The 70,114-nt window shown below is 51.0% G+C and overlaps 2 protein-coding genes across 5 annotated transcripts; one reads left to right on the top strand and one right to left on the bottom strand.

The window, feature by feature from the left end:
• Positions 1-32,016: 32,016 nt before the first annotated feature.
• On the top strand, positions 32,017-42,312 carry GRP (gastrin releasing peptide). Of its 4 annotated transcripts, none has more exons than XM_027069081.2 (3): positions 32,017-32,266; positions 37,345-37,584; positions 38,482-40,131. In XM_027069081.2, the coding sequence occupies exons 1-3, from the start codon at positions 32,128-32,130 to the stop codon at positions 38,544-38,546; spliced, it is 444 nt and encodes a 147-aa protein (XP_026924882.1). In that variant the 5' UTR covers positions 32,017-32,127; the 3' UTR covers positions 38,547-40,131. The 4 variants fall into 4 exon arrangements, with proteins under 4 accessions (XP_026924882.1, XP_026924883.1, XP_053061748.1 ...); XM_027069082.2 differs by lacking the exon at positions 38,482-40,131 and adding an exon at positions 41,946-42,312 and having other exon boundaries at positions 32,018-32,266; XM_053205773.1 differs by lacking the exon at positions 38,482-40,131 and adding an exon at positions 41,967-42,312 and having other exon boundaries at positions 32,018-32,266.
• A 20,653-nt stretch (positions 42,313-62,965) lies between these two features.
• Positions 62,966-67,441, bottom strand: RAX (retina and anterior neural fold homeobox). The gene is made up of 3 exons (XM_027069085.2): positions 67,009-67,441; positions 66,446-66,699; positions 62,966-63,457 (listed from the first exon to the last, which is right to left on the bottom strand). The coding sequence occupies exons 1-3, from the start codon at positions 67,295-67,297 to the stop codon at positions 62,966-62,968; spliced, it is 1,035 nt and encodes a 344-aa protein (XP_026924886.1). The 5' UTR covers positions 67,298-67,441.
• Positions 67,442-70,114: the final 2,673 nt, after the last annotated feature.

Here is a 70,114-nt window from a genome sequence, read left to right on the forward strand (position 1 = left end):
CCCCCACCATCCCCAGGAACAGGTGCCCATAACTCACCTGATGCTCAGCACAGGTGCTCGACATGTGCGTAGTGCGTGCTCAATAAACGGTTCCTATTGTTACGTAAGTCCTTTTCAGCGTCAACCTGTGCCTCGTCACACACCTGCTCTTCTCTGAGTGAGCTCCTGATCTGGGAAAGACCAGCAGGAGTGATCCCCGGGGGAGCAGCTCGCCCTGGAATCCTTTATCTCTGCGGAAATAGGCTGTGGCAACAATGGCCCTCTCGTCCTGTCGAAATCAACAAAGTGAAAGAAAAAACGTTTACAGGATACTTTCTGAAACCATTACTCTCTTGTGCCCATTAATAAATTCTTTTCTCAAAGATTTTTGTTCCCTTAACTAAGAATGAAATATAAAAATGGGTCAAAGCTTTATTATTTTATCATCTTCCCGGGGTTCTGTTGCTGGTTCGTATAAGCTTGAAAAAAGTCTTGACATGGCTAAGCCTATCGTTAATTCTTTGCACGTACCTGACATCCTGAAGTAAACTTTACAAAGACAGCCGAGAACCCTACCGCGGCTCAACCGGTGCCATTCTGTTGTGGTTCATTAGCAGGCACCAGCCCTTGGGGCCCCTTCGATGCCGTTGGTGCCTTTATGAAGCACAAGTGATGTGAGTTCGTGTTGGACTGAAGTTCCTTGACCCGCGGGTCTCAGCTCCGAGAGGACTTCCAGAGTTAAATGGTGTTTGCTCTAATGTGTGCAAAGCACTAGAGGTTTCCATCAAAAACTGGGAAGTTTCGGGGCGCCTGGGTGGCTCAGTCGGTGAAGCGTCCGACTTCGGCTCAGGTCACGATCTCGCGGTCCGTGAGTTCGAGCCCCGCGTCGGGCTCAAATGGTGTCGATGTTTTTTTTTTAACAACCACTCGAAGAACAATAGGACATGGACGCAAGAGTGAGCAGTGGATTAGCTGTGTTCCCTGGCTTTCCAGTAAGAGGCTTGGTGCGGGGTGAGGCGGGGTGCGGTGAGAGGAGGGATTTGCAATCACACGGAGGGTTAAGCCCTGCCTCCACTTTCTAGATATGTAGTCTGTAACGAACCCAGACTCCACTTCCTCCTCTTGAGAATGACTGTCAAGGCAGGGCAAGCTCTTATTAGACGCTCGTCTTAGTCCAACAGAACTTTACCCTCTTTTCCAAGAACGCTGGGGTTTGAATACTGAGAATTGATTGATTGCCTCCCAATCCTTCTGGAACATTCTTTCCTATCATCTTTGGCCATGAACTCTCGCTATAGTTTCTCTGAATTTTTCATTTGCGTCCCTATGTTGTTGCAAACAGACCCCACGGCAGGGGTATTTTCCCTTGGAGCGTCAGCTTTAGCCATGGGAACTTGCAGCAGAAGAGGAGAGCAGAAACCCCTTTGATCTCACCCCCGTGCCCGTTCTGTGCCAGTTCCACACAGTGTGGGCGTGAACGCCTCCTCTGCGTGCCCTCTGTGGCACAGCCTCTGTTGGGTCTCCTCTAGGCTTCCCTCAGTCCTCACCCAAGGCCATCTACCGGCAGCCTCTTGGCAGGTTTCGTGCTTTCCCCACAGGGTGTAGCTTTCGCTACACAGCAGGAATTTCTTTTAACGGACTTCATTTTTTAGAGCAGTGTTAGGTTTACAGCAATTTGAGTGGAAAGTACAGAGTTCCCATATAGTCCCTGTCCCTCAAACGCATAGCCTCCCGCCGTGGACATCTACAGCACAGTAGGGCATTTGTTAACGATGGATGAGCCTACAGTAACACGTCATTGTCACTTGAAGCCTATAGTTTACATCAGGGTTTACTCGCGGCGTTGTGTGTTTCAAGAGCTTGGACAAATGTATAATGACATGCATCCGTCATGATATTACCATACGGATTAAGTTCACTGCCAAAAATCCCCTGTGCTCTGCCTCTTCATCGTTCCCCCCCAACCCCTAGAAACCACTGATTTTTTTTTTTTGAAAGAGAGCGTGTGCCAACAAGTGGGGGAGGGGCAGAAGGAGAGGGAGAGAGAGAATCTTAAGCAGGCTCCACACCCAACACCGAGCCCAATTCGGAGCTCAGTCCCATGACCATGAGATCATGACCTGAGCTCAAATCAAGAGTCTGATGTTTAACAAATCGAGCCACCCAGGCACACCCCCCCCCCCCCACACACTGATCTTTTTTATTGCTTCCATGATTTTGCCTTTTCCAGAATGTCATGTGGTTGGAATCACACAACATGTAGCCTTTTTCAGATTGGTTTCTTTCACTTAATCATTTCCTTTTAAGTTTCCTCCGTATCTTTATCTGTCTTGATGACTCATTTATTTTTATCACAGAGTAATATCTCATTGTATGGATGTACCACCATATAGTGATGTATGGTGTATTTATATACCTACCAAAGAATATCTTGCTTGCCTCCAAGTTTTGGCAATAAGCAAAGTTGTTGTAAACATGCATATACAGGTTTTGTGTGGACATAAGTTTTCAGGTCTGGGTAAATACCAAGGAGTGTGATTGCTGGGTCTTATACTAAGAGTGTGTATAGTTTGGGAAGAATTTTGCATTCTCACCAGCGATACATGAAAGTCCCCATTGTTTCCCATCCCTGCCACCATTCGGTGTTGTCAGTGTTCCAGAGCTGGGCCATTCTGATGATCGTTAAGTGGATTCTCAATGTTGTTTTACTTTGCATTTCCCCAATGACATATGACATGGAACACCTTTCATATGCTTATTTCCCATCTGTGTATCTTCTCTGGTGAGGAGTTCGTTAAGGTCTTTGGTCCATTTCTTCTTTATTTTTTTTTAATGTTTATTTATTTTTGAGAGAGAGAGAGAACACGAGCAGGGAAGGGGCAGAGAGAAAGGGAGACACAGAATCCGAGGCAGGCTCCAGGCTCTGAGCTGTCAGCAGAGCCCATTGAGGGGCTCGAACTCACGAACCATGAGATCATGACCTGAACTGAAGTCAGACGCTTAACCGAGACACCCAGGTGCCCCAGCACCATTTGTTTTGAAGAGACTGTCTTTGCTCTATTGTATTGCGTTTGCTCATTTGTCAAAGACCAGTTGACGATATTTACATGGGTCTGTTTCTCGGCTCTGCACTCTGTTCCGGTGATCCATTTGTCCAATCTTTTACTAATACAACACTGTCTTAATTACTCTAGCTTCATAGTAGGTCTTGAACTCAGACAGTGTCAGCCCTCCAACTTTGTTCTTCTTCAATACTGAGTGGTTTTTCTGGGTCATTTTTGCCTCTCCATAGAAAGTTGGGAATCAGTTTGTCAATACCCACACTGCAGGATTTTTACTAGGTATTTATATTTGGAAAAAAACATAGAATCTTCCATTGCTGTATTCCTTTGTCAGTTCCATTCCTCATCCCCCTCGATGAAGAATTCCTACCGTCTTTTAAATCTCAAGTTAATTTTTGTCCCAATTTGTGCATTGGTATAGAAATATCTGAGCCTCTTCTTCCCCCCCCCGAGATACGCTGGGAGCTTCCTTTGTTATTTTTCTGTTTTGCTGTGACATGCCTAATATCCTCCGTAGCATCTGGTTTATCTGCCGTGGCTGCATACATATTCCCCCTCCCTCCTGGTTATCAATTTCAAGAGCTCTTGATTAGATCAGTGGATTTAAAGGCAGATGGATTGACTCTGACTTCTCACTAAGGAAAAAACGCATCATAACGGAATCAGGCTGCCATTTAGAGCTCCTACCTGGTAGCACTGGGGGCATTCGACTGGAGCTCCATAGTGGATGAGAGACCCAAAGGGAGCCTGGTGATTCACTCTCGAAGTTAACAAATCATCCTTAAGCTGGGTAATTTAATTCCTATGAGTGCAAAGCTATGCTTCATGGTCCCGCGTCATGCATTGTACATAAGCCAGATGCCTTTTCAAGTAAACATGGGAACCCAAAATGGAAAATAGCATTAAAAGATCATTTTTCACATTTTTATACTTGCAGTGTTATATTTCCTACTTCCCAATTTTTAATGGCAAAGTGAATGAACCACAGTGAAACATTTTAAAGCCAAGCAAAGACCCATAAAAGAGCTTCCTTACATGAGTGTAGAAAGTTGGGGTTCTCCAAGTGCTTACTTGTCACTTGCCCTCTGGCAAGTCAGGAGTGAGGTCAGCTGCTACCTTAAAGGTCCTTGTAAATAGTCTTGCCTGTTCAGAAACTAAGTGGAATAAATATTCCCATGGAAAATGTTCTCCTCTGCAGTTTTGAATTTTATGTTCAAAGAATCTCTTGACTCCATGCTTCATAGATGATGGGTGTGACCGTATTCTTCCCATGAGGAAGGTCTCTCCTAGACATTTCTAGACTACCTCCCAGACTGAGATCCTGGAGGTAGAACTTTTAGACAAGAGAGCCTTCTATATCCAGAGAGTTAATACAAAGGGGGTCACTGCAGATGCCTTGATAGGTGAGGTAGAAAAATTGGGGGTGTTGAGGAGTGTGAATTCCCTAGGGCTGTGGAATCACATTTGCTTTGATTAAGCAGCAGGGATTGTTAACCAGTGCCCTGCACCAAGATCCCACCCACAACTTCTCCTTCGGTGGGTGTAGACCCAACTGGCAAAGGCCATCCCACTTCCCCCACCTCCCGCCTCACAACATGTGCTCTTGTAAGTGGTTTTTGATGGATTGGCCAGTGTAAAGTTATGGTCAAAATTGGTAAGAAGATAATAATAATAATAATAATAAATTTTTTAAAATAACAAATTTGTCTCATTCAAGCAACTGATAGGAGCTTGCAAAGTAAGAATCCCAATGGGCACTCTGACAAGTAAGATATAAAGTGAAGATCAAGGGCTTTAAGGGGAAATTTGAAAAACAAATAGTCCCAGATAAAAAGAGAAGTTAAGAACCAGTTTGGGAATGGAGCTCCAGACACCACCTGTAATTCTTCCCAGCTCCAGTCTGGGAAGGAGGTCTGGGAGGGAGAGCCACACTGTCCCCATCCCCTCCCCAGGGCCGTGATGGGTTTTCCCATCAGAATGCCTCTCACTTGCAACCAGGACTAGGCTACTAGGACCCAAGTCTTCGAGCCCCCATTGCGCTGTGGAACCCCCTCCTCTCCCTCCCCATCTCTTGCCATTTCCAGCTTTTGCCACGTGGGGAGTTAGAGGCAGCAAGAGGCCAGTGGTGGGGAGGAGGCCGCTGGGGTAGGTCTAGAAACTCGAGTTTCTGTATTTCATTTTCTAAGTTTCCCATCATCAGCGGTTTTCAGGCCCGGCCACCCATTCGAATCTCCTGGGCACACCGAGTTTCTGCCCATCCCCCCCTGACATGTGACACCCTCCCCGAACCTTCCCACCCATTTTTGCAGGCGGGACCAGACATTGCATTTTGTGAAGCGCCCAGATGACTGTAACCGGGCGGGCAGGGCTGTTCCTCATGGACGTGAGAGCAGCTTTCTCACCCCTGTGTGGGAAGCGTGTCCATTAAGCAGGTCAGGAATTCCTCTTCCAGAAGGGATTTCCAGGCCAAGGGAGCCCTGCATCCTCTCCATTCACCAGAATTTCTGGAACCTGATCCACCCACCTGGCCTTTACCATGGTGCAAATGCCTTTCCCAAAGAACTGCTTCTTCACTCGCCTCCTTGGGCACTATGACCAACTCCCTCTAGGCCCACAGTAGTTGCATCTGAGAAGGGGGTGTGTGTATATAAGGGACTTGGGGAGGAGAGGGGGTGGGCACTTTGCTCCCCGCCTGCATGGGTGGCCCTAAGTCGGAGCTTTCAAACCTTGACTGTGCATAGGAATCACCTGGGGGTCTTGTCAGACTGTGGATTCAGTGGAAAAGTGTCTATTCGTGTCTTCTGCCCATCTCTTCACTGGATTATTTGTTTTTCAAGTGTGGAGTGTGGGGAGTTCTTTATAGATTCTGGTTACGCGCCCTTTGTCCGATATGTCACTTGCAAATATCTTTTCCCAATCCGTCGGTTGCCCTTTAGTTTTGTTGATTGTTTCCTTTGCAGTGCAGAAGCGTGGGTTATAGATATAATGGAATAGTACTTGGCAATGAGAAAGAATGAAATCCGGCCATTTGTAACAACGTGGATGGAACTGGAGAGTGTTTGGCTAAGTGAAATAAGTCAGGCAGAGAAAGACAGATACCATGTTTTCACTCATATGTGGATCTTGAGAAACTCAACAGAAGACCAGGGGGGAGGAAAAGGGGGGGGGGGTTACAGAGAGGGAAGGAGGCAAACCATAAGAGACTCTTAAAAATTGAGAATAAACTGAGGGTTGATGGGGGGGGGGGTGGGAGGGAGGAGAAAGTGGGTGATGGGCATTGAGGAGGGCACCTGTTGGGATAAGCACTGGGTGTTGTGTGGAAGCCAATCTGACAATAAATTATATTGAAGGAAAAAAAAAAAAGAACGTGGATTCTGAGTCAGAGGACTGGGGTGGGGCCTGAGATCGTGCATTCCTAACACACACACACTGGCTGCTGGTGCCGGTCATTGGGCCTCTTGGCAGAGCAAGGCCATAGGAAGCTACTTCCCTCCCACCCCTTCCTTGGAAGTTTCTGGAGTTTAAATTTGGGCCAACTTTGTTATGTGGCTTCAGAGGTGAGGGAAGGGGCCCGAGGGGGACCTGGGATCCTTGCTTGGGCAGGGTAGGATGTGACTGTACTGATTTGACTCAGGCAAGGTCTTGAGGCTACACGGAGACCAGAGCCCAGGTGAGGGGGGGTGTCCTCTCCTAGCCAGGTAGCCGGGCTGGGAAGCTTATCCACAGAAAACCAACCATGACCTCGAGGCAGCATGAAAGGACAGTCCCTCTCCTGTCCGTGCCCTCTGCGATTGTCCATGTAAGGCTACCGTCTGAGCTCACGTTGACCTGCTTGTGCTGTGATCGCCTGCCATCATCACCTGTCTTTCCCCCAAGTGCCAGTTCCTATGTGTTTCCTTAGCGCTCCAGGAGAGAGCGGAGGAAACAAGTATATAAAAATCTTGAGCTGAGAGTGGCTGCTCAATAAATACATTTGTTGGGGGAATGTGAATACAAGAATTCGCCTGAATATTCCGCTCAACATCTCGGAAGCACCGGCTTCGGGACACGGCGGTGTCATTTAACAGGAAGTATTAAGCAGGGTCCCCTGTCCCACACGTCTCCAGGATAGCTGCCACTAAGGGGGTGTCTTTGATGTCATTTCTTCCCCAAACACTTGGCTTACGTAGCTGTGAGTTCTGAGTCTCTTCTGTAAGCCCGTCTGGGTAGAAGAATTAGCAGGAAGGCAGCGAGATCCCCGGGGCGATTCCACTTCTGAGGAAGGCTGAGGCTATTTGCATCTCTAATCACAAGGAAATAACTACTGACAGCCCCAACTAAAGCAGAAATAATTAAGAACGAGAGTGAAATTCCTGTACCAGGAGGAAAATGGCACGTTAATAAAAAGTATTAGAGGCCAGAGCATAGCAGTAAATTGCAGATTATGAAACCATATTTGAAGCCTGCTTGAAACTCCGTTAACTTTGTCCCTTGGAATTTGCAACAGTGTGATAGGCTTCAGTTGGCTGTTTCAGAATTCTTGGATTATTGGTAGGTCAACATATTATATATATGGTCAACATATATATATATATATATATATATGGTAGGGGAGCCTGCATTACAGTCAAATAGGCTGTAAAATGTTAGTTTTTCTCTGTTCTCCACTCAAAACTAGCAGCGTAACTGGAGACTCTGTGGGTTGGTCAAAGTAACACACTCATATGTGGTATATGTTGCTTCTGAAATCCAAAAGGCTAATCAAACACCGTGCCTCCTTTTTCCTAGTAGATGCAAGGTGTAGCAATTAATCTCTTACTAGAGAGGGAAAAGCTTGACATGTCCCAGGCCATCGAACCCCCAGAATCATCAATTAAGTGGGGGACACCTGAATCACGTGAGATTTATCCTCACCCTCTGATGTGCGTGGGCCTTTAGTAAGGGCATCTAAAGCCACTTCCTACTTCTTCCTCATCAGATTCAATCAGCATGTCAGTGTGGGTATCCCAGGGACACTGTATGGACTGTCAAAATGACCAAGATCTGTCTGGACCATATTATGGCGGGGGGCAACGGACAAAGTCCTGAAGCAAGACTGTAAGAGTGTGCTGTTCGCTCTGCCAGGTAGAAGCAAATTGCTTTCGATGGTCCTTGTACGTTGGTAAGGAGGAAAAGGCATTATCTAGGTCAACAGATGTGTGCCAGGTCCCAGGGCTCTATTGATTTGTTCAAGTAAAGATACTACATCTGGGCGAGGGGCTGTAATTGGAATTACCACCTGCTTTAACTTACAATAGTCTATAGACTTTCTCCAAGACCTACCCAACTTCTGCACAGGCCAAACAGGAGAGTTAAATGTCGATAAATATCATACCCCCCCCCCCCCCCATTTCTTTCAATCTTTTGGTGATGGCCTTGCTCTCTATGCTTCCCTTATCTTGGTAGGGAGGGGAGAGTTTATAGGCCTCTACCTAGCCCTTCCTACCATAATGACCCTTCTTCTACATGTCAGAGAGTATTTGGAGATTCTGAAGGGGCCAAGTACATCCATTCTAAATATACATCTAAGAACTGGGGAAATAACCTGAGTCTGTAGACCAATCAATTCCATTGTGAGTCAGACTTGGGCTAAGACCCAATCATTCACTTGACCACTATAAGCCCTCACTTTGATGTGTGAGAACAGTCACATTTAGGTCTCCAGGGATCAAGGTCAATTCAGAGTCAGGGTCTAGTAAGGTCCAAAATATCTAAGTCTAGATACTTCCATTTCCCCAATGCACCGTCTCTCTAGTAAGTGGTTTCAGATCCTTTTGCAGAAAGCTTTAAGGAAGATTTATAACATGTATATCAATTATTTGTACATTTATAATAGGTACTTTTGTGTACACTTATAATGTGTATATTCATGTACTTCCTCAAGGAGACACAGCTTCCCTGCAGCTAAGGACTCTGGGTCTGGTTGCTGATTTATATCTGGAAATTTAGTGAATGATCATGACTGGTTACTCAAGTCAGGTTTTGGGCTATCAGACCTAGAGGTTTTTTTGTTTTTTTGTTTTTGTTTTTGTTTTTCTTGTTACATAAACCAGGACAATACTCTAGTGGGCTATCTATTGTCTTCCTAGAGATACCAGGATCAATTCACCACCACTAAAGATCTTTGAAGTCCAAGGCATTCTTATCACTGGTACATCCCTGCTGCCCTTTACAGATGTGCCCACTTTGACTTTGGTAGTTAAAGGCAGCCACCTCCTTGCTGCTACTCTAGGGTTCCTTTATCGCCCTTGAGGTCGCAGAACCCAACTCAATGGTGTTTTCCAGTGCTTCCATAACCTATTCTACAAGGAGACCAACCACATACTTTTCAAGGGTTCAGATTCTTCCCTCACTTATGTATTTCTCAAAGCCTCAGCTGAGAGGGTCTTCTGGACATTCCTGTGGAAAGTAGTTGGGGGTGAGTGGGGGTGCAGATTTCACATGACAAATCCAGTCCAACATTCCCACCTAAGCACACTGCAACAGAACTAATCTTACCAAGCATTGGGGTCTCCTGTTTCCTCCCTTGAATCATGGAGCTGCCCTGGCCAACGGAGTACAATGGAAATAATGTTATTAGACTTTAAGGGAAAAATGAATATAATTTCTCTCTTTCCCTCTCTGTCCCTTCATCTCTCTCTCTCTCTTTCATCACTTGGTCTGGGGAAGCCAGCTCCCATCCATAAAGACACTCAAGTAGCCATATGGAGAGGTCCTATAAAGACAAACTGAAGTTTTCTGCCAACGACTAACAACGTTCTCATTCTGTGAGCGAGCCACCTGGGAAGTGGACCCTGTAGCCTCAACCTCCGGCCCCCAAATGATCTCAGCCCCAGCCAACATCTGATTACAACTTTAAGAGAGACCCCAAGCCAGAATGGCCAAATCAAGCTATTCTTGAATTCCCAACCCATGGAATTTATTTTGAGAAAATAAGTGACTATTGTCCTTTTAAGCCTCTATGTTTTAGGGCACTTTCTTACACAGAAGTGGAACAGGAATACATACGCATTGCTTATAGATACATACATATGTAATGAAAACGGAGGGAAACATGCATGGCTGTGGTTTCTATTTTAGGATAGTCGATATTTCTAGGGATAGAAAAAAGGAGATGGGGCTGGAAAGGAGTCCAAAGTAATCTTCAGAGGGATCAATGCTATTTTTTTTTTTAATGATCTAAAGCAAATATGGCATAAGTTATGGTAAATCTGTCTGATATATACATAAAGTGTATTTTATATTATTCTGTACATTTCTATGTGTTTAAAAAAAGTAAATTAAAACACTGAGGGTGAGAGGGCTAAAATATACTTTTGCCTAGATCACGGTTTGCCCAGGTTGAGTTTACTCCAGATTTTTAATGACAGAGTCTGATTTTGGCCATTGGCTCTTGGTCTGCTCTTCAGATTTTCATCAGAGACATCAGGGCTGTTATTCTTGCCATAGAGAAGGTGACAGAAGAAGGTCCCCCGATGACTCTGGCAATCCTCTTATATGTAGAGCTGAGGGAGTTTGTTTTCTAAAGCCACATGTACGTGGAAGTAGCTGTTCATAACCCTCTAAGGGATGGCTTTTTATAAGTTTTATCTCTGTGAGTGAAAACATATAGGAGGGGAATTACAGGAACATAATGTTATGGATCATAGAATTTTAAGGTAGAAAGGAAACTCCCGTTCATCCCCTCTCTCCCATGGCAGCGGGGTGTTTTACAACGTCCCTGACAGGTAGTGAATCAAGCCTTGCTTTTTATACCTAATGGTGACTGATACTGTTTCCTGGAGCAGAGTGTTCCGTGGAACAGCATAGAAAGTGCTCAACTCCTATTGAACAGAAGCCCGTGTGACTCTCACCCACTGCTTTAGCCTCCAAAACAACACATAAAAAGTTTACTCGCGTCCTCATGACAACCCTTCAAATGTTTGAAAACAACAATCTGGTCCCTCTTCAGATTTCCCTCCTCCTGGTAATGCACCCTCAATTCCTTCAGAAAGCAAAGACTCTGGCAATTCTTGAATACCTGTTTTATATGCCGAGTGGTTTATATCCAGGGCTTTATAGACTCTTCAAATTCCCCGTGATTATCCACATCACAGATAGGGAAACTGAAGCTCAGGGAATTTAAGTAAGTTGGCCTAAGATCACAAGACAAAAAAAAAAAAAAAGGAGCAAAGCTCACTAACCAGGCTGTTTGTGAGACGTGGGGCCCTCAGAGGACACTGCAGCCCTCCCCGCCTTCTCCTGCTCTAACATGAAGCTCCTGAGATGTGATACCAAGAACCAGATTCGACACAATGAGCTCATAGCCCTTTGTGATGTTTTAGCTTACTCGGTCGTCTCTCCGGCCCTTTGAATATGCAAGAAAGGCATCAAAACTCACGTACTGTGGGTCAGGAAACAGGCTCAGCAAGATGGGTGGCACAAAGACATCGACCAACCCTTGAGTAGCAGATTTGGGATGGCAAACCCACATGTTCACATTCAAGGTGAGTTTTTGCGTGGTGCCAAGATGCGTCTCCATGATCTGGGATCTCAACAGCATTAAGAACTGGTCCCACCCTAGTTAATCTGGATTCAAGTATTACAATTGTCCATACACGGCCCCAAATGGTCTTCGCTTCTCTAGCAGCTACGTGACAGTAGGAGAGAGCGAGGTTCTGTTAGCAAGCGGTCCCCCAAATCTCTATTTTACAGATACTACTGCGACAATTGAGTTTCCGTCGCTCCTAGCGAACCTCCCACTTTCTTCCGCCCCACTGAGCCCAACCCTGAGCTCCAGCCTGGGAGGGCCTTTGGAACGATCACCGTGTCATCCGGTGCAGTAGCGACTCCCGGTAGCACCAGGGGACAAGCACCCTTGAGAAGCACCCATTTTGGTCATAAACGGGTTGAGGCCACGGGGGAAAACACAAGGCTAAGGACTGAGCCCGAGGGTGTGGGTTCCAAGCACAGCGCCCGGAGGAAACATGATTGCAGAAGAGGGACATCAATGTGTGTTCGGATGCCCCCGTGACACCATCCCTGGGCCAGCTTCGGGTGTGTGGTGGGAGGTAGAGCATGAGGACCAGTCCCCTGGGCACATAGTCCCTCTATGCAGTGGGGGAGGGGTGAAACTGATGGGTTTGGGGGAAGGAGACACAGGTGGAGACACCCCCCCCCCCCCGCCCGTCTCATCCTAACATGAAATCATTCTAATTTATTGCAGACCTGCTCAACGTCCCAGTGAAGGTCATTCAATGTCACTGCTTTCCTCCACCTTTGCCCCATTGTGGGATTCTGGTCTAGAAAAATCCCACCCTGGGCCCCTCCCTCTGGAGCCTCCGGGTAAGGGCAGTAGACCCCCTCATACCCACAGCCGCCTTTCTCTAACTGCTTAGCCCACTCTCCTTTTCCTAGTACCATTTCTCCCCAACAGATGGTGTTTATAGACAGGGAAAGAACGGGAGTTCTTAAGCTGCAAGGCTGGCAATCAATACCCAGAAACCCACCCTCTGGAGGTGGCCGCCAGAGGAGGGGCTTTCACACATGTGGCCGCCAAAAGAGCTCAGGGCTGACGCCAGCTCCCACCAAGCCTGGGACGGGATGCATCGGGGACGCGATGACAACCTATTGTGCTTGTAGCTGGCCAGGGGCATAAACATGTGTGTTTCTTGCGGGTTTCTCTTCTTTGGCCTTCAGGGCTGTGTGTGTGCAGGTTTTATATCCTCGCAGCCAGTAGCAAACAGAGACCGGCTTTGCCCTGAGCTGTAGTTCATCCCGCCTCGAGGAGGCATTTATTGAGCCGTAGTCTCTGCGTGTCGCTGTGGGATCCAGGAGGAAGGCCAGCGAGCTTTGGCTGATGAGCCGGCTGTGCTGTCGGGGCGGCCTGCCCTCTGAGAAATGTCCTGGGCGATGGAAGAAATAGGATGGGAGGCAGAGAGGGAGCGGGGCGGGCAGCGTGTTTGTGTTCGTCTGCTGGGAACCACAGGAATAGCCGGTGGATGTGGGATCACACACGTGCAGGGGCGCCTCCGACACCCGGGGGTCTTGGGGGCGGTTGGGAGGGAGATTTGGGTCGGAGATGAGAGAGGGGCCTGATTTCGGAACCAGCTGCTGGGGGAGTTTGAACGGAGGGATGTGGCAGTGAGTAGGGAGTAGAGGTGGCATGGGGGCCACAGGTGCTGAGAGACCATGGAAAAGGACACAGGCCCCCCATAACCCCAGGACGAGGCGTTACTAGCTGCAGACAGGCTTCCTGGTGGGTCAGGGGCCTGTCTGTAAGAGGGCTTAGCAACGCGTGGGAGTTTGAGGCGCCCCACATACCTCAGCCGGTAACAATTTCAGAAACCCCCCGATGCCCCCCTCTCCTTCCCCGTGAAAAGGCAATGTCTCTTTTGGTCACCGCCTCAAACGTCTGCGGCAAAGACAAACACCTTTACACTACAATTTGCGAGAAGGCCTGAGACACAGCAGGTGCCACGGCAGGGACAGCCCACGTGGGGTTTAGAAGCACAGGCTTTGGGTTGCAGCGAGGCCTGGAATCCATCCCAGCTCGGCCGTTCGCTTCCTAGGTGACCACTGTCACTCCCTGAGCCTCATCTTCTCCGATGGGGGACCCCAATGGACACCTTCCTTACGGGATTCCTGTAGGGGTTAAAGGAGCCAATGAGCTTTTTGGTGCGGTCATATTGGTCAGCCACCGACACATAGCAATTGTTGGCAGCCGGCCCATGCCACTGACTGGCAAAGGTTCGTTGATCGACAGGTACATGACAGGATCTCTATTTATATAAGAGGACAAGCAAAGAGAGCGTCAGAAGACACCGAGGGGCTCAAAGGGGGAGAAGAAGAAGGGGAAGTTAGCAAAGACAACCACGGCTGGCAACAGAGGGCAGAGATGCGTGGGGTTCCCCACCCTGCCCAGAGGTACATCTGGATCCCATGAGCCACTCAGTGAGGGATCTTCGTGTTGTCAGTCACAGAAGCAGGTGGCTCGGCTTCCAGTCTTTTCCGTGGATATTTCACTTGGGTAAAGGAAACTCACTCCCAGGCCAACTGCTAATTAAACAGAACCCAGGTTGAGACTTGATCTCTGGCCTCAAGCCATATGCAGTCAGGGTGGGGAAGTCAAGTACCAGCCGAACACGGAGACCAGCAGGTTGAACTGGGAAGGTGCAGTGGACTCTTGCCCCCTGCGTTGGGAGCAGGGGCCCTGTGGCTGGGACAGCGGGAGGCCACCAGGATGAGTGGCATTTCTGGCTGAGCCTTGGAGAGTAGGGTCAGTACCACCGGAGCACATGGAAAGAGCATTCCTGTGGGCAGAACAGCAAGAATAAGGGGGAGTCTGAACAATGGTGGGGAGACCTGCCCCCGGATGAAGTTGCTTGTGTCTCAGGGTGCTGGGGACACGTCCATCCCAGCTGAACCTAGTGAAGATCCTGGCAAGGGGCAGCTCAGAGTCAGGTTCCTGGGGGTATGGGGGAGACGCACTGGTTTCCTGAGGGGCGGGGAAGGAGCTGAGAGAATAGAAGGGGCAGGAAGGTCAAAGCAGGGTTCCCCCTGGGCCGAGGTACCACCTCAGAAAACACAAGGACAGGACACGCTCGGAGAGCACGCAGGATGGGGCAGGGGTGTTGTCAGGTGAAAAGGTGGCACTTGCGTCAAGGAAGGTGGAGGTGGGGAAGGGCCAGGTGCAGTGGAAGGTTTCCTGATGGCTCTTTAAAGTGAGAACAAATTCTACAGCTAATAATGATAAGGAGGCACCTGGGTGGCTCAGCCGGTTAAGCATCTGACTCTTGATTTCGGCTCAGGTCCTGATCTCACAGTTTGTGAGACTGAGCCCCACGTTGGGCTCTGCGCTGACAGTGCAGAGAATGCTTGGGATTCTCTCTCTCCCTCTCTCTCTCTGCCTCTTCCCCACTTGCACTGTCTCTCAAAATAAGTAAATAAACTTAATATATATATAATACATATTTATATGTTAATATATACATCAATCAGCTCTCCATAAAGATCACGAACTTCTGGGAAATCAGACAATAAGTCTACACAAGGAAAAAAAAAAAAAGACTTTGACCTGATATGTTGTCTGACTCTATTTTGTGGCTCTTTCCCTCCATTGCATCAAGCGGGTGTAGACAACTGTGTCCGTTAACGCATATTCAGTTCGTATCATCCCCGTCCTTTGGAAGTCACTGTAGCTACGATGTTGTAAGTTGAATGACGACAAACACGTGGCAGTTTTCATCTTTTGTTTTTGTCATCTCCCTACATACCACTTTAATGGCAAAGCAATGAAATTGCCAGCATGAAAGCCATTGATGTCCCCAAGCTCACTCCTGGATCATTTTGCCTGAGGTTGGAAAAAACAAAAACAAAAACAGTAAAGCATCTTCCTTCAACCTCGGGGGACATATTCCTTGATATTCATACTCTTAATTCAACCGAAACTGGTTTATCTGGTTTCTTCAGACTATAGGAAAGTTAAGAGGTCGTGAATTTTTTTGGCTCCAATTAAAGAATTTCCTCATGAACCAACTCTACTGTTAATTCAACCTGCTTCTTTAGGATATGTAAGCCTCAGATGAAGAATGAAAGCTCAACACCAAGGAGACTTAGAGCCTGAGTTGTGATTACATTTACGCCTCGATTCAAAAATTATAGAAGGTGCCTGGGAGCCCCTCCAGCCAAGCTGAAGCTGGGTCTATAACCCCCACTCCATTCATCAGGATTAACAGTTAATTTCAATTCAAAATCAGGACAAGCAGGCATCCCAGAGAGCCTCCCCAGGCACCCTGGACCCAGCATGCTAATTTCCTGACGGTTAGCAACGAGCTGTTGTCCCTGAGAAGTCCTTAAATGGTGAGAGGCCCAATTATTTCAAGTAGAAGTGAAGCTGGTGAGGCAGTCCCAGGTCCCAGTGACACAGCGCTATATACAGGCGGGTTCTGGGATTTGGGAAATGACCAGAAAATCCTCAATGTGCACATATTCAGGTACAGCAATTCCACTGTCAGGACGGGGCCCGCAGAAATGTTCATCAATGCCGACGAAGATCATGCTCTCGGATGTTTATCACAGTGGTGTTTGCGACACCAAGGCAGTCACGTAAATAACCACCAAGTGGCAGTAGGTTAAATAAGTGACCGTCCGTTCACACGCAGGGGCAATAGTCCTGCAAAAGGAGAAGACAGGGAAAAAACCTTCGGCATACTGACTAGTGAATAAACCAAGCTTCGGAATAGAATGTGATCCCTGAGAAAGGAGAACACGTGGACGTGTACCATGGTGGGTGAGAGTATACACTCTGCAGGCAGACTGCCCCGGCTCGAATCCCAGCTCCATTATTTACCAGCCGGTCACCCCGAGCGTGAGAAGGAGGCCTTGGTCTCCTCATCTGCAAAATGGGGATAATGAAAGTGCCAGCCTCCTAAACACACAACAGGCTTTCAGACAAAGTATCACACTATTAGTAACGAGCAACTCCGGGCAGCTAGACTTGGAAGGAAGGGGGATTGAAATGGTTACTATGTGAGCTTCCAGACTGTTTTACATTCTTTGTAAGAATGCTTAAACAGACTTTTCTTTTTTTTTTTTTAATGTTTATTTATTTTTGAGACAGAGACAGAGCATGAACGGGGGAGGGGCAGAGAGAGAGGGAGACACAGAATCCGAAGGGGGCTCCAGGCTCCGAGCTGTCAGCACAGAGCCCGACACGGGGCTCGAACTCATGAACCGTGAGACCGTGACCTGAGCCGAAGTCAAACGCTTAGCTGACTGAGCCACCCAGGCGCTCCACCCCCCCCTTTTTTTTTAAATGTTTCGCTTAAACAGACTTTTAAAAACATTTCCTCTGAACTAGAGGCCATCTATGAACAGACAATTGCTCCTGCCACAGACTCAGTGGACTGAGGATTAACGAAGGGTGAAGATGTTTATCCGGGACCTGGAGACACTGAGCTGCTCCTAGGTGACGGAGGCCTTGGTCCTGGGGAAAGCCAGTCCTATTGAAAAGCGCAAAATTCGCGGCACAAAGGACTCTCTCCAGCCCCTGCTCCCCTCCCCCCACTTCGAGGCGTGACTAAACTCTGGGAGCTTTCTATCAGTCCCTAACCATGTCCCTAGGATGACCCTAGTTCTCTTAAAATGCCAATCTAAGAAAGCTCAACGCTGTCAAAAGAACTTACTATTTGTTCCCTCTAAAACATGACCATAGGTCCCCGGCATTTCTTTTCTGGGAGCAGTTACCTTAGAAACATTGCAATTATAAATCCCTTCTCTGCCCCTTTGAGATGTAAGTTTTCTGCCACCCAGAAATGTGTCCTCCAGGATCTGGGAGTCACCTCCACGAAATGCAGGCGTCCGGGGCTACCCCTTCCTTGACTCCCAGTCTTGCGGGAGAGTAGGAGCCCAACTTTGGTGGGCACCTTCCAACTTGCAAACTATCTCCGGTCGTAAAGATACGAGAAGCGAGAAGCGTGTTTCTCCACTGGATAAACACCCAATAGCAAACACGGATGGCCTGAGCACCCTGACCCCCGCGAGCATGTCCTTCAGTATTTCTCCTTTAGCACAACCCAGTGTTGAAAAACTCTCCCGCTTGTTTCTCGGGCTTTTGGCTAAGATCAAGCGTAAACATTCTCCCACCTTCTATTTCAGTTCTATACCGAGGGCTCTCCCCTACTGCACTCCCTTTGGCAGCTGTCTGCCTCTGTGTCTCTTTGACACCACTGGTGAGGAGGGGGGGGAACGGTCCAACAGGAAGCCATGACCACTGAGGAAGGAGGCCTTGGGAATTACCCAAATGGTATCTACTGAATTTCTGCCTCCCAGTAAACCGCGGAGGAAGAAGAAGGTAGTGAGGGCTCACTATGCAAAAGCCAACTGAAATGTGCAAAAGTTTTCCTCCCCCCGTGTGAACATTTGAAAAGCTCCTTTCCTGAGTACTTTGCAAAGTGCTGGGAAATGTGCTCAGCTCTCAATATACTGCATCTCGAGAAACCCTCAGAGCAATCCTTATGAGGTAGGTGCCATTATTTTCTTGGAATCGAACCCTCAGGAAGATTATGGAATTTGATCAAGGTCACACAGCTGGCGAGTAGCAAACCCGGCTGTCAAACTCAGTGTCCCCTGTCTCGGTAAGCTTTTGCACGGCTAAGACTAAAAGCATGAGAGCACGCATGTGAGGTACAGCTTAAATTCCCTGTTCATTCTAGACAGTTTTCTCTCCATGGAAGGTGGTCTTAGTACACGTCATCGAAAAATGGCCTTACTACAATGATAGCAACAACACACATCTCTGTAGTAAAATGTTCAGCCTTATTCCCCCAAAACTGGGTTTCAGGCCCCTGAAACAGGGGTGGTCATTGAACAGAGCACAGAACCCTCCCTTCTTTTCTCCATGGAACCTACTGGTCTCTGAAGTGTCACCTCTAGGATCTGACTCTCCAGCTAGAACATCAGCTCCCAATGGACAGGGGTTTTGTCTCTTTTGTTAACTATCTGTCTACAGTGTCTAAGAAAGCACTGGGCCCATGGATGGCACCCAGTAAATATTTGTTCACAAAAGGAAGAAAGGAGGGGCGCCTGGGTGGCTCCGTCGGTTAAGCGTCCGACTTCAGCTCAGGTCATGATCCCACGGTTTGTGGGTTCGAGCCCTGCATCGGGCTCTGTGCTGATGGCTCAGAGCCTGGAGCCCGCTTTGGATTCTATGTCTCCCTCTCTCTCTCTGCCCCTCCCCTGCTCATGCTCTGTCTCTCTGTTTCTCAAAAATAAATAAATGTTAAAAAAAAATTTTTTTAAAGGAAGAAAGGAAGGAGAAGGGGAGGGAAGGAGGAATAAAGGAAGGAATCTGAAATGGGATTTAGAAATACACTATCTCTAATTTTATCCCCACCCTCACCTAAACTGAACGAAGAGGGGCCATGGTCCAGTCAGGTAAGGGACTAGCCAGTGGGGAAGAGGTCTCTTTACTCCTCAGTCAGGAGGGTGATGGTGATGGTGAAAGAGAGGGCCAACTTTGAGAATAGCCTAGATGGCACAAGGTTTCTCAGCTTCAGCACCATTGACATTTGGGGCCAGAAAATTCTTTGCTGTGGACTTTTCTATGCATTTCAGATAATTAGCCACACCCCTGGCCTCCGGTAGGAGGTGATGACGGTAACACTGCCCACCCCCCGCCCCCTACCTCTGAGTTGTGACATCTAAAAGAGTCTCTAGACATCGCCAAATATCTCGGGGTGGGGGGATGGAAGCTGGAGATGGGGGTGGGGGGCAAAATTGGCCAAGGTCCGAAACCACTGGCTTAGAAGATGACGTAACGCCTGGCTACTAAGCAGGTAAAGAGGGGGTAATTAAGCTCTGGTGCTTAAACGGAAGTGGGGGACACTTCAGGCTTTTGGGGGGTACTCAAAGCCACTGCACCCACTGTGAGGAGAACAGGAATCTTGGCACCTGGTAGGGTTCCAAACTCCAGAAGCAGAGGAATATTCATCAACATGATGACTCAGGAAATGAATGTTCTCATGAACTGCCTGCTGTTCCAGGTAAGAATTTGAGACATTTAATAAGAAAATTGATCTGTCCACACATGGTGAAAGAGAATCAAATGAGCAACAAGCTAGGCAGATTCAAAAGCCTCAAATCATTCTCTCTAATACCGGCACAGCCATTTCTGAACACAATTACGGCCTTGAAACCCCGCAGGGGAATTCAGTGGAAATCATTTAAATATTTATTTGATAGGAAACCTCTGACCCAGGCAATTCATCGAGCAATTAAAGAAGGAGAGCCTGGAAGTTTTGACGGAACGTGGTCTTGAGCTCTGCTGACAAATGGTCAGGGCAAGTAACAATCAGTGGCATCTTAAATTAGATCTGAATGTGACTGAAGAGTCAAGGGTCCCATTCGCCTCCGTACAGGAAGCTGTATTATCCAATACACCGGGCTCATTAACAACCAGGAGGAGAAAGGAAATCTGACTTTCAATTTAGATTAAATTTGCAGATAATGCAAAATGAGTGACACTCATGGCAAGTACAAAAGATACATTCAAGTCAAAATTACCAGAGGAACTGGACATTTGAGAACCCTGGTCGGAGCTAAATAAGACGGCGGCGCACGAGAAAAGGGAGAGCATGTCACCGTGGGGTCTGATCACATTTGACGGTCTGAGTCCTCAGCGCCCGCGAGGGAGGGGTCGGGGCGATGCTGGACAAGCTGAAGGGACACTTGGCTTTCCTCCAAGGTACCTTGGAAGGCTGGCTTCATAACAGCATATTGTGGTTTGTTTGTGTTTTGAGAGACAGAGAGAGACAGATGGGGGAGGGTCATAGAGAGAGGGAGACACAGAATCCGAAGCAGGCTCCAGGCTCCGAGCTGTCAGCACAGAGCCCGACGCGGGGCTCGAACTCACAAACCGCGAGATCATGACCTGAGCAGAAGTTGGACGCTTAACCTACTGAGCCACCTGGGCACCCCTAGTGTATCGTGTTTTAAGGAGATTTTGCAGCAGAGGACGTGGGAACGGCAGATACAAACCTGCTGTCCCCGCAATCCACACTCAGGGGTGCACAGTTTTCCTAAAGGCAAATGAAACTCTGGTGAGGTCCAGACCCTCATCTGGCTACAAGGGGATCCGGTGCTTTCAAACCATCATTCTGTCTCCATCATTGCCATCATCAATACCACCACCTCCTGAGTCCCTACAGATAGCCCAGCCTCCGTTGGAAGAGCTTGATTTAGCTTTACAAAAATCTGTAACAAAGGCTGGTGAACATCTATTTGCTACTTTGACACGTGCTTTAACACAGGCATACTGAAGAAAAGAGCACTCGAGAGAACATACGAGACAGGAAGCTAAAGATTGGCATAACGGAAAAGATTTCTCTTTTCCTGATAGCTGAATAATCTAAAAAGCACTTCAAAATGCTTAAGTCGTAGAGGACACTTATCTTGATGAGCACGGAGAAATGTATAGAATTGTTCAATCATTACATTGTACCCCTGAACCTGTTGTACACCTGTAACACTGCATGTTAATTAAGCTTCATAAAATAAAATAAAATAAAATAAAATGCTTAAGTCGGGTTTTTTTTTTAGTTGGCTTGTTTTTGTTTTTGTTTTTGTTTTTTCTTTTTTTTTTTAAGAATTTTGTTGGTTTTTTTTTATTTTTTTTTTAACGTTTATTTATTTCTGAGACAGAGAGAGACAGAGCATGAATGGGGGAGGGGCAGAGAGAGAGGGAGACACAGAATCTGAAGCAGGCTCCAGGCTCTGAGCCATCAGCCCAGAGCCCGACGCGGGGCTCGAACTCACGGACCGTGAGATCATGACCTGAGCTGAAGTCAACGCTTAACCCACTGAGCCACCCAGGCGCCCCTGTTTTTGTTTTTTTAATGCTCACAACAACGCTTACAAAAGAACAAACAGATGCTGAGCAGATAAGTGTTTTGGCCAAAGTCACATGTAAATGGGGAGGAAGGGATTAACAACCCATATTCCTTGGGGAACAAACTGCACCAGGAGGAAATCAGTGAGAAAACCTAGAAGATTCCCAGTAAATTTGAGAAAAGAATGCGATCCTAGTTGTAGGTAAATTCTATTTGTTGGCTGTGGTCAAAGAGACATGACATTTGCCTTTGATATGCTCCTATGTCGTTTTTCAGAATCTGGCTGTATTGCCGAGGGATTTGTTTGGCGGTCGGAAAAACCTTATTAACAGTGGCTTAAACAGATAAGGGTTTATTTGTCACATGTGACAAGGAAATGGAGGTGGACAGATGCTAGCGATGATGTCCCATTTCAGCAATGTCGGGGCTGACATCTCTGTGTCTTTCCGGGCCTTCCTGCCATGGTTGCAAGATGGCTGGTAGAACTGGGTGGAACGAGGCAAGAAGAAGGTGGAAGGTTGGTGCTATCCGTATCCATTCCCTTTCTCATGATGGCAGAAGACTTCCTACAGCCATAAGCTGACTTCCACGTAAGTCCCAGTGGCCAAAATAGGTTACACAGCCACTCCTGCCCCCGGAGAGACTAGGAAAGTAGGAAGCAGGACTGCCATGATTGAGTTGAAGCAGCCACGCTCCATCACGGGAGGCTGGGGATAGCAAGACAGAAGGAAATGGCCATTGGGAAGCAACTCAATGGATCTACAACAGCCTCCTCGTCTCCTCTCTTCCCTTCAGCCAAACAACCGGATTCCTGCAGTGCCTTGATCTGAGTAGCTGACGTGCTGTAGCTAAAATGGGAGTCAGTAGGCCGCTAAGACGTGCCTGTTCACAATAGTTCACTTCCAGTAGAGTTTTTCGAAGGAACTTAAATTACAAATCTGTAGAAATGGCTTCTGGAAAGCCATCCCTTTGCAGGGGCAAACATCCATGAAGAAGTCTGAATGTTCACGGGAATAAAGGTCTGGCAGGCATTTATTTCTGGGCAGTAAATAAAGTAGAATTAGAGGCCCTCCAAACATAGAGGAATAACTTGATGGATCACTTAAATGGGGAGGATTGGCTTCTGTGCCAGGAGATGATGGTGGGCGGTTTTTTAGAACCTTAAACACATGCTTACCTAGTTACCATACGACCAACAAATTCCACTCCCAGGTACTTACCCCAGAGACATGAGAACATATGCCTGCTACACAAAGATATAAGTGTTCATAGCAGCTTTGTTAATTATAGTTAAAAAAACCAAACAAAGAACAGAGCAAAACAAAACAAAACAACCCCCCACCCCGCCCCGTTGGAAACAATCCAAATATCCGTCAGCTGAGGAATAAGGAAACAAATGGAAAGACAGCCACAAATGAAAGACTATTTATCAGGAGAGACGAACATCCGATACATGCAACCGTGCGTCTAAATCTCAAAAGCATTACGGTAAATGAAAGATACCAGATGCAAAAGATTATCGACTGTAGAATGCCAGTGATACGAAATTCTAGAGAAGACAAACTGATCTGTGGTAACAGAAACTGCAACAGTGATTTACTGATGCTGGGGGTACGCTCGGAGGGGACAGAAAAGTTCTTGATCGGGGTGGTCATACACACTTGTCAAAAGTCAACAAAGTGTATCCTTAAAACAGGTGCCTTTTAATATGTCAATGATACGTCAGTAAAGTTGGTCTAGGGGCGCCTGGGTGGCTCAGTTTGTTGAGGGTCCGACTCTTGATTTCGGCTCAGGTCATGGTCCTAGCGTCTTGGGATTGAGCCCTGCCTCTGGGTTCTTGCTGAGCATGGAGACTGCTTAAGATATTCTGTCTCCCTCTGCCCCCTTCCCCCACTCATGTGCTCTCTCTCTCTCTCTAAAAGTTAAAAAAAAGTTGGTTTATATTTTTAAAAAGTTGGTTTATATTAAAAAAAAATCTCCATTTTCAAATCAGTAGACTTTAAAGCAAAACAGATGACTCTCCATAATACGGATGGGTCTTAGCTAATCAGTTGAAGGCCTTAGTAGAAAAGGACTGATCTCCCTTCAGCCAAAGGAATTCTACCTGCAGTCGGCCTTTGGACCCTGCAACTCTGCCCTGAGTCTCTAGCCTGCTGGCCGAGGCCATCAGATTTGGGACTTTTTAAAAATTTTATTAAAAAAAATTTTTTTACATTTATTTAGTTTTGAGAAACAGAGTGAGACAAAGCATGAGCGGGGGAGGGGCAGAGTGAGAAGGAGACCCAGAATCTGAAGCAAGCGGTCAGCACAGAGCCCGACGCGGGGCTCGAACTCACGGACCGTGAGATCATGACCTGAGCCGAAGTCGGACGCTCAACAGACTGAGCCACCCAGGTGCCCCAGATTTGGGACTTTTAAGCCTCCAGTACTGCTTGAGCTAATTCTTTAAAATCTATAGATGGATAGATAGATGATAGATAGATAGATAGATAATAGAGAATCTGTATATATTCATATATATATACATATCCTGTTGGTTCATCCCTCTGGAGAACCATGACTAATGCAGACAGGTAGAAATTAGGTGTGAAATTAGGTAAAGCTCTGGAACCTTAACGTACAGCTTGCTGCACCAGGGTCAGCAACGAAGAGTTGTGTTTTAACAGGAAGGGCCTGTACCATATCCAGGGTTCTAATGCCAGCTGCTCGACCATGGACGCTTGTCTGCATTTTCTAAGGCTCTCCCTCCCGAGGAAAGGGAAAAATAAAACCATCTACTTGTTAATAAGAGTTAAATGAGATATCAATACAAAGCAATGCTCGCTTTATCGGAAATACCATGTCTACAAGAGGGTCACGCAGAGTTAAGCCTCCTGACTTCCGGAGCACTTTTCTTTGTCTCTGGATACCTACGTAGTGTCCCCTCCTTTGTCTTAGGTGATGACCAAAGTGGCCCCAATTTGAACCTGAAGAGGACCAACACTAGTTTAAACTTGAATTAGAATTCTGATTTTGGCAGAAAGGACCCTCACGCTATGATAATGTTAGGTGCTGTGATCAATCATTTTAAGTAGCTTCCACCTAATTCATTTGAGTTGATGTTATTCTCCTCATCACTGTGGTCAGCAGGCTTCCAGAAACGCCATGCAAGCCACAAGACATGGTTCTGCGCCAGGCCCCACTCCTTCGCCGGCGTTCCCAAGAGCCCGTGCGGGTAGGCTCCGTGTGCGCACTTGACCCACCAGGCACCCTTGTTCCCATCATACTGTGATGTATTGGTCTGAATACCTGGGTGCCACAGAGCTAGGCGCCGTTGAGAAGGAGCATAAGAGAGACAGATAGATGTACCTTGATTTGATAAGTCAAATCAGATGAAGCTAATAGCATTTCAGAGACTGTCCCGAATAATATTTTTCTTAGGAACTCACTACTAAACTCAGTTGCAACTTTGCCTGGCTAGAGTTGAAAGACTATGACCAGGAGAAGCCAGCTGGTGGGGGAGAGGGGAATGGCGGGGGGGGATGATAGTTCGGAGAGAACTCTGCTCTACGTTGATGCGGTCAGCTTCTCACATTGTCTAGAAAGCGCTTTCACATTCGCGGTCTTTTTTATTGTTGTCCTTGCAAATATCCCAGGAGAGAGGGTGGGGAGCATAGCCTCTGCGGATAGATGCTTAGAAGAAAGAGCCGGAGTTGCTCAGGCTCAGAACTTTCCCTCCTACAGCCTCAGTGTTCACCTCTACACGGTCTGCGGTGTGTGGGGGGGTAACGTCTGAAGCCCCCCAGCCTTGCAGCCAGAGTTGGCCCGAAACGGGCAGCATCTCATACCCTGGCTTTCATTTCCCTAGGAGGCCAAGTGACGTAAGCATATATCTATGGAAAGTTCTGGAAAAGAGTGCCTCCTGCCCGCCACATCCCTTGACCGATGCTCAGCTCCCTCTGGGGCTGATCTAAGCAAGTGATTCCTTCGTGGTTACCCTCAGCAGCACCTCTGTCTGGCGCTTTCTTACGTTTAAAGGGGACACAGTCACACTGGAGGTTGTCCAGGTCCGTGAGGATTGGGGAGGGGAGGAGCAACCGTTGCATTTGGGGCGTACGGATGGCACAGGGAATATCCCGCGTAGGGAAGAGTTAGGGCAGGCCTGATGAGCTTGGGAAGCGCGCAAGGGTGTGTCGGAAGGACTGGGCAGGGCAGAATAGGACCACGTGATGGGGGGGCGGAGCCGGAAACCCTCACGATAAGGAAGAGTTTTCCAACGTCAGTGTTGTCCCAAGAGGAGATCGCGTGAGTTCTCCAGCATTGGAGGTGTTCAAGTGGGAACACGAGGCGCACCAGGTGAGGGAGCAGTTAAGTTAGACCCGAGGTTCTCAGCTGGCGATGATTATCGCCTGTGATGGGCCTATTTGCAATGTCTACAGGTACCTTGGTTGTCACAACCGAGGGATGGCACTCGCATCTCATGGGCATCTTACCAGGCCCAGGTCGGCCCACACAACAAAGAGTTATCCGGCCCCGAGTCTGAAGAGTGCCAAGGTTGAGAAACCCTGGAGCAAATAAACTGTCAGTCTGGAGTCTGGGGTAAGGGCCCCATCTGTCCGGGGGCCCGGAAGACCGCGGAAGGTAACCAGTGAAATGCCAGGAATATCTGGATTTCAAGGAGGATCGCCCAGTAGTATGTATGTTCAAGTAGAAAAATCTCAGAAACATATTTTCGGTTTCAGACGTGGTGGGCTAGATTTTTGAGACTCCGGCCGTCCCTGCTGTAGCCAAAACTCCGAGCCTCTCCAGAAAGCAAGTGTGTATGCTCCCACCGCTTCTGCCTACTTCCCCGCGTAAGTTGGAAGGCGATGTGCAAAACTCTAGAGGCGGGGTGTGCGGAGGGAGGGCGGGTAGCTGACAAGCAAACAGAGGAGTCTGCGGTGAGATTTCACCCAAAGGCCTCTCAAAACTATCCCCAGCGTCTCTTCTAAAATTATTTTTAGGATGCTGTTTATGCCTTCTGGGTGATGAAATTTGTCAAAGCCCAGAAAAGTTCTGGAACTACAAAGAAATCCATTTTTACCAGACTTAGCACACTTAGAGCTTGGGAATCAGATGGATCTGAAGTCGACTCTTGGCTCTGCTAATTACCATCTGGTCATTGGACAAGTCCTTTCATTCTGCTGGCCCTCACTTTCCTCATTTGTAAGACGGGGTAAGTGACATCTGTGTCACAGGACAGCTGTGAAGGCCACACGAGTGAAGGTACACACAACCAGGCACAACGCCTGGTCCCTCAGAGGTGTCCACTAAGTGGCAGCTATCACTTCTATGATTACGTGCCCCCTCAGGGGATCTAAATAGCACGGGAGATCGGGTGAGGCCCTGAACAAGGAAGTTACTGCTTCCTTGAAGCTCACGACGTAAGATAAAAATTAGCTTGCCCTAATTGTATTTCTCCATGATTAAAATAAATCAGCAGCTGCCCGTCGATAGATACACATGACCTCATTTGACCCCCTTAACAAGAACTCAGTTTACAGATGAAGAACGCTAGGTGGCTGGCCCGAGGTCACATAGTGGCTCCTGTGTGGCTGAGGCTGAATGAGAAACCACGTGCACTGGGCACACAACTGCCCTGTTGCTGGCCATCTCGCCTCTCAGCCTTCTTCCGTCGTTCGGCCCTGGGCCTGGAAATCCTGGGGCATCTCACCACAGCAAGATCTGCCCTCAAAGCCTGCCACAGACACCAATATGTACGTGACCCGTTACGGCAAACGTAGCCCCTACCCCTTAAGAAGAGACTCCCAACCTGGACAGTGGGGGGGAGGGGCAATGAAAGAGATGGGACCTGTTTCCGTATTTCAAAAAGTCGCCCTAAAAACACACCTTGACTCTTGACGAAGCTGAAAAGATTAACTAACTAACGTTGCACCGATTTAAGCTGGAATTTCGTTGATTCTGTGTGGTAATACTGCTTATGTCAATCAACATGGTTAGAAATTCTGATGGACAGTTCCTATGGCCCTCGATGAGTGAAAATGGGAAATCTTGACAATGTGATCTGCTTCGAAATCTGAATTCGATGGGAGAAATTAAGAAAAAATGCCCATGGCGGTGAAATATCTGGGAGTCACTAAGCTAAAAGGAAAAATACAAATCATGGAATATTAGGCACAAGACAACGTGGACCTGAGGACCTGGGGACAAGGGTCATGGTGTATGACACGCTGGGTGTTAATCTTCCTTTCTTTTCAGGGAACACTGCCCTGCTCCACGCAGACCCTGCCACCGATGTCCCCGTGTGTTCCTAGCCCCTGACAGGAGTTGCCTGGACATTCTGGACACACTCCTCTAGAAGCGGTGTGGCTGGGTCAAATAATGAGCCAAGTTGATCACATTTCTCTCTTGGAAACGGGGAATCAGGAAACTGAGAGGTGGAGTCAGTTTCTAGCAGAGGTGGAAGACAGGAGGCCATGTGAAAAGTTGTCCCCTGTAGCAGGTGCTGGGTCGGGGTCGGGGGTGGTGGCGGATAACTCTCTTGTAGCGGGTGGAAGCTGCATGGGAATGGTGACCCATGAGTGGGCAGGAATGTCAGTCCACAGCATGGAGAATGCAACAGAAGTGGCGAGGAGGGAGTACTTCATGGGCAGCGGCTCTAGGATTGGGGTTAGTCCTAGCTCCCTAGACGTATGTGAAACCTAGACGTATGTTTCACCCCCTGTGGAGTAGAGAGCCCACTGTGGTGGAAAACAGCCATGGAATTCCTTGGAAAATGCCAGCTGGGGGTGGAGAGAAGAGCACCCAGGGGTGTGGCCCTGCCCATCTCCCACAGGAATGCCAGGGCTTGAACTCACAAACCATGAGATCGTGACCCGAGCCGAAACCGACAGTTGGAGGCTTAACCGACTGAGCCACCCGGGCAGCCCTGGTCCCCCTCTTTACATCCACACTCACACCGCTGCCTCATGGGGAACAGGGCCTCCCTGCATCTAGACATTGGGCATGGCCCTGGGACTTGCTCTGGCCCATGGCATGCCGGGTAGACAGATGACTGTGTGAGTTCTAAGTCTAGGCATTAAGAGAGCTTGTATGCTGTCTCTGCCACTGCCGGAAGAATATACTCTGGCTAGCCCACTGGTTTCAGAGGGTGAGAGAAACGCGGAAAAGAATTAAATCAAACCTTGGCCAGGAGCCAAGACCAGCAGGGCCGACGTGGGATCAACGGAGCTGCCCTGGGCCACCGGCACACACGTGAAAAGTTAATGCCACTGAAACGCTGTGCCTGTTTTGTTGCCCAAAACTTCCGTGCAAGTAGCTACATGGGAAGATCCCTTTGCAAAGATTAGATTGAATGTTCCTAATTTGGGCCCCAGTGATGAGTGAGAGTATCGCACCCCATTGAGCCTCCAGGGTGCTGATCATAGTAGATAGTAAGAGATTCCCTAAGGGATCTAGATCCTTGGGGCAGAGGAGCTGGGCGACAGGTCCAGTCTTTCCTGTCCATGGAGACATTCCCCTTTTTGCCAGCCTTGTAGGATTTTGTTTTACTTTATTAAATACAATTTGCAAGGCTCTCCTCACACCTGAGGTCCACTAGGCTGGTTCTGGCGGCTGTCCACCGAGGTGCCATCCGGGCCAAGCAGCTGACCGTCACAACTCCCAGTCTCTGTTACGCTTCCCCGCGACCCTGGGGCTGCATTTTTGCCGATGAAATAGGACAGGAAGAGGGAATCGCTGCGTGTGGGCTGGCGTATCGGGAGAGGGCCATGCCTCCTCACTTTCCCCTTCCTGCCGCCTTGCAGCCCAGGCCACGGAGTCAAGGAGAGTACACTAGGCCGGTACTAATGAAGCCCCAGCGGCTCATCCTTGACTCGTTTGTTACTCATCTACAGCACAATAGAGAGCTCGTGCCGGAACGCAATGCAATTCCATCACTAACATACTGTTCAGCTCAGCTGACATTTTTCCCCCGTGGTAAGATGTTCTCGATGAAGGAAGCAGTGCATTGATTTACATCTTGGTGCCGGCTCCTCGCAGAACAGCCCTGTGAGCAGCGCCACACCGGGGAATGGTACAGGTACAAGATGGAACGCACCCGGGTTCCCGAACATCCATGTGGAACGGAGCGGCTTCCCAACCAAGAACACCCGCTCCGGGCTATAACGAAAAAGAGAAACAGACCCGTCTTATCAATGTGGCATTGCGCAGTGAGATGTCGTTCTCGTAGCATTTTAGCTTTTCCCTAAGTCGGCAGAGTTGACCATCGCTACCTGGCAGGGCTGTGGTGAGGATTTTAAAAGGCATCGGAGAAGGTACTCAGCCAGGATGTTAGGTCGCATTCACGATCCTCGCTGAACCAAACATGCTATGGTTTCCTTCTCTAACTGGATCTGTTGGATCTGTTCTTGCGCCCAGGAGTGGGCCAGACACTGTGGACACAGCCCTGAGCAGGACGGACACGGTCGCTGCCCTTATCACTCATAAGGGCAAAGCAACTCACGAGTCCAGGCCCAAGACCGGGTGTAGACGGCCTGTGCGCTGGGATGCTTAGAGGTAGGCCGGAAGTGAATGGGGGCACCCAGGTACTTCCTGGCCTGCAAACGACACAAGAAACAGTAGTTGGCCTGAAGTAGAAGAGTCGCACTTTCGGTACAATTGTCCCTACACGTTCATGTATCTACAGCATTTTTCCATGATCTCATGGGAGAAAAGCATCATTTAAAGATCTCAAAATAGGAGTGCCTGCGTGGCTCGGTGGGTTGAGCGTCCGACTTCGGCTCAGGTCACGACCTCACAGCTCGTGAGTCTGAGCCCCGCATCATCGGGCTCTGGGCTGACAGCTCGGAGCCTGGAGCCTGCTTCGGATTCTGCGTCTCCCTCTCTCTCTCTGTCCCTAACCCACTCGCAGTCTGTCTCTGTGTCTCTCAAAAATAAATAAACATTAAAAAAAACTGTAAAGATCTGAAAATAAGCTTGATTAAACTAAGAAAGGGACATTTTTCTACAACCTAATCTGGAAAGATGAAAGTTTCACGCTCCCCCACCAAAGACCCAGGGTTGTCAAGGGCGTTTAGACCGGAACAGTTCTTAGGTTAGTCGTTCGTGAACCAAGTACGCATCGGACACCACTATGATTCAGGTTCTCTTCAGGAACACAGGCGGACAAAGCCAAGTTCCTGTGTTTATAGTAAAGGTCACGGCCAAGTGGGAGGTAGCCAGCCTATGGATGACCACCTGACGGTCGTACCTCTGCTTACTGATGGGATGAAGAGACTGGGGACCCAGGAGAGACGGGAGTCCAGGCCAAGACCACGCGTGGACTTTTCCTCCAGATTTTCACTGGGTCATTCTCTCAGGATGGTGGTACTGTCTTTCCTTGGCTGGTCACTGCGATCGTAAAATTAGCATTTTTTTTAAATCTCATAGCCAGACACGGGCATGGAAATACTCGCCCAAGCCCAAGGATAGTCAGTGGTGCCACGTGCACGTGAAGCCCTCTAAGAACCGCACAAATACAGCGAATCACCAGTGGAGGAAAATGTGGGATTTCGACTTCATCAGAGCCCACGCCAGAGGCCAGCGAGGAACACCCGCACTTCGTGCAGGAGCACGCAAACGAGCCCCCAGCTCTGGCAGCCCGAACGTGGAGCAGCATCCTACCAGCTTCTGTTTCTTGTGGCATTGCTAGGGCGTTCGCCCCCTCTGTGTCCAGGGCATCGGGACGGGAGTCCCGCCCTTAACCATTCTTCACAGCCGAGAACACAAGGAGCAGAGGGGAGTTGAGCTACTCTGGAGAGGTGTGTGCCTCGCGGGTTAGGGACAGCTCGAGCTTTCTGGTGGACGCAGACTAGGGACCTCGGCATAAAAGCAGCTTCTTCACGAAAGCAGTATGCTTATGAGAGGGGCCAGGTGCATACTAACATTACTGTTAGCTGGGTTCCCACAACCTACCCGTCCCCGCTCGTCCTGCAAGTTCATCATACAAGCGGGCAAGGGCGGCTCTGAAACCCCAGGCGGGGTAAGGCTATTGCTGGTGGCGGTGGTGAGAAGGGGGGTCCGTAAGAGGGAGACGAGGGTCCTTGGACGGGGGCCGCCACGAGGGAGCTGGGCCACGGAGGGGGAAAGGCGTGAGAATCAGAAGTCCCTCGCTCTCCTGGAGCCACCCCCCCCCCCCCAGTAAAGCCCAGCCCGGAAGCGTCCATCCTCCGGGGGCTTACCCCCTCCTCCCCGCCCCACCCCTGCGATCCGGCCTGGGGTCGCGGCTCCCCCCTCGCAGGATCCGAAGGCAGCTACCACGGCAGACCCCTCCCCACCCCCACCCCCACCCCCAGGTGGCGCCAGGGAGGAGTTCGGGAAATCGTGTCGGAGCGGAGGCGTCGAGGGTGGGCAGAATGAATCCCGCGTGGGCCGGGCGGACGCGACTCCGGGGGGCGGGGGAGGCGGCGAGGGGCAGGGTGGACACAGCCTTGCCCTCCCCCTCGGCGGGAAGACGGATGGTCCCTGGAGACGGCTGCCCCCATCGCCCCGGCTCGGCTCGCGGCGCGGAGACGTCAGAGCGCTCGGGGCCGCGGCGCGGGAGCCCCCCGCCCCGCCCCCGCCCGCGCCGCCGTATAAAGTCGGGGCCCGGCGGCGGCGGCGGCTGCGGCGACGCTCTGCGAGTCCGGGTCCTCGGCCGCCGCTCCGTGCCGAGCGCGCACTCCAGCCTCCCCGCCCGCACCATGCGCCGCCGCCAGCTCCCCCTCGTCCTGCTGGCGCTGGTCCTCTGCCAGGCGCCCCGGGGCCCCGCCGCCCCGCTGCCGGCGGGCACGGGCACCGCGCTGGACAAGATGTACCCGCGCGGCAACCACTGGGCCGTGGGTGAGTGTCCCGCGCGCCGCAGCCCTCGGCGGGACCGCGGCCGCCCGGGCCCCGTCTCCCCAAGCCCTCGGCGTTTCTGGGGCGCCGGCTTTGGGCGGCGGGGACGGGGGGGGGGAGGGTCTGCCCCGACCTTTCCAGCCCGGCACCCCCCCTCCCGCCCCCCACCGCCTTTCGCGTCCCGGGAAGACGTCCCCGAGCGGCCTCAGGCCGGGCGGGTGGTCCTTTCCCGCTCTGTTCCCGCTCCCCCGCGGGGACCCGGGCCGGCGCGCGGCGCCCCAACAGTCCAGCCTTCCCTCCGCGCCGACCCCACGCCTCCTTTGACCCGCGCCGTCGCAGCCTGTCCTTGAACGACGTGGGGAGCTGGGTCCCCGAGCGCGTCCCGGGGCCCTGGGGACCCCGGCCGCCGGGAGCGGGACGCGGGCTGCGCGCCGGAGCCGAGCGAAGCCACAGGTGTGGGAGCGCGTCCTGGGGTCCCTGGCTGCTCAGCGCGCGGGGCTGGAACGCCGCCGCGTGTCCGTGGCTCTCTCCAGTTCCCTCGGTCCTCCTGTCGCGGCGGCCGCTTCCTCTCCCCTGCCCTTTTGGCCGGCCCTCCCTCCCTCCCTTCTCGAAGGCTCGCGGCGCCCGCTCCCCGCGCCGATCCCGGCCTCTCCGTCCCCCGAGACCCCGCTGTCCTCCGCCTCCCCAGACCTGCCACCTCGCCCTGCCCCCTAGCTCCTTCCTCCTTCCCGCTGCCCACTCGTCCCGGCCTCCGAGTCCGGGCCAGGAGGTGCGCTGTCCCGGCCCCGAACCCCGGCGGCAAGGACCGGGCGCGGCGGTGGGGCCGGCGACGTCCGGGGGGCGGGCGGCGGGGCGCGCACCCACAGCTTTCCCCGCAACCGGCCGGAGGGTAGCGATCCCGCAGCCTCGCGCTGGCCCAGCGTCGCCCCGGGGGTCTCCGCCGCGCCAACCACAGGCTCCGTCTGGCCCATACGTAGCGTCCAGCTTCCTCAGACACCTCCCCATAGGGCCACCTCCGACAGCCCCAACACTTCCCGGGAAGCTGGTCCATCCCGAAGAGGTTTAAGGGGTGGCGGTGGTGGTGTGTGTTTCCCTATTTCTCTAGCCATCTACTCAGAGTGTGGGAGGGTGTGTTGGAAAGACACTTGCTAATCCAAGTATCGGGCGGTTCACAGATGGTGTGAGGACCAGGACGGATTTCTGGGAAGAGGTGAGGCTGGAACTGTCACGCCCTCAGCTCCACGGCTGGGTGTGCCGCCCTCAGCTCCACGGCTGGGTGTGCCGGCAGAGAAATCCAGAGCTCGGCGGGGGGTGGGGGGGGGGATGTGCAACGGGGTAGTTAGTTTCCATCGTCGCTACAAGAACTGTCTGCCAAGTTTGGGCAGGCCCGAGGTGAAGGTGTTTGTGATCTCGGAGGGACACCCGGAACCCAGCAGGCATGGAGAGGAGAGGCCGGGATGGGTGAAGGTGAAAAACCCCTACCCTTGAAGAGAGAAGGATATTTGCAAGGCATTACAGAAGCCAAGCCTAGAATTGATACTTGAAAGGGGCTTCTGGGAATTTAGAGGGAGTGGCCACCGTCCAGTCCAGCCATCAGCCAGTGCGCCCTCAGATTTCCAATCTCCTTTTGCTCCTCCATATTTTTGTACTAAAAAAAGGCTTATTATTAGGTAACCCTTGCAGGCTAAAAGCAGAACAAGAGAGTTATTTGGGAAGCTAGAGTCAGGTCGTTTCTGATGCAAGCCAACCTCCACGGCTGTAGTCCCACAGCACATCTGTCCCCCCCACCCCCCGGGACTTAGGGTGTCTGGCATTTAAACACCCTTCCTTCCTGATGGTGCTTGGACTTTCCTAGAACACACCGACCAGCGGCCACCCCAAATTTTCTTATTTTCCTATTTGTTCTCGAATGCACTCTTTTTCTCTCTTGGCTGGCTGCGCAGAGCTGATTAGAACAAGAGACAGAGGGAGGTGAAGTAGAAAATCACAGTTGGGTCTAAAATAACATTGGGATTGAGAGAAAGTTTGCTTTGGACAGACATGCTCTCCGTGGGAATCTGAGCACTCATAAGCATGAATGGTGTTGTTAGGTTTTAAATTTAGCCCTCCACTACCATAAGTAAATGTCTGTCCTCCTCAATCCCTGAAGATTTGCAGTTTCATGTTAATTATATCAAACGAAAGCTACATATTGCTGTCCATGAGGAAGCTGTCAGCACCAATTTGCAGGTTTGTTAAGGGAATTGCTTCTTGCAGCTGAGAGAGGCACGGTGTGGCAACGGAAAGCAAGTTAGCAGATGGAAAACTTAAATTCTTATGTGGCTTGATGTTTATGGAAATGTTTTGTTTGTGCGATGAAAATAGAGGTCCACACCGACGCTGGTAACTCTCCCCTCCGCTCCCATGAAATGCTCCTGGCAGTGGCTCTAACTTTGATGCCCAAGCGTGTCCTGGCAGGCTGCGTTCGGAAACACCGGGGTTCAGCTGCAGGTGCTGCCCTGCATTGTAGGGCTGCCCCCAGAAACTGTGAGATATAGTTTAAGGATCACTCCAGAAAAAACCCAGCTCTTAGAAGTGCTCAACACTTTATGTCTTACTGGATATTTTCCTAAGTTGAGGTGATCGTCAGATTTGGAGCTCAGGAAAATTGCTTTATGTTTCAAACCTGCTATTTTAGTGGTATTTTTGAGCGATTATAAGGGACAAAAGTTGTGTTTTGGTTTCTTTTTTTTACTTCTGGGCAAGGTTTTATTGTTTTCAAGGGCCTGTCTTTTTTGTCTATGCTGAGGTCTCTATTACTATGATATGGACACGTAACAAACGGTGATGGGAGAAATAGACGTGGACGGGTCATCCATATCCACGTTGCCATGGAGACGGTTATTTCGTTGGTAGTTGCCAGCTCCAAAGTGAAATAGGACCCAAGGAGTGTGTGCTTCCCTGGGACGTTGTGGATGGTGCACTTCTGGCCCTCATAAGCAGACCGTGGATCTGGGGGTAGGAGTCTGAACACCACCCACCAAACGTGCAAATATGCACACTGTCACAAGGTCCTATGTTCAATCAGCCACAGAAGGGAGGATTGCTTTATCTTCCCGTTTCAGAACAGTCCACCAAATTATTCGGGCATGACAACAACGTAGTTCCTATTTGTAAAAACATCTCCGTTGCTCCCCCCACCCCCCCCCCCTCGCTTCATTGGCAGTAACACCTTTCTCAGGTCTAGCATCCTGATGAGAGCAATGAGGGAGAGCAAGAGGGACCGAGGTCATCACTGGAGCGTCAGGTTCTAATCCTGACTTCCCATTATCGTGATTCAATTTCCTCCTTATAAATAAAGCCAAATGCTTCGCTGCTTCCTGAGCAGTTGTGCCCCGTAATCACTGTTAGGGCTAAGAGCAAGGTTATTTCGTGGCTACCCGGGCCCCCCCCCCCCCCCCCGGTGACCAAGCAGATAGGTGAGGTGCCAGGCCTTCAGGATTCCACTCGTTCGGTCGGGAGCACGTCCCAACTTTGTGGGGTGGCATGTCCCAAGTGGGTTGGCAAGTGTTCAGACGGCAGTTCAGTAAAACCCCTTGTGAAGGCTCCCCGATACCCACCGAATTAACGTCTCCGAGTCACCTAAGGAGTCACGATCGACCGATATACGATCCCCGGTTCCTCGTTCTAACATCAGCCTTTTGTAGGCCTTACCCTTCTCTCCAGACCCCAGACTGATTTCTTCCTGCCTTGTATTTTCAGGAAGTTCAAAGACGCTTCGAAGCAGAGTCATGTGGTAGAGTCTAGACTGTGAGCTGATTTTAATCCTAGGGTCTTCGCTTACGCGTGGGTGACCTTTGACAAGTCTCGTTTTCGTCCAACTTATTGTGGGGTAGATCGAGCGAAACGTCCTGGAAACACCCGCCTGCCGTAAAGTCACAGCAAGGCCGTCGCTGTTGGCGGACAGGGCTCTCGTCGTCAGGTTCACTGACTGGGGTCTGTTACATATTATTCCCACGCCGTTTACCTTAAATGCTTCTAAGGCCGGGCAGCATCGGAACCGCAAAGAGCTTTCCTTGCAACCTTTCAGTCAAAGGCATCGTTGGTCTCCTAGTCTCAGGAGTTTAAGAGTCTGATAAGTTCCAACTGCAGAGAGATGGGGGTAGGGGAGCACTGACGAAAGTCAGATAATGTGAGTATTATTAGCACGGGGCTAAGGTGTTAGCAAGCAAAGCAGACCTTGGATTCCATACCCACATCTGACGCTATGGCTATCCCCACTTGCCTACATGAATTGCCACATTTTTAGTGGCCTGGCCTCCTGCACAGCAACCTTTATTCATTTATGTGGCGGGAACGCATCCCTGGAGCCATCGGTAGACTTTCACGGAGTCTTGTAGACATCCCAGAGAAAAATCTGCACGTACGGGGCTGCTACGTGTTGCTCGGAACCTGTTTCGAATCCTTTTTTTCATCACATACCCAACAAATGAGAATTTCTGAGCGACCTTTCTTGGATTCAATCTCAGCCCAAATTCTAAGAAAGTTGAAATGAAAACTTCCTTTGGTGCAATTGTGTTAGAGATAAGAGGAGAGCAACATCTTGTTTCATCACATGAGAGAAAGCATCAAGGCTTTTCTTTTCGGTAGCAGTCCACAACTGACTGAGGAAGATGTTGAACCTCCGTCACGCGGGTGGGAACAGGATTCGGTGCACACAGAATCGGCAGTGGCATTTTAGATATGGAAGGTTCCTCAGGCCTCATCTAGTCCCACCTGTTCATTCGATAGTTGAGGAAATTGAGCCCCGGGGATGCTCAGTAACTTGGCAGAGGTGACCTAGCCGGTTAGCCGAGGTGCTGGGACCAAACCAAGGTCCCCTGAGTTGCAGTTTTAAATTTTGTCCAGCTGATCACACATTTCGAACAGGGAACAGAAGACGCCAGACGTTTGCCAAAACTAACTTCTGATAATAAAATGCTGTTTATTCTGCACCTGGGAGGAAGCAGTACTAACCTAGAGGGGGGTCCTTTGAAATTTCTGGTTTCTTCGTTCCCCTGGGCTCAGTCAGTGGCATTCTGTTTTTGTGTTTCTTTTTACAGGGCACCTGATGGGGAAAAAGAGCACGGGAGAGTCCCCGTATGTTTATGAAGGGGGGAGTCTGAAGCAGCAGCTGCAGTATATTCTTTGGGAAGAAGCTGCAAGGAATTTGCTCAGCCTCATGGAAGGAAAGGGGACCGGAAGCTATCAGCCACCTCAAAGGGAGTTCCTGGCCATCCGCCAGTCCCCTTGGGATTCCCAGGATGGCAGCGCCTTTAAAGTTGTAGGTTCAAAACGTAAAGGTACAATGTGCTGGGGAAGTGGGGTGGGTGGGGGTGTTTGGGGAGAGTCACAAGGAGGTTAGGTGTGAGCAGAGAAGAATAAAATTGTTTAGATGCAGGCCTTCGCAGCCACTTAATTAGGCAGACATCCATACACGCTGAGAAACGAGCAGACACTTCTGTGTTCTTTCCATCAGAATAGGCGATGTTTCCTCCTTGCATCTCAAAAGGGTCTCGGTTCCTGGGGCGCCTGGGTGGCGCAGTCGGTTAAGTGTCCGACTTCAGCCATGTCACGATCTCGCGGTCTGGGAGTTCGAGCCCCGCGTCGGGCTCTGGGCAGATGGCTCAGAGCCTGGAGCCTGCTTCCGATTCTGTGTCTCCCTCTCTCTCTGCCCCTCCCCCGTTCATGCTCTGTCTCTCTCTGTCCCAAAAATAAATAAAAAACGTTGAAAAAAAATTAAAAAAAAAAAGGGTATTGGTTCCATACTCCAGTTTAGGAGTTTTATTAATTACTGTGTTTAATAGCGATTGTGCCCTGATGAGATTTGTTTTTTCAGCCCGCCGGGCCCTCCCAGAATATTTTGATGGTGAGGCCAGAAATTATTTGAGTCAATTCCTATGTTTGTTTTGGGTGAGCACTAGTGGGAGGGGCGCTTCACACAGGCTTTTAGAAGAGAGCATTCTGGTTTGCGACCTTTTACGCAAAGTGGCACTCTTGTAGAAGGGAAGCGAAAACAATCATACCAAATTGGCGTTGCTTAGATACAAAGACAGGAAATGGGATGGAAAGGAGAAGAAGATGCAAAGAGAGGAAGCAAGGCAACGGCAAATGAGGTGATTCTCATCACCCTTGAAGAAGTGTCCGTGAAATTTATATAAACGGCAAAAATAATAAAACTGAAATTCTTGCAATCCTAGTGATGGGCAACTTGTACCTTAAACTAAGTACTGGCCCGAGCAGTTTGCCCGCATTTTCTCTGTGAATGCTCACAGCAGCCTTCAGAGGAAGATTCGAGAAAATCCTACTGTTCTCTCCATTTTAAAGGTGAGGAAACAGAGAGTAGGCACATAGCTCTTCAGCGGCGAGAGCAGGGCAGGGGCCGGCGCTGTGTCCCTTGGACGGTATGCTGCCATGTGAGACGTCTCCTGGGGACCGGCTGGTCCTCGCTGACCTCAAATATGAAGGATGCAGGCTACAGAAGTAGCGTGAAGGACCTCGGGAGGAAGACTCTAGTAGCCTTCATTCACAAAGAAAATCTGGATTAAATCAACGGATACAGAAATAAGTAGCAACTTCGCACAAAGTCCTGAGTGATGCTCTCGCTCACATCTGCGGTCTAGGTGTCACGACCGGCTCCCTTCTTTGTTGGGGGGGTGACATGGCCCCGAGGGCTTGGGGGGGTTTGTGACTGACTTCTCAGCCCCTGGCTGAGGCCTTTTCTTGGTCAGCTGACTTTATGGACTTCCTGTGGCTGGATGTCCAACAGCAGTGCCTTCTCCTTTGAAGACTAATGACAATTGCCATCACAAAACCCTCCAAAGCAATTTCACAGACGCTGAAATGGACGTACGCTCATAGCTCATGCGTTTTGTTTTAATTTGATTTTAATGTTTATTTATTTTTGAGAGAGAGAGAGAGAGAGAGAGAGAGACAGAGCGTGAGTGGGGGAGGGGCAGGGAGAGAGAGGGAGACACAGAATCCGAAGCAGGCTCCAGGCTCCGAGCTGTCAGCACACAGACCGACGCGGGGCTCGAACCCACGAACCGCGAGATCGTGACCCGAGCCGAAGTCGGACGCTTCACCGACAGAGCCACCCAGGGGCCCCCCCGGCTCATTCATTTTTGAACGAAACTACAACATCCCTTTGAGTTGCTTTGTTCCTCCAAACCCGGCCCTGCATAACTTTGGAGGGTTTTCAAAAAAAATTCAGCTCTGTCCTTAAAGATCAAAATTTTCCTGCCATATTCAGAAGAACATTCTGTAAGCAGCGAAGCCAATTATGAAAGAATAGGTCTAGAGAGATCTCTGAGTGGTCGTAGTACAGGGTGGGTTGAGTGGGCAGTCACAGACAGTGAGTGTTTCAGGGGGACAATGTTTATCAGCATTCATGTGACCGGAGGGGAAAAAATCATCTTTTTTATAATCAGGCCTCGCTTTCCTACTACATCTTTTTATGTTTTGGTCTTCTTTACAAGTTTAGAAAGCCCATTCCATTTCATTCCACCTTAGGTTGAATAATTAACTATTGCACACGTGGGTGCCATTCTTTTGGATACATTTCCCAGCGATATGAAAAAAGTCCATGGCTGGAGTCGTTGTTGCCTAGACCAAAAGAGTCTGTTTACCCTCCTTGCTTTGGAAATTCCATCTTCGTGAAAGAATGTGGATGTGCAAATTGAAAACACCTTACAGTTATCTTAGTCACAAAGAGGGAGTACCACGAGAATAGATCTATTAGAAATCCATACATTGCTCAGTGTTAGAAAGAGGTTTAATAACTTAGCCAAGCATTGCCAGAAGGTAGCAGCCGGAATTTTCAGGGACTGAAGGACTTTTCTTAAAATTAAATTCTATCCACATATGCTCTCCTCACCCATTTCGGTAATAAAGCATCAAGTCCTCTTGCCAAGTCTCCCAGAGCTGTAGTCAGAAACTCTGAGCATCTTCCTATGTTTTGGTGACAAAGTTATTTACTTAGTTCAGAAAAGATTTATGTAAATGAGCACTGAATCTAGACCACTCTATCCTGGCAAATAAGCTCCAGAACTTCATTAGTAACTATGGCCAATCATTTTCAAGGTTAAGCTTAATCTTTTTTTTTTTTTAATGTTTATTCTCGAGAGAGAGAGAGAAAACGGGGGAAGGGCAGAGAGAGAGGGAGACCCAGAATCCGAAGCAGGCTCCAGGCTCTGAGCTGTCAGCACAGAGCCCAACCTGAGGCTCGAACTCATGAACCGAGCGATCATGACCTGAGCCGAAGTTGGACGGTTAACCGACGGAGCCACCCAGGTGCCCCAACCTTAATCTTTCAACTGTACCCGATCTCAAAAAAAATTAATGGAACGTTTACCCTATGGTTTCTAGCACACGAAGCAATGTTCAGGTCAGCCCGAGGGCCCTGATCCATAGCCCTGGATGTGGCTGTGGAATGTCTTGAGTTTCAATGAAGGTTGAAGCTGGCCTGTGGGTTGCCGGACCTACAGCAATGTTCTCTGCAGCCTTAGTTTTTTTCTCTTATTTGGTGGACCTGAAAGGGCCTGTGAGTGCATTGCAGAGGGTGTTACAGAAAGGAAGGAAACTTTTTGAAGGCAAGTCTGCCCTCACTTTTAAGGGATGACTCCCACTGCCCCATCAAACCAACATAGAGAATTGAAAGGTTTTATTTTGTAATATGTGAAACGCTCCAAGGGAAGTTCCAGATACAGGAGAAGCAGCAACATGTCCTGAAGAATAACTAAAAATTCTCCGATTGCCCCGACGGTTGCTCTGAGGGAGCAGAGTGAAGTTACCCCCCACCTCAAAGAGAGCTCCTCCCGCCCCAATAACGGACACCCCCCCCCCCCGCCTCCAGGCGTTGATCTTCCTAGGTTACTAATTCCTCTTTTCCTTGTAGCTTTACTTCCATTCCCTTGAGCCAGACAGCTCAGATTCAATATTTTGAGCCAATGCAGGGGCTTCCTGGATTCTTCCCCTCACCCTCCCCTGGCCCCTTTTGTGACCCGTGGCTCATATTGCGAGATGGATGGTAGCATCGTCAGGCAGGCTGGTGAACCCTTAATAGTGCAGCCTGGGCTTATGGAGAAGAGCCAAACTAATTGGTCGGTGTGGGAATTGAACCCCAGGCCCTGGCCTCATTAGCACCTGGTCAAACCAGTTGAGCCACAGAGCAGGTAATAACTGGTCTGAGAATATCAGTAATTCCTTTATTAGAAACAAATGGCTGGTCTAACCATTGGGGAGCCTGAACTGTCTGAGAATCTTGGCAAGTGTAATAAGCTCTTTTTGAAAAGCGTTTTCTCATGTCAGCATATAGAGGGTGCTCTATGGGAACAAAGACGTGTTTCAAAATTAAAAAGAGCCGAAAGAGGTAGGGGACGCCAGAAAAAGAGGAAGTGAGTTTCTCTCTCTTGGGGGGGGGGCGGCTGTGGTTCTCCAGCGTGAATGTACTCAGCATCATTTGGAGGATTTCGGAAAGCCCGGATCGCTGGGCTCCACCCTGAGTTTCCAATTCAGTAGATCTGGCGTAGGCCTAGGAAGTTGCTTTTCTACGAAGCTCCCGAGTGACGCTGATGGTTTGTTTGTTGGGAATGCGTTTGCTTCTAGCATTAGAACTTGAGTATCGCGAACGATGTTTGCTTAACCCTTTCTCGTATTTTTCAAGCTGGTGGACTCTCTGCTCCAGATTCTCAACGTGACGGAAGGGACCCCCAGCTGAACTGACAGACAACAACAGCCTCTCTCAAAGAAGCAAAGCAAGACCCTTAAGAGACTGTGTTCTACACGCATCAATTCCACTGGATCGCCAACCAGATTTCCTGTGTGCAAAACACTTAACCATTCCTGTGTCTTTCAACCTGGACTAAATTCACAATTTTCGAGTGGCATCTTCTGCTCTGAACTTGTTTGCTGTGCATAATTAATTGTCCATTAAGAGTCTTCCAGTGAACGCTCTTTACACCTGGGCTATTTGTCCATTAGCGTCTAGCCCCCGACCTGTTAGCATTCACAATAAAAACGTAAGCACGATGTCCAAAGGGCTGGTCGTGCTCTTATTTCAATTCCAAATGAAAAGCTGTGGCAGAGATTAATGAACAATTTGATAATGAACTTGTGTGCTCACTGATGAAGGCAGGCTGCATTTTTAACTCTCCCCTCCGAAGGTCGCTTACTGCATCCTTGTAGTTGGCTTATAACCTTTCTAGAGGCTTCAACTAGAAGCTCATATTCCCTTATCCTTGCCATTACATGGGTTAGGCTGAAGGTAGAGGCCTGTTTGTCATTTAATAATTCCCATTTCTTCAGCCTTTACCATGACGGGGTATTTGGCCAATGTTATCAATATTCTCCTCATAACAGTTTTATAAGCTGAGAAGGAGCATTCTCATGTAATAGATGAGGAAACAGCATTAGAGAGGTCCAGTGACTCAGCCAAGGTCACATAGTAGGTGGAAGTAGGATTCAAACATCCAAAGGCACCAGATTTTCTGCAGCATTGAACTTTGCCCACATTGTCTCGTTTTTAACCTCCCCTTCAGTATACTTAAGCCTGGCAAGTAGGGCTCTTTCCTCAAAACTTCGTGGCCAATCTGGGAGGAAAGTGGTCGCCACACACAGATTTAGCCAGCTCCACAGCAAGAGGAGAAGATGAATTCGGGAGATTCCCTTCCATTTCCAGAGGACACGGCCTGGTGGTTGGTAACACTCACCGGTTCCAAATTTATCATGACATTCACACATGAACAGATTTTAAAGCTTTGTGCCATATGTTTAGATGTCCTTCATTTAGGGAAATCACATTTGAAACAGGAGAGAGGTTTGTCTTGCTCTTGTTTTGATTGTCAAAGAACCACATAAGATGCGACGTTTTCGTTCTAATTTCTTTGAAAACCATGTTGACTCACAACTTACAACAGAGCCAGCTCTGGGGAGCTACGTGCAATGTGTTGTCAACATCCTGCCACCTTCCTCTTCCTGAGGCTTTTCTGGTGTCTTTCCCAAGAACTGGGTCAGCTAAAGTCTGCCATGCAGCTGTTGATCAAGGGGGAAGCCCGATCACAAGGACTCGCCCTCCGACAGGACACTCGTGAAGATGGAAACAGTGTTCCAGACCTAGGGGGAGCTTTCTCTAACGGTGACCTTTCAGGCAGGGAGAGAAAGGCAATACTCCCGGAACCACTCCGTCTAGACTGTCCCTTCTTTGCTTGTGTCGTGAAAGTAGATGGGGTCCTGTGTTTGGGCTGCAATTATTTTTTCTCTATGTGTTCCAAGACACGAGAACAGCTCCTACAAATCTCCTGACCCTTGCAGGGCTCCTCTGTACCAAGGCAAGTTAGCATTAGAATCCGTTTATTTAAGAGATACACGTTTCCCTACTAGAAACGCTTTCTCCTCCTCCTCCTCCTTCTTCTTTTTCTTCTTCTTCAAGTTTATTTATTTATTTTGAGGGAGAGAGAGAGAGAGCAGGAGAGAGGAGCAGAGAGAGGGAGAGAGTCTCCCAAGCAGGCTCTATGCCATTAGCGCGGAGCCCGACTGGGGGCTCCCTCCCGTGAACCATGAGACCATGACCTGAGCCAAAATCAAATCAAGAGTCACTTAACAGAATGAGCCACCCGGGTGCCTCCAGAAGAGCTTTCTTGAACCCTCCTCTGCAAGCGCAGTCCTATTACATATCACAGTGTGTTCCCCGCTGGGTAGGGTTAAGTTTTAGCTGCAAATAACATCCTCCCCGGTTCGTCTTAGTAGGAAAGGAAATATTCGGAGAACATACTAGGCAGGGAAGACGGAGAAATGGGCTTAAGGCTAAACCAGCAGCTTCCAGGATCAAAGCCACGCCCCTGCCCCGGGCGATGAGGTGGTTCGCGCGTGCCCCGCTAGCCCTAAAGCATTCTGCAGAACTGCCTGAGCTGGCACTCTCTTCCACGGCCTCTGCCGCCCCATGTGCCTGAAGTGATAGGTGCCCCCTGGGAAAGCTCCTTCAAAGCTTTTTGGCTGACTTCCACATTAGAGTTTTGAACGTCTGTGTCTGATTGGTGGACCCCAGATCACGTGTCTGGATTGAGCCGCAAGGGAAACTGGGAACTGTAGTTTTGAGGCTTCTAGCTTGGGAAAACGGGACTAAAACCGTGGGACGCTATCAAAGAAAGGAGCGGGGGTTCACACTATACGGTCAGAGACAGATAACATGTCCCCCCTCTCCTTCTTTTCTCAAAAAAAAAAAAAAAAAAAAGAATTCCCTCTTTGATTTCTGCCCATCCTCTTTTAGAGAACAGTTAACATCCATCCGGGAGACTCTACGGACACAGGAGCCTGGTGGCTGTTTTCTACGGCACACAGACCAGGTGTGCGTGCATAGAGCAAGAAGAGAAGATCGCTTTTAAGAGGTGACAATATTTAGAAGCCCTTGCGGCCAAGCAGGATAAATAAAAGGAAGAATCCAGAAGGGAAGAAAGCAATAATCTCCTTCAAATTCGTTCTTTTGGAAACACAGTCTTTTTTTTTTTTTTTTTTTTTTTTTAAGTGGTACAGGGTAGATTGCTCAGGGTAATTTGGCAGTCTTTGCTTGCCATCAGAGGTTCGGTAACACACTAAGCAGGCATTTCAAGCTGTGCAGTACAATTTCCAGCCCCACAATGCCCACCTTTCAGTTCCTCCTGGGACTACTTGCTCATCGCAAAGCATTTTAACCCAGCTCAGATGAGGAAGCAGTCATTTAAGTAAATTGTGGAATTTACGTTATTTATCGCCTCGACCAAAGGCCGCTTCATTCAGACACCGTGAAAGAGCTTCTTCAAGGGAAACCCACGGTGACAAACGATTGCCATTCCCAAAGCAGAAGCACCATGGTCATCACGGAAAGGGCTCTCACCTTTGCCTCTTGGGGCCTTGTGTTTTCCAATTAATCACTTCCTTAATTAGACCCAGATAAAACACAGAAACATCTCTCCGTTTCCCCTCTGGCTTTCCTTCCGCTCTCCCCAGCCCACATAATTTACAGAACATATACCAACAGAGGTGGCTCTAACCACGGGTGGATTGAGACAGTCTCCAAGGAGAGAATGAGAATGTTCTTGGTCCTTCCACTCAGCTGCGGTAATCATGCCCTGCTCTTGCCTCACTCCTCCACCAGAGAACATTCTGGTGGCTCTCCCCCAGCTCTGTCTCCAGAGACCCGGGAGAGTCCATCCCTCCCGGATGGACTCTCCTCTCTGGGTAGGACTACGATCTCGCTCCTTGGGGGAACGGATGTTACCTTTCCACACTTCTGCCGGGGCTATGATATTCGGGCACAAAACACGCCCGCCCTGCTATTTGAAATCTTCAGCCTTTGTCTTTGAGTGAGAACTGGCCAGTTCTAGCCACAAAGGAGGCTGAGAAATGTAGTTTTTCCAGTTGGGGACATTGCTACCACCCACCCTTCCCACATCCTCCCCCCCCCCCCAACAGCCACATTCCCCTTCATACTAATAAAGAAAAGAAGAGGGAGGATGTTGGGTAGGCAGTATTTGCCATGTCAGACTATGACAGGATTGAATTCCAGGATGGAGTTAGTGGGTCGTGACACTGACACGACCGGAAGACTTCTAGACAGTATACTTTCTCTGTGGCCCGACCTTCATCTTTGAAAACAAGGGACTGAAATAGACATGATGTTTTGTGGGTTGGATGTTATCTTTAATCGCTAAAAGTAAGCCTAAGATGTGATCCTTTCCAAATACCTATTAGCATGGAAAAGCCCCTTCCAACTGCGTCACACCTGTCTTTGTATGTGGATGGGTGTGTGTGTGTTTGTGTGTGTGAGAGAGAGGGAGAGAGAGAGAGAGAGAGAGAGAAAGAGAGAGAGGTAGATTTGCACTCTTTCGTGCACAGTCCTTCAGGAACGGGAGGACTTGGTAAACAAACGGGAAGAAGGGAGCCCAGAGCCTCGTTTTTTGGTCTGTTTGCCTTTTTGTTTGTTTTGTATTTCAGCTTTTGGGGGGTATAACGGACAGATGAAAATTGTGTCTATTTAAGGTATACAATATGGTATGCTGATACACATACACATTGTGAAATGTTTGCCACAATCAAGCTAGTTAATACAGCCCTGACTTCATGTCACCTTTCCTTTTCTCTTTTTTTTTTTTTTTTGATGCAAAGAGTTAAGATCTCCTTTCAGCAAATCTCAAATATCCGATACAGAATTATTAACCACAGTCACCACGCTGTGCATTAGATCTTCAGAATGTATTCATCCTGCACAACTGAATGCTGTGCCCTTTGACCAACGCCTCCCCTTTCCCCCCTGTCCCTGAGCCCTAACAGCCACCATTCCACTCTGCTGCTTTGAGTTCAACTTTTTTGGGTCCGACTTATAAGTGACTTCGTGCAGTTTGTGTCTTTCTGCATCTGGCTTATCTCACTTAGCTTACGGACCCCCAGTTTCACCCGCATCATCCCAAGCGATAGGGTTTCCTTCTTTCTAAGGCTGAAACATATTCTACCGCCTCTAAACACTGCGTTTTCTTTATCCATTCATCCAACCACAGACATTTCAGTCTTGGCAATTGTGAGTAATGCCACAGTGAACATGAGAGTGTAGATATCCCTTCGAGACGCTGATTTCATTTCCTTTGGGGGCGCAGAGGTGGAATTGCTGGATCATGTGGTGGTTCTACCTGTGGCCAGGCTTTTCTTTGCCCTGTGATCAGACTCATTAAACTAACTAAGGGATGATGAATGAACGATTCCACCTGACTCTAGATGGAAAAGAGACTTTACCGTAGACCTTCGAGAATGAACATTGTGCCAGTCGGGACACCTTGGCTGTTAGTAACAGAAACCCTTTAATTCAGATTTGCATAGAAGATAAAAAGACTTATTTTCTCACATACAAGAACTCCACAGGGAGGTGGGATTCAAGGTTGTCTAGTTCAATTTAATGTAGGGACTCAAACAGATCCCAAGGATGTGGGTTTTTCCATCTTGACACTCTGCCACTGGCAGTTTGGCTTTGTCCTTAAGCTACTTTCTCTCATGGTCACAGGATGGCTGCTGGAGTTCCGGGTGTCACATCCAGACATGACAACATCCAAAGGAAGAAGAGAGGCCATCTTTTTTTTAGGCGGCACATTATTAATAGTGATAAATCCTTTCCCGGAGGTCTCTAATCCCTCACCTCAGTGACCAACGGGGCCACAGGCTTGCTCTAACCCTGCCACTGATGAAGGGAATCCGACCACTAGGGTTGACCTCCCCTGATTAGGATTTACCGATGAGTCACGCGGCGGGAGGGGCAGGACGCTTAACAAAATCAAGACTCTCTCAGTGAGGAAGGAGGATGGAATTGAGTTGGGATGGATGGCAGAAGTGAGTTGGGATGGATGTCCAACGCGCGGCAAGCATGAACCTCACTTCTCGCGACTTCACCCAACCCCGGTTGGATCCGTACAGCGATTTCAAAAGGCAGTCCCTCCTAGTAAGGACAGACTCGCTGGGTTTTAGTCCGCTCTCAAAATGCTCACGCCAAGGCCTCCCATTCGTTATAAGACCGCGAGTCTTTACGAGCGGGCAATAGTCCGTTGCTGTTGCTTGAAGCACTGATGTTGGACTGCAGTCGACAGGCCGCCCCTGGCTTCAGTCCGGGCGTCCCTCAGCCTGTACCGCGTTCTTCACCCGGCAAGACAGATGGCCACCACGGTAACAACATAAATGCCCCTCTGACTCCACCACCGAAATAAACAGAAATGAAAAGGAAATAGGGAGCTTCAAACTGGTTCTTCCCCCCAGCAATTTCCCGAGATGCCCCAGCTAGAAGCAGCCTGAATGGGCAGGCTGGGGGTTGGTGTCGAATTAAAACAAAAAACAAAACAGAACAAAAAAACCCCGGAAAGTCCAGACAAGATTGTAGAGACGGCTCCTTTCTTCGCGCTTAACTCCTGGGGTCGGCAGGAGAAAAGAAAAGGGACTAATGTGAAAAACAATTTAGTTAGTCGTCGGGTACTGGAACTGGCCACCTGCTGGTCAGATGCTAGTATAGACATGCTGTTCGCTGGAACAGTGTCTTCAAAAATTAGGATCTGTAGCACAGATTTAAAAATCTATCCAGGTCGCAAGCTCTTGCAAAATCCCGCTCTCCCTAAAGGCCATCGCTGCCTGGGGCTGTCCCCGGGGACAGGGCCCACCTTGTCCACGTGGCCACAGTCCTCACCATACGTTAATGTCCACCCCTCCCTGCTTATCTGGGTGCGTTACCTGCCTACCCACTCTAGGCATGGAGGTTACGATCCCGGTTTAAGGCATGTGGGGGGCAAGGGGACTACTCCACGCCCTTTTCTTCAACAATATCGTTTAAATTCCTGTCCCTGCATGTGATTCTCTAGTTGTGTGAGCAATGTTTTGAAAGGGTTTTACCGCATACCATTTGCTGTCCCAACTGATTCTGAAGACCCACTCCCTTCCTAGCCGGTGGCCGGAAAAAGTAAGAAAGTCTGTTTAAGGAGAGGCAAAATCGGGGCACCTGGATGGCTCAGTCGGTTGAGTGTCCACGTCTTGGTTTTGGCTCAGGTGGTGATCTCGCGGTTCATGAGATCGAGCCCCGCGTGGGGCTCTGTGCTGTCAGTGAGGAGCCTGCTTGGGATCCTCTCTCTCTGCTCCTCCCCTGCTCGCATTCCCTCTCTCTCTCTCTCTCTCTCTCTCTCTCAAAATAAATAAATAAACATTAAAAAAAAAAAGAGAGAGACAAAATCACTAGACAATGCCATTCACTCTGAAATGCTGCTGGTAAAAAACGTCCTTGGTGAGTGAACCGAGCTGGAATCGAATCTCGTGGGGAACTCAGGACCAGACCATGTAACCCCAGAGATTCTTCTGTGAGGCTCTCACTGTATCTGGAAACAAACCAAACAGCAAGACCCTACGTGGAATCCTGATGAAGAACTCTGGTCTGTGTGGCACCCACCCCGTCTGACCTCCCCTGCTTCAAATAATCTTGTGGCTCTTCGTGGGTGTGCGTGTGTGTGTGTGTGTGTGTGTGTGAGAGAGAGAGAGAGAGAGAGAGAGAGAGAGTCGTGTGAAGTCTCTCAAAATTTGAAGATGTCAAGAGGCCTCTACGTCCGGCTTCAACCCCGGCGGGGCAGGGGCCGAGGCCTGGGGCCCCGCCTTTGACTTATTCTCTCGCCTTGGGGCTGGCCTTCTTCCTTTTGGGTTGGCCGAAAGCCCAACAATGCGATCTCAACCACCTGCCCCTTAAACGAGAAGCCATTTATCGGTTGACACTTAAAGGAAATGGGTCACAGGCGTCCTAGCCGAGGCAGGTGACAGGAGGATGCCGCCTGTGGCCCCGGTGCACGACCAGAGTGACTCCGAGGTGGCCGCGTTTCTGGCACCGCTGGGTAAGCCTGTGGCTTCCAGAGTAATCGAGGGAAGGAAATCTCTGGCCTCACGTGGTGGCTGGGGTGACTTATGGCTTTAGTTTCTAGTAGACCCCCACCAGGATCCGTCCGTAGGTTTTAGGTTTCCTGCTCAACCAGAAGGCCGACACCCCAAACTCTTTATTAAGACGTCCCACCGTGAAGCCCAGTATTCATCCGCACGTGGCCTCTCAGTCCATCTCCTTCTCGATGGATGTTCAAATGATTTTCCTGTTGCCACATGGCCCCGATGGTCTCTCTGTGTGCATCCCTGGGTTGCACCCAGGTGCAACCCACACCTGGGTGAGCTTTCCCAAGTTCATGACAAATCATGGAACTCTGCTGCTCAAAACTTCCCATAGTCTCTCTCTATTCTCAGGTGGAAGGTCAAATCTCTAGAACAGTCTGTTGCCCTGCCTGGTCTGGCTGCTGCCTCCAGCCTTGCTTCTCCCCACTTGGGTCTCACTGGTCTCCTTTTTAGTTCCATGGATTTACCAAGCTCTTTGCGGCTGCAGGACCTTTGCACATTCTGCTGCCCCCCCCCCCCTTTTACATTCATGTCTTGACTTAAATGTCACTTCCTCAGAGAACCCATCCCTTTCATCACCACTCCTCCCAAGTAGGTGAAACTTCCTTTTTTAATTGAAAACCCTGAGATAATTATAGATTCACATGTAGTTGCAAGAAATAATTCAGAGAGATACCTTGTACACTTTGCCCAGTTTCTCTTAATGGTAATACTTTGCAAAGTTGTAGTACGATATTGCAACCCGGATGCTGACATTGAAATGGTCATCTGATTTTATTCAGATTTCCCAGTTACACCTGCACCCATTTGTGTGTGTGTGTGTGTGTGTGTGTGTGTGTGTGTGTGTGTGCGCATTTTGGGCTCCACACACTTTTAGCACTTTGCAGGTTCGTGTACCCACCGCCACCATCAAGATACGGAACGGGTTGGGGGCACCTGGATGGCTCGGCTGAGCATCTGACTCTTGATTTTGGTTCGGGTCATGATCCCAGGGTTGTGGGCTTGAGCCCCACATCAGGCTCTACGCTGTGCATGGAGTCTGTCTGAGATTCTCTCTCTCTGCCCCTCTCCCCTGCTCACGCATGCTCTGTCTCTAAAAAAAAAAAAAAGATACTGAGCAGTTTCCACACTGTGCTGTCCCTCTTGACGCCCTTTTGTACTTCATTCTCTGCCCTGCCATCACCCTCCGCCTGGCAAGCACTCATCTGTCCTCCATTTCTCAAATTTGTCATTTCAAAAGTATATAAATGGGAGTGTAGAGAACACAAGTCTTTTGGAATTAGCCTTCTTCCCTCAGCATGATTCCCCGGGGATGCATCTGAATTGCCACATGTGTCCATGGTTGACTCTATTTTGCTGAACAGGATTCTGTGGTTTGTGAGTCACTTTGTTCAGCCACTCACCTGCGGGGCGGTGGGGGGGGGGGGTGGATTTGTGGGCTGACTCTGGTTCCGAGCCGCCACGACCATTCTTGTGCAGGTTTTTGTGTGAACATGTTTCCAAGTTTCCAACTCACGTGGCAGCCCTTGGTACCGTATCCCGTCCCTCAAGCACAGCCCAGCTGTGTGTGTCATCGGATCCCTTTCGGGGCCAAGTCACTTGGGGTTGGTTATCAGATACTACCCAGCCTTGGGTCTCCATAGGCTCCTTACTAGCCAGTGTATAAATACACGAAACGACAGCAAGTCCCCAACGCTGTTACCTTTCACGTAGTGAAGTCCTGAACCCCCCACCCCCTGCCTGAGAATGTGACCTTATTTGGAAATCATGTTCATTATTAATGAGGGAACTTAAAGTCTTACTAAAGTGGGGCAGGCCCTTAATCCAATACGACTGTGTCCTTATGAAAAGGGGACATTTGGATGGCACACACGCATGGAGAGTGCCATCTGAAGACAGGGGTTATGCTCTCACAAGCCAATGAATTGCCAGAAGCTAGAGGGGCACCTGGGTGGCTCAGATGGTTAAGAGTCGGACTCTTGATTTCAGCTCAGGTCATGATCTCACGGCTCGTGAGTTCAAGCCCCGCGTCAGGCTCTGTGCTGACAGCTCAGAACCCAGAGCCTGCCTCGAATTCTGTGTCTCCCTCTCTCTATGCCCCTCCTCCATTCACACTCTCTCTGTCTCTCTGTCTCTCTCTCTCTCAAAAATTAATAAACATTAAAAAAAATTTAAAAATAAATTCAAGTTAATTAACGTATAACGTATAGAGTAGTATTGATTTCGGGAGTGCACAGCAGTATTTAAAATTTGTAATTTTGACCCTGCGGTGCAAATAACAAATAATGAAACATTTTTAAACGGCCCTTATTGCCGGCCCTGCTGGAAAGGAAGCATTCCAGTATAAGGAAGCTTCTAGTGCGCGATCAGCAGGTGAAGTTCTCAAAATGGCCATCAGATGGCACCCTCAGCCAAATACTGAAAATAAGTGCATTAGCTGGGCACAACTTTGGAGCTAGGAGGACAGTAGAGGCCCTGAGGTCTAGCCCCCTTTGTTTCACAGCCCAGGAACTCCAGCCAGACAGACTACTTTGCCTGAAGCCACATATCAAGTTGGTGGCGGAAATGAGGTTCCTGTGCCCTCCTAACAAGACATCCAGTCATCTCTCTGTGATGGTACTTTTAAAGGGGCGCTTCTCACCCCGAATGAAACAAAATCCACAAAAGACAGAGGAGAGTCGTTTGAATCCTCACACAGCCCTGTGAGTTGAGTACAAAGCCTTGCAGGCGAACCCTGGAGGATGGAACAGAGGCTTTGTTTGGTCAAATGCTAGGCAGTCACATTAACAGGGGGCTTGTTTGCTTTCACAGGGGAGTGGGGGAGGACAAAGGAGGGGAATTCACGGATGCAACAAGACGGACTGATCCTGGGGAAGTAAGAAGACTGTGGCCAGGGAAACCAAAGAGAGATCCCTGGGGGAGATGAGCTTTGAACTAGGGTTAGACACGGAGGAGAGGAGAAAAGGCCACAGACACGGGACAGTTAGCATGCGCCCAGGTGAGAAAGCAGGAGCAATCCTACATGTCAGCAGTCCTGGGCTGTGCAAATGGCACCCTGGTTCCCTTGGGCCTCGGGCCTCCCTCTTTTCATGCTCGCTCCTCGCAGGCATCCCCAGCCCCATCTCTACCTCTCTGAAGGGCCCCGGGCAGAAAAGGTCCTCTCCGGCCAAGCTTTGGCATCACAGAATAAAGTTAAGGGACTGCTCTCTTTCCAAGAGAGCTGGCATTTTCGGCTGGTCTGTCATTTGGGACGAAAGGGTATTGCCCACCTTGAGTAATAAAATGGAGACGGAAATGGGGGGAACAAGATGCCGTCCAGGTTGCTTGTTTAGAGCCGAGGGTCTCTGCCACCAAGAGGGGTCGACGGGGAAGGAAATGGGTGAGTGAGGCATGCAGGGTGAGCCTGGAAGGGCAAAGACGAGCTGAGAGTTGAAACTTGCAGGAGAAGCACCGGGGGCCAGGCTCACCTGGCAAGGGGGCAGCAAAATGAAGACGCTTTTTAGGGAAATTATTCCAACACAAGTGCCTGAAGGGGATGGAAGTGGCAAGAGCTCAGCGGAAAGACCGTGCTGTGTTTTTTAGACGACTTTGGGGTATAATTCACATACGCTATGATTTCACCCACTGACGGTAGGCTGTTCAATGGTTTTCAGCATATTCAAAGATACATGCCGTAATCCATAATCACAGCCCATCTTAGAACATTTCCATCATCTCAAGAAGAAATCCTTTATCCATCACCCCCTCTGTCCCCATGCCCGTGTCCCCCAGCACGAAGCAGCAGCAAATCGATTTTCTGTCTATGTGGATTTCCCCATTCTGGACTTTCGTATGAATTTCCACGTGTGTGGTATGGGGTCTTTTGTGACTGGCTTCTTTCACTTAACATCATGCCCCCTCCAAGCCGCACGGGCGTTCTGACCCCTCCACATGCTCACCAACGCCTCTGGCTGCTGAGTTTTTGATCCTAGCCATGCTGATAGGCGTGGAGGGATGTCTCGTGGCACTTTTGTCTTCCGTTCCCCTGGTGACCCCGCGTATCAGGTATTTTTCGTGTAATTTTCTCTCTTGCTTGTCGATTCTCCGTTTCATTGACTTCCCCTCTGATGTCTGTTACTTTCTCCCTTCTGCTCACCTCAGGTTTCGTCCGACCTTCTTTTTTAATGTCTTAAGGCGGAAGCTTAGGTTGTAGATTTCAGGCCTTCTCAATGCGGGCAATTTGCTGCTCAACATCGTTCTGAGCCCTGCTCTAGCTACATCCCAGAAATGCGGGTATACTGCACCTTAATTTTCCTTCACCTTAAAGCATATTCTACGGGGGAAGACACTCCAGGTGGAGGGAAGAGCTTGGGGGAAGGCATAGGGGTGGGAGAGCTCAGGACAAGTTCAAGGGCGAGCCGAGGCGGGCAAAAGCAGAGGGCGTGTGGAGCAGAGTGCGTGACGGAGACAGGGAAGTTGGAGCCTTAGGGTAGAAAGGACTGAAAAGTTTATACTAAACGAGTCTCAGATCATCGGGTGCCACGGTTAGGACGCTGTGTTGTTTCACTTTCTTCCTAGATGTGGAACGAGAGGAGGTGCCGGTGGGGGCTGGGCCGCCACCGATTACTTTCCAGGCAGCAGGAGATACTGGCAGCATCTGCGAAACAGCTGCATCCCGGCCCCCTGTAGGAAGCAAGAATGCGGTCTTGTGCTTTTCATCCCTGGCTAATTTTTCAGTTTTAAAAATGACAACAATCTCTTAAAGTGTATTTATTTTTGAGGGAGAGAGAGAATGCGAGTGAGGGAGGGGCAGAGAGAGAGGGAGACAGGGAATCCCAAGCAGGCTGTGCACCGTCAGCACAGAGCCCGACGTGGGCTTGAACTCATGAACTGCAAGATTAAGGGCGGAGCGGAAATCGAGATTTAGACGCTTAACCAAAATGAGCCCCCAGGTGCCCCAATAATGGCGATTTTTGTTGCCGATTCTTTCTCTTTTGAAACCCTCTTTCCTCAGTTTCCGAGCCCCCACCCTTCCCCCGTTTCCTCCCGTCACTCCCCTGGTTCCTCCAACACTGGCCACCAAATGCTGGCGTTTCTCAAGGCTCTGACCCCGGTGTCCTCCCGCTACCCTGGGCCCCCTCCCCCTGGGCAACCTCCTGTATGCCCATGGCTTCAATTATCTTCTGTTGCCCGAGCTCAGTGCCCGGATCCTTCCCCTGAGCCCCAAACCAGTACTTGGAATTGTCTTCAGTCAATTGCATTTGACCAACACTGAACTAAAAACAAAAATCATTTCTCAGCCTTTTGGCCAAGTTCGAGCCAAAGTAGTGTCTTTTCTTAGCAGTTTAAGATCTGATAGGTCCTGGAGCTGAAGACAATATACTCAATGGATTTGGGGAGCAGGGAGAGGGAATACGGGTTGCTACGTCCACCCTGCGCATGACCCATGTTGCAGGAACGGTGCATACACATACACACACACACACACACACACACACACACACACACACACACACACACCAGGGGCAGCAGCAACAACAAAAAACTGAACTGACAATCTCCTCATTCAACCTCCAACCTGGCCACCTTGTCGCCACACGAGGCCAAGCTTCCATTTTCCCTCAGTTACTGCAATAGCTTTCTGATTGGTCTTCTAGAACCTTCTCTTCCCTCTTTCCAAGCTCTTCTGCACGCTATATAGGCAGGATGATCTATAGGGCATGACCGTGTCACCACCTGCAGCGGACGTGAGTTAGTTTTGGGTTCTCCTATGTTGGGAAATCCCCCGCCTTATGAGTCTTGGCAAGCCACACACTTCTTCTCGAAGTTGTCCTATGGATCCCGCCAGACCAGCCTCGTTTGAGAGCCTTAGACAAGCCCTGCTCCCTCTTCCTTTGCCGATGCGGTGACCTCCTGTACCCCTCAACTCCTCCCTGTTTTCTTCTGTTTCCCCTTCAGGGTTCAGTCTGTCACTTCCTCCGGGAAGTCTGCCGTGATTTCATGACTTCACAGGCTAAGGCAGCTTTCCTTGTGATAAGGTGTCATAGAATGTGGCGCTTTCTCTGGGGATCACACACCCCTTGTGTTAGTTATTGCTCATCAATTACTGGGTGCTTCCATGGGGTCAGGCACTGAATATTCTGAGAAGAATCTGACAGCGGCCTTTAAGGATCCTACAGTTTCGCCGGGGACCATAGACAACACTACGGGATAAGTACTAGAAGAGCCTCAAGTGGACATCGACAAAGTGCTCTTGGGTGTGTGCTGAAGAGGCAACAAGGAACTGACCGCTGCAGGAATGCAGGCCAGGGGCACAGAGGGCAGTGGCATCTGAGTCAGGTCCTGACGGAGGTTGCCAGGAGCGGGAGGGTGGGAAGTCCTTCCAGGCAGAAGGACCATTTGTGCTCAGAGCCACAAAGTGAAAAAGCACACGGTGGGCCAGTGAGATGCCGCGTACTCTGGTGTCACTTGAACGGAGGGCAAGAAAGGAAAGAGGGAAAGAGGAAGGCAAAGAAAGAGGAAGCGTGCCAGAGACAAGCCTGGAAAGATGGGTTGGGTCAGATTCAAAAGAGCCTCAGAGGCCATACTCACCAGGAGCTCAGCTTTTGTCCCGTTGGCCTTAAGGAATTGTTTCAAGCAGAGGAATTGTTTGAGATACTAATTCTGGCTATAGTGTGAAGGGTTGATTGAAGATTGATTGCCAAGCAGATCCATATGGAAGCCACATCTTTATAGCTCCAGAGCCTAGCAAAGAAACAGAAAAAGAGAAAGAGAAAGAGAAAGAGAAAGAGAGAGAGAGAGAGAGAGAGAGAACTCAATAAACAGTTGTAAATGAGTCATGAAGAAACCACCATGACATCGGAGCATATGTGGTAAGTGCCACAAGAGAAACGCTGCCTGGGGGAGAGAGAATGAAGCCCCGAACTAGACAACTGGCAGAGAACGTCAAGGACAGATGAATGTGGAGGTGTTCTGTCTGAAGTAAGAGCAACGCAGCTAAGTAATTAACTGCAGGTAGGCGTTAAAGGAATAGGTGAATTAGGTCTGGGTGTGGCTGACAGTGACACAAAATAGACTTCAAATCGCCCTGATAGCAATCCAGAGCTACTAATGGTGCTCCGGTGTCAGGGACTTAGCACATACGGTCCCTTCTGTCCTGTTACTCAAGCCCCTCAACACATGGCTTCATGACATGGTCCCAGATGGGTTCTCGGCACCGGCCTTTCACACCTGCCTGGGGGCAGCAGACTCAGGAACGGGGCAGGGGCAGGGCAGGCTGGTCACCTTTAAGAACGTGCTTCCTAGAAGTGTCTTCCTTCTAGGACACTGGTATAGATTTAATCATATCTAAATGGCAGGAAGGCCGGGAGGTGTCTTGCTTCTGGGCAGCTAAGATTTGGAGGCTATATGGCTGAGAAAAGTAAGAGGTGGAAAGGACATGGAAAATAACTTGTCCCACGGCTTCACGAATGATTCTCATATCCCTTGGGTGGCTAGGAATGAAGACAGAAGGGTTTTAAGGAGGTTTATTGGAAGCCACAGAGCACAGATGAGTAAGTTTTGTTTGGAACGCAATCTATTTTGGATGGCCTCTGGAACACCAAATGGAGAAAAACAGTAGGTACTTGAAAACATATGAAGAAATGGGTCTGTTCCTCTACTGAGACGATGCTCCTTGAGGATGGAGATCCTTTTTAAAAAAATTTTTTTATTTATCTATTTTTATTTATCAGAGAGAAAGAGTGTGTGTGAGTGGGAGAGGGGGGCAGAAGGAGAGGAAGAGAGAGCATCTCAAACAGGCTCCGCACTCAGTGGGGAGTCCTATGTGGGGCTCGACCCTGAACCCTGGGACCATGACCTGAGCGGAAATCAAGAGTCAGATGCTCAAGTGACTGAGCCCCCCCCCACCCCCCCCACCCCCCGCCCAGCAGGCATTGTCCGGGAGGGTGGCGGGAGGGTGGAGATTCTTATTGTCCATCACTACATGCCTGCCTTGCCTTAAGGGTCTCCAGAAGGGATCAAGATTGCAGGACAATTCAGAGGGTGAAAAAATTCAAGGTCCATTTTTTTAATATATAGAAGTACCAATGGAGAGACTATATCTAGACTCCAGCTACTGTTAGCGCTGGAAAGAACTTTCTCAGGGAACCTCTGAAGAAAGGCACCATTGTATACCATCCATTCAAAACCTACTGTGAACACACACCCACGCCAAGTACTGAGCAGAGGAAAACTTCTAAAATGAGGTGTTACATCTCAGGCGTGTTAGGGAAGGTGCTGAGGGAGGAGGGGACATCTTGGAGATCCAGCTCTGGTGTGTGGGGGGGGGGGGAGGGGGAGGGATGGGGGTTGAAGGTCACGACCAGGCAATGTCACAGCTACGCTGACCCACAGATCGCCCCACTTTCAGGCTGAGGGGCGGCGCCGCTGCACCTGCTTTTAGGAAGCCGACCCGCCGAAGTTGGGGGGAACTTGGCGTTCTCCAAGGGTCTTCCAGAGCTGTGAGAGACGTGGCCAAGGATCCAGACGATTTAATCCAGTTTTACGAAAGGGGGGTTACAGTGAGTAATTAAGGCACAGTTAAAGAATTAATCACTAATGAGTCATTAACTCTGCCCACTATTGTACAGTTAACAAGCTGAGGCCAGATCATTAGAGCCAGTTCCCAATTAAGGGGACGACTTTGGCCACAAAGCACACCATCCGCCTCTTGAATGGTCCGGCGCGCCCGCCGGGCGCTGCGGGGCCGCGCCTTTCCCAGGCCAGTTAGGACGCAGGCCGAGCCCCGAGGGCTGGTGCGCAGCTCGCGCTTGCTGTGCAGAGAGGAAGTGCAGGCTTTTTCATTAATTTTATCTTCCCCGGAAATCTTTTCCTGCTGGGCTCCTGGAGGCTTGGATGCTATTCGTGTATTAAGGTTCTGTTGGTGAAAAGGAGCACTCGGATGGAGACTGGGAAGCGCAAGCGGCGAGGCTGCGGGGCGGGGGCGGGGAGGTGGCGGGAGCCGCGAGGCAGGACGTCCAAAGTTAAAGTCGCTGGGACGGCTGAGTCCGCACTCCTGATGTTCCCACCAGACACCGCCCGCGGGACGGACGAGGCTCCCGGGGAGCGGGGTCCTGGGCGGCCCCCGCTTCCAGAATCTGGCCGCAAAGCCTTTCAATTAACCGATGAACTTGGCGGAGAGAGGGGAGGATTAGGATTCCCTGTCTCCGCTTTTTGGATTCTGGGTTAACTGGAGACGGGAGTGGGGGGCGGGAAGGGATTTCCCATCTCCCACACTTGAAGGATCTGTTTAAAATAAGTCAATACATCGGGGCCACCCCAGGCCAATTGCTGACCGCTGGCCGAAGCCTGCCCCTCTCAGGGGGTCTCTCCCAGTCCTCCCATCCTGTGTCACCCACACCGTTCCCGACCAACCCTCCCGGGCGGCAGGGGTGAAAACTCGGGCCCGCAGGGCGCAAAGCGGCACACCCAAGCCACCCAATCCCGGATGAAAGCCTGGACGGGCCCGGGGCCGCAGCGTGGAGGACACGGAGCAAGGAGGGCCCCGCGGCTGCCCCGGGACTCCGTGGCTCCAGAAACGGGTGACCCTCTGTCCCCTGCGTCCCCGCGGGAGAGAAAAATCGCCACCCAGAAGCCGGAGCCCACGCACGCAGTATGATCACGACCCTCCCACGGGCAAGAAGAGACGCCTCCAAAATGGGGAAAACGGGAAAAGTGAAACGCCCCGCGACGCTGGGGCGGTGGCCGGGGCGGCAAGGCTCGGCGCGTCGGGGATCTCCGGGCCCCGGGTCCCCGCGGCGCACACGCCCGGGAGCGCCCCAGCTCCGCAGGCCGCGCCCGACTCCGCCCTTCTCTCGGAGTGGCCCAATCCGAGGCGTCCTTCCCCGCCCCGCCCCCCGGCCTGGAGCCCCGCCCCGCGCGGCTCGGCGCCAGGGACGCGGGAGCGATTCTGCCGCAGACTCACCTGCTTTCCTCCCGCGGCGGGTCTCGGCCCAGGTCGTCTTCTGGGGAGGAAGCTCCCAAGGCCTGCCTCTTAGATTGACTGAATGCAGTCAACCCGAATGAGCGTCTGCCTCGAGACCCAGGCCGCTGTGCTTGGGCGGCAGTGTCTTTCCTCCCCAAACCCTGTAGACCCACTCCCAACTTGTTCTCGCTCCCCTTCGGGGGACACTGGAAGCTCTCCGCAGCCAAACCCGCAGCCTCATCACGGAAGGCTCAGGAACCATTTTTCGAGCGCAGGAGACCCCTTCCCCGGAGTCCCGGAGGGACTCGTGCCCGCCCCAAATCAGAGCCGGCACGATCTAGCTTCGGAAGCCCGCGCTCCACCTTGGCCAGCGCCTGCGCAAAGTGCTTTCTGCAGCCGGGAACTCGAGCAGCTTCCCGTGTTTCGGGGTCGTTTGGGGCTTAATGTTCTTTAGCGAAAGTCATTCTCACCTCCAGCCTGAGTTAAGTCCTGGCTTCCCACTTCTTCTGCACCTCTACTGCTGGAGCTCCTAGGCAGCCCCCAGGAATGGGGTGGAGAGGGGCGCTGGGGCTGATGGAAGCCCAGGAACGACCCCTCACACCTCAGGACCTTAATTCCCCAAGTGGCCTAATGAGTTGTTCCCGGGAATCGAAATAGGAGCGCTTACTCAGCAAGTGTGTCCGCAACAAGTGCGCTGTGGTCGTGAACTGACCAGAGCTTTGGGCCTTTCTACTTACAAGCAGTATTCACCGACGCTACCTTCCCGTGCCTCAGTTTCCTCATTTATAAGATGAGGCTAATTGTATCTTCCTGGCATGGTCCCTGTGAGGCTTAAATGAGTCAATCGACGTAAGCTGCTTGCGGGAATGCCGGCCTGTGGTAAGCTTTCAACAATCATTAGCTGTTAGTATTTTGATCATTTTCCAAGGACGTGTCCCTGACGTCCAGGCAGGGCTCACTCTGTCGGTGTCCAAAGAGAGGGTTTAGAATATTCATCCTCACACTAAGTAGCATAAAAGAGGAGAAAGAAGTGATGGAAAGGTGCCGATGAAAAAAGAATAGGAAGAAACATGGCATAAAGAGGCAAAATGAGGGGCGCCTGGTGGCTCAGTCAGTTAAGCGGCGGACTTCGGCTCAGGTCGTGATCTCGTGGCTTGTGGGTTCGAGCCCCGCGTCAGGCTCTGTGCTGACGGCTCTGAGCCTGGAGCCTGCTTTGGATTCTGTCTCTCTCTTTCCCTCTCTCTCTGCCCTTTCCTTGCTTGCTCTGTCTCTCTGTCTCTCAAAAAAAAAAAAAAAAAAAAAAGGCAAAATGAATAATCATGGAAGTGATTTAAGGGAACCAAGGAAGATTTTGGTGATAGGATGGACCGGACCAGGGGTGCCCAGGACCCGGGAAGGAGAAGGGAGGCAGAGCAGGTACTCACCAGGAAAGGTGGGAATACTCTGAATAAATCATTCCCGGTTAAACGAGGGCATTACAGGATGAAAGAGAATAGTCCACCTTGAAAGAAATTTACTTACACATTCATCCTGTTCACTTTTTTTTTTTTTTTCATGCCAATGGCTGGTATCACTTGGCCAATCCATTCATTTCCCCCACGACGTGCAGTTGTTACTTCCTACCTCTTGGGCGAAATGACCTCACTGAGCGGCCTGCTATATGCAAGGCACCGCAGGAGGGCCTAGGGGTACACACTCCTGATGGTGCTATAGCCTCTCGGGACCCTGCTGGCAAGGCCTGAATCCCGCGACGACACCCCCTCTACCCCCAGCCCCAGGACAGTCATCCGCTCTCCAAGTTGGTTTCAGGAACCCCAGAGCAGGGATACTGTGGGATCGGAGAGGCGGGATCACACTGTGTAGCGCCTTGTGTGGGGTTTGGTAGTTCACACAAAGCCTTACAGTCCATCATTGCATGTTTCCCACCTCCCAGGGAGGTAGGTTCATTTCGACAAGGAAAGGGGGCTGGGGTGGCTCACGAACGTGCTAACGAACGACAAACAGTAGTGGGTTGATGAAGCCAAGGCTCCGGGCGCGTCTTTTCGGGTGCGCTCGTAGCAAGGAGGCCCAGAGGCCCTGCGCTCGGGGAATCCGGGTCATTCCCGAGGCGGCCCGGCTTCCAGGATCAACTGCGGATACCGCGGCTGCTCAGGCTGGGAGTCCCTGGCCCTCCTTCACCGGGGACCCCCCGAGTGCCGCGGATGCTCCTGAAGCTGGGGGGAGACCTCCGGCTTCCCTCCCGCCCCAGAGCCGGCGCCAAAGAACAGCGGACACAGCCCGGGATGTGCCCGGGACACAGTACTTGAGCGCCGCCGCTCACCGGACGAGCATTAAACAGGACCGCGGGGGTTGGGGGTTAGGAGCGACTTGGGGAAGCGAGAGAGGCACCCGGATGAGAAGAGGAAAAGTCGCTTTGCCCCAGTCTTTGAAGGACTAATGTCATCAGTCTGGCACCGAGCCCGTGACCCGGACAGCGATCCTAGAGGGGTCCTGGGCGGTGGCGCGCCGAAAAGAGGGGCGGGGCCGACAGGGGCTTTGGGTCTTGCACCTCTCAGCCTGGGGAAGGTGATGTAGACGCTTCCTCTTGGGGTCGAGCGTTCAAAGTAGCAGCCGCGGCTCGGCTGTTGGGCTACATAGAGAGGGCCTGGGAACGCGCAGCGGGGTGAGCCTTGGGCTCCTGACTCCCCGAGCCCCACACACTCGCCGCTCCCGCATGCGCCGGGGCAGGGGAGCCCTGGTGAAGGGCGCCGAGTCTCCGCCGCAGTACAGCGCCCCCCGCAGGGGACGCAGGAGGGAGACCCAGCTCCTGCGCAGTGCTCCGCTCCCCGCGAGCCACCCCGCGCGTCCCCGCAGCCCTTCCCGTACCCCCACTCGGGCACACGCGTCTCCCTCCCCGCCACCGAGGCCTGAGCGCCCTTAACCAGAGTCAAACCAAAACAAGGCAACCTTTAATTCTCCTCCCCAGGACTTCAAACTACGCGTACAAATAGTCCCTCGAACTCTATTTCTCGGCCTCCCCGTCCTCCCAGCTGTCGTTTTCTGGGGGTAGCCACGCCGAGGTCAGGCTGAACCCCGAGGGGCCCGGCCGCCTCTCCCCCTCCGGCACCAGGGCCGGGGTGGCCGGAGGGCCTCGGCAGGCCGGGTGGTCAGCCCTCCCCGGCGCGCCGGGGACAGACGCGCGCGTCCTAGAGCCCCGCCTGGCTGCAGCTTCAGACGGCTCGGGAGAGTGACAGTGGGGGACCCCAAGGAAGGAGGGAGGCGCGCGTGCGGCTCCGGGGCGGCTCCCGGGGCGGTGGTCCGACCCGATGTGGTCCCCGGTGGCCCTAGAGGGCCTGCCACGGCTTCCCGATGGCCTGGATGTGCTCCTTGGCCTTGAGGCGCAGGGCCGCGATGCTGCTGTTGCGCGGGTCCGCCTCGTCCAGCGGGAACTTGTCCCCGAAGCCGGGCGCGCACGGGTAGGCGGGCGGCGGCGGCCCGAGAGGCTGCAGGCCGGGGCCCGGCGGCGGGGAGTTGAGGAAGGGCGGCGGCGGCGGCGTGTAGCTGGCGGGCAGGCTCTGCGCCGGCGGCCCGAAGCCCGGCAGGCTCTGCAGCGCCGTGGCGCCCCCGCCCGGCAGCGGCGACCCGAGCCACGACTCGAGCGGCAGGGCGCCCCCCGCCGGCCCGCCGCCGCCGCCCGGGCCCGTCCCGAGGGGCGCCAGGGCCGCCGAGGGCGGCGAGCGGCTGAAGGACAGGAGGGGCGAGTCTTGCAGCTTCATGGACGACACCTCCAGCTTCTCCTGCCGCCGCCACTTGGCCCGTCGGTTCTGGAACCACACCTGCGGAGGGCAGCACAGCGGCCGTCGGGCTGCGGCGGAGGCGTGGGGACGCGTCCCCGCCCTGCGCCAGGCTGGACGATCCCCTCGCCCCCCGCCCAGGAAAACCCCACCCCTACGCTCTCCTTCCTTTTGCGTCCCGTTTTCCCCTTTTTGCCTCCTCCCTCCTCTCAGAGTCTTTGTCTCATCCGTGTCCCACCCGGGCCCCTGTTTACCTCACCCACAGCTGTGGCTGTATCTGTTTCCCACTCGCGGCACACAGCAGGTGCTCAGGAAAAAAAAGTGAAGTTAACCTTGGGGATCGGACCCAGGATTTCGGAAACCACATGGCACCAGATTTCGGTGACCTGGTGGCTGGCAGCCCCCCTTGGCACTTTGGTTTAGACTTTGCTTCCTCCCTCGATGGTACTGCTCTCGGTGGCTGGTTTCGGCTCAGACTTTCTGTGCTTGGCCTACCTTTCGGCTCGATTATAAACATACGCATACGCAAATACTCTAAGTACCCTAACTGGCCACACTGGGTGTTAAATTCCATTTCCAGGAATTACTGGTTGTGGTGACTGGTGGAAGCAAGAGGGGGTGTTTCATCCCGAGCTTGAGTTGCTGCTTTAAAAAGATCTTCGTTCTTATTTAATTAGTATCCCTTTAGTATTTCTGATGTTTCTTATAAATGGCTTCCAATGATTACAACAGCTCAAGTTTATTATCTTTACGTTGACTTTTCAGAGTCAACTTTGACATTACTCTAAGATGAGTTCAGTGAGTTCAAGCCTGTCTGTCTTTCTTTTTCTTTCATTTTCTTTCTTTCTTTTTTCTTTCTTTCTTTCTTTCTTTCTTTCTTTCTTTCTTTCTTTCTTTCTTTTCTTCCTTCCTCTTTCTTTCTTTCCTTCTTTCTCTTCCTTCCTTCCCTCCCTCCTTCCTTTTTTTTTTCTTTACATATAGAAAGTCCACACCAAGAGTGAAGTCTGATCTCTTAATGATAAAATGTCTATTTCTGATTAGGTAAAGGCACAAGAAAAGGTGTGACGAAGGTGTCACCACCAGGTTACCACCCTTGGACACAGAACAGAGAGTTCGTTGGTCTAGTTTAGTAGAGAAGCAGAAAGAACTTGGGCCAAACTGGTGGCCTCAGTGATATATTTCTAGAGGGAAATAGAATAGCTGTGACCTCAGAAGGGAGAAGGCAGCTTTGAGTCAGTGGGGGAGGGGACCTCCTAGAAGCACTGAGGAAACAGTCCCCCAGCACCTAGGCAGAGCAGGGCAAGTGTCTGCAAAGTTAGGATTGGGGGTGGGGCGGGGGAGCGAAAAAAAACAAACCCGTAAGTAACCTCGTCCTCTTCCCACAAAAGATTCATCTACGTTGCCGAGGCCCTAATTTCCCCCAGAAACATGAGATAGTTGCTGATAAGAGAAGAGAAACATCGACATGGGAAGGGCTCTCATCCCACGGCTTCCTCTAATTCCCTGCAGGCCCCACTCTAGCCCCGGAAACATCAGCTCTAGTCTCCCACCCAGTATTCAAAGTCAGAGAACTAAGGGCCGGGACGTCCTTTCTTCTAGGGCTGAGCTGCTGCCCTCCACACAGCTGGAGGCCCACAGTAGACTCCCCCCCCCCCCCATCTGATTACATCATAGCCATGTGTTAAGAACCCGCCATATGTTGGGCACTGTGCTGGCCCTGTGGTCACAGAGAAGTCGCAGACACCGTTCCCAACGAGCTGATGACTTAAAGGAAGAGCCCAAATCCCTAAACGAATAAAGAGGGAGGAAGGAAGGTAGGACGGAGGTGATGTCAGGTGTGAAGGCGCCCCTGGTTGGAAGACTGTCTCTCCTCTCCTTCATCTTTCACTTGTGTTCTTTTCCTCCCCCTCCCCCACCCTCTTCCCCCCACCCCCACCCCGAAAAGCAGGTGCAAAAATGTCCACACCTTCAATGAAACCATTGCAGCTCGACTGTCCCCAAATTAAGAGAAACAGAAGGGCCCTTGCCATCCTGAGTCACGTGAGGGAACTAGTTTTGAAAACCATGATATTTACTCATGACTTGAAACTCCTAAATGAGCAGAAGGGACAAAAGGCGAAAGCTTGGCCCCTTTTACTCTTAAGGTAAGGCGAAAAGCCCCCGAAGGTCTGAATATCTTCACTCCCTGGAAATCTAATTCATCAGACACACGCACAAACCTCATCTTAGTTCCACCGCCTTTCAGATGCAGTGAAATTTGTTCCCAATGACTCCCTTTCAGGCCTCTGCAAAGTCTCCTAATTTGGAAATCCTCCCAGATTTTTCACAGATGACTAGCAAATATTTAAGGCTTTCAAATATTTTAATGATCAGGGATTAAAGATAATTCAGCTTTAATTAAAGCGAAAACCCCTTTACGAGAGAGAGAGAGAGAGAGAGAGAGAGAGAGAGAGAGAGAGAGAAGGCCTCTGCAGCAGCGGGAAGTTTGGTTGGATGTACACCAAAGAAGCAAAAGTCAGTTTCTGAAACAAATCCACCAAAACCTTCAACTGCAGGCGCCAGGGTCCTTGCAGGCAGACGGGGGTTTTCGTTTCTCAGCAGGGTGAGCGCAGTTACTGAGGAGGTGGCATTCGGGGCCCCAATCCGTCCCCCCTCCACCCACCCCCCCACGCTGCCTACATCCCCTCTCTACTCACCGCCGCCCGCCCCAATCCCGGCTGCGTCTACGAAACTGTCGCCCGTCATCTTGCCAGCCATCTCTGATACCTCTCTTTAGGTTAGAAGAGGGAGGACCCCCCCCCCCCCCACGGCCCAGGGAGGTGATACCACAAACTGGAACAGAATGACCCGGAGGCGGTCGTGGGGCACAAGGAAGATCTGCGACGCTCCTTCGAGGCTCTGCGCGAGCGGAGCCGAGGAAGACCAATGGGAAGCGTCCCGCGTGACATGCGTAGACGCCGGGATTCAAGGGAGCATTTGGCTGCGGCTTGGGCCTGGGACCCTCCCGGGGACCGATCGGGGGCGCTTTACCTGGACCCGGACTTCGGGTAGGTTGACCTTGCCTGCCAGCTCCTCGCGGCTGTACACGTCGGGGTAGTGAGACTTCTCGAACGCGCGCTCCAGCTCGTGCAGCTGGTATGTGGTGAAGGTCGTGCGGTTCCTCCGGTGCTTCTTCTTGGGCTGCTCCTCGTCCGACAGCTTCGCGTCGCTGGTGGCGGGACCGACCGGCAGCCCTGGGCTCGGCCGCGCCTCCCCAGGCTCCTTGGGGCAATAGGGTCGAGGGGCTGGGACGAAGAAGCCCCAGAAGGTCAGGGACACTCCCCGGAGTATCCCTGGGCCCAGTCGGCCTACCCTGGGACGCCGACAGCGGGACGCGGGCTCCTCCCGGGCGTTGGACCCGGAGGTCGGGGATAAGGCTGCGGGGAGCCTCTAAGCTTTCTCTGAACGCAAACCGGAAGCTTATATACACCCCCAAACCCAATCCCGCTCCCAAATGCCTTAATAAAAGTCGAGGCAGGGGCTCCGTCCTCTTGCAGAGCTCCTAAGTTTGGGCACGCCTCAGGGCCCCGCCGCGGCCGGGGGTGCGCACTCACCTTCGTACTCGGGAGCGGGCACCGGGGCAGGCTGCGCGGAGGGCTCGGCGCCTCCCCCCGGCGCCTTGGGGCAAGCGGCCCGCGCGCCCGGCCTCCTATCCCGCTCCTTCGCTCCCCGAGGGCCCGGCTCCGCCGAGAAGGAACCGAGGATCCCGTCGTCCTTGGTAAATCCCAGGATAGCCTCGATGCTGTGCAGCCGCGAGGTGCTCCCTCCCGGGCTGCGGAGCAGGTGGCCGGCCAGCGAGAAGCTGCCGTCGGCCATGGCGGGGGCGCAGCCGGGCAGGTGCATGGGGAGCGCCAGGAGGCGGGAGGGCGCGGCCCGCGCTCTCGCAGCGCAGCCTGCTCGGGAGACCGAGAGAAGAGGCTCGAAGTCGCCGCTTCCCGGGCACGGCGGTCCCACCCGCGGGGGCCCGACCCAAGGTCAAGCTCGGCGGGCGACGCGGGCCCCGGCTGCGCGCGCTGGAGGCGGGCGAGCGCTCGGCCGGCGGCCGCCGGGGTCTCTGCAGGAGTCTGAAGTTCGGACTCGGGGCAGCCGGGGCTCCGGGTGCTAAAGGCGGCGAGCCCGCTCGCCCTGGCTCCTCCCCTCCCGCCCCGGCCCCGGCCTCTTCCCTCGGCCCCTCCCCCCGCAGCGAGGCGGGTCCTTCCCTCGCCCGCCTCGGGGTCCTCGTTCCGCCGCCCCGGGCGGGGCCGCCGCGCCGAACTTTCCACCCTCCACCTCTCGATCCGCTCCAAACGCTCCACACACAACGCCGAGGGAAGTGCGGTGGGATGTTTGACAGGCCTGGGGACCCGGCTCTGGGGCCCGCTCCCCCCGGTCTGGCCTCAACGGGGCCGACGCCCTTCGCCTCACCTTCCCCCACCACCCGGTGGGCTTGCCTCGCTGCTCGGGCTTCCCTCCCCCTTCCCTCCCCCGACCCCAGACTCGCCTCTGCCTTCAGGCACACTTTCCTCCGCCCGGGCTGAGTGCCCGGGGCGAACTTTGGAAAGACGGAGCGTACCGCTTCCAGGCTCTGGGGCGTAGGGAGTCAGTCCACGCACGCTACTTCTCAGTTTGAGTTTTCCCTTCGCCCCCTTTTTATTCCCAAGGGCACTCCTCTTTCGGCTCCGTAGGCCCAAGCCTCGGTCTTCGGGTTTATTTTGTTTGTCTCTATATTTTTAACTACTGCTTCCTGTCTCCTCGGACTCGCGCGGCCCGGCAGGCCCCCTCACTCCAGGGCCGAGCCCCAGGAGGCGGTGGGGCCATCTGTGCCTGCACGCCCGGTGACCTCAAGTGCCCCACCGCCCAGCAGGAGGCTGGGAGGCCCCGAGTCGGACACGCCGCCAGGCTCAGGCCCAGTGGAAGACCCGACAGGGGTCCCTCACCCTCGTAGACTGTTCCTGGAGAACCCTCTCCCCACCAAACAATCTCCAGCCTCAGGCTGACTGGAGAAGAACCCTCCTCTGGGGTGCAGGCCTCTCACGTCCTTTGGGGGGGGGGTGCGGTTATAGGCGGAATCTGTTGCATGCATGTCTTGACACTTGGGGAGCCCCACGGGGCCTCCGTGGCGCAAAGTGGAATGATGGTTACTGCAGGCAAGTGTTTTTTCACATCCACCATCGCCGTGGTCGCCACTGATAACCTTGTCACCTCTCAAACCCGATGCCAGACCCGGCACGCCCGTCCGCCTTCGCCAAACTATTGGCAGGAAACGTGAACCCAAATGTTTTCCCAAGAACCTCAGGAACTCGAGATTCTTATTCTTTTTCATTTCCCCAGTTTTATTGCGATATAATTGACGTACAGCGCTGTGTAAGTTTAAGGTGGCCAGTATCATGATGTGACTTACGTTTGTTGTGAAACGATTGCCACAATAAATTTAATTAACATCCGTCGCCTCATACAGACACAAAATAGAGTTTCTTAAAATCTCCTCTGTAATAGGGGCTCCGATCTCCACGCAGGGGCGTCTCCCCCCACCCCCATGCCCACCGATAGTTTATTTCTGTTTGCATTCGGATGAGGGGTTACCGCCTCCCTTCCGAGGGTCCCCCTCTGACGTGGGCCATGCCAGAGCCTCAAAAGAAAAGAAAGGCCAGCCAGGCGCTGGCCTTGAGGAGTTTAACGTCCAGCCTGGGAGACAAGACAAAGGAAGAAACAAGGGAGAAAAAAAAAAACCCACCTATTTTCCAATCCTCACCTTTATTTTATTTTTTTAAGTTTATTTATGTAAGCAACCTCTATACCAACGGGAGCTGCTCGCTGGTCAGCCAGGCGCCCCCAAAGTCACAAAAGAACATGTGACTATATTAAGGAGCATGGAATGATGAATTGCCTGCGATGGGCATATGGGGTGGTCATTACACAAATCGCTCTATTTTTTTAGTAGGTCTATAAAAAGGTAAATTAAAATAGCAAGCAGGTGAGTTTGCAGTAGATAGAAATTGAGCTTCGGATTCAAGTGAAAAATTGTGGTTTAAGAGAAAGCTACATTAATGATAATACGCACTTTATAGTTTCTGCACGATTCTTTATAGTTGTCAGAGCCTTTTCACGTTCTTCACATCACAGGATCCTCGAAACCAAGCGAGGTGAGGGGGACAAATATGTTTGCCCCGTTTTATATTATTTTATTATTAACAATATTTTTTAATGTTTATTTTTGAGAGAGAGAGACAGAGTGCGAGTGGGGGAGGGGCAAAGTGAGAGGGAGACACAGGATCCAAAGCAGGCTCCAGGTTCTGAGGTGTCAGCACAGAGCCTGACACAGAACCCGAACCTACAAACCGAGAGACCATGACTGGAAGTCAGACCCTTAATCGACTGAACCATCCGGGTGCCTCCGTCCCCATTTTATAGAAGAGGAAACTGAGGCTCAACCTGATACAGCTGTTAAGCGGAGGGGTCAGGACTAGAACTCAGACCACCTGACTCTTTGTCCAGTGTTTTCTGCCTACAGCTCACTTGTAATACATGGTGGAGGGTGTGATGTTTATGAGAAGAATAAAAGCACATCTGAGCCCGCAGTCGCCATCTTTAATCCTTCCCGGAGACCGAATGCTGCATCTAAGAGGCTGAGATGGTGGCGGCTTAGCCTCCCAGAGAAACGAAGTCAGAGACTGTGGACAG

The sequence above is a fragment of the Acinonyx jubatus genome, chromosome D3 (assembly GCF_027475565.1).
Source record: "Acinonyx jubatus isolate Ajub_Pintada_27869175 chromosome D3, VMU_Ajub_asm_v1.0, whole genome shotgun sequence".
Taxonomy (NCBI): Eukaryota; Metazoa; Chordata; class Mammalia; order Carnivora; family Felidae; genus Acinonyx; species Acinonyx jubatus.

Coding starts and splice junctions, on each gene's coding strand:
- GRP (XM_027069081.2), top strand. CDS start 32,128: ATGCGCCGCCGCCAGCTCCCCCTCGTCCTGCTGGCGCTGGTCCTCTGC. Junction 32,267..37,344: donor CGGCAACCACTGGGCCGTGG/GTGAGTGTCCCG, acceptor TTCTTTTTACAG/GGCACCTGATGGGGAAAAAG. Junction 37,585..38,481: donor TGTAGGTTCAAAACGTAAAG/GTACAATGTGCT, acceptor TTGCAATCCTAG/TGATGGGCAACTTGTACCTT.
- RAX (XM_027069085.2), bottom strand. CDS start 67,297: ATGCACCTGCCCGGCTGCGCCCCCGCCATGGCCGACGGCAGCTTCTCG. Junction 66,700..67,008: donor GCCCGCTCCCGAGTACGAAG/GTGAGTGCGCAC, acceptor TCTTCGTCCCAG/CCCCTCGACCCTATTGCCCC. Junction 63,458..66,445: donor TACCCGAAGTCCGGGTCCAG/GTAAAGCGCCCC, acceptor TGCCCTCCGCAG/GTGTGGTTCCAGAACCGACG.